At 33.0% G+C, this 59,669-nt stretch overlaps 4 protein-coding genes and 3 long non-coding RNA genes across 8 annotated transcripts; 5 read left to right on the top strand and 2 right to left on the bottom strand.

The window, feature by feature from the left end:
• Nucleotides 1–617: 617 nt before the first annotated feature.
• LOC105334184 (inactive cell surface hyaluronidase CEMIP2) lies at nt 618–14,007 on the top strand. Its single transcript, XM_034455708.2, has 24 exons — nt 618–775; nt 961–1,186; nt 1,560–1,723; nt 3,133–3,316; nt 3,620–3,775; nt 4,112–4,345; nt 4,484–4,588; nt 4,972–5,105; nt 5,349–5,421; nt 5,971–6,110; nt 6,227–6,384; nt 6,477–6,552; nt 6,779–6,913; nt 7,004–7,130; nt 7,232–7,295; nt 7,386–7,421; nt 8,370–8,450; nt 8,568–8,745; nt 9,118–9,318; nt 9,415–9,614; nt 9,706–9,870; nt 11,857–12,028; nt 12,449–12,505; nt 13,852–14,007. Exons 1-24 carry the CDS (start codon nt 650–652, stop codon nt 13,882–13,884), a joined length of 3,225 nt encoding a protein of 1,074 aa, XP_034311599.2. The 5' UTR covers nt 618–649; the 3' UTR covers nt 13,885–14,007.
• Nucleotides 14,008–15,156: 1,149 nt separating this feature from the next.
• Nucleotides 15,157–17,835, top strand: LOC105334185 (uncharacterized). Its single transcript, XM_011437548.4, has 5 exons — nt 15,157–15,320; nt 15,692–15,813; nt 16,156–16,262; nt 16,448–16,654; nt 17,734–17,835. Exons 1-5 carry the CDS (start codon nt 15,195–15,197, stop codon nt 17,745–17,747), a joined length of 576 nt encoding a protein of 191 aa, XP_011435850.3. The 5' UTR covers nt 15,157–15,194; the 3' UTR covers nt 17,748–17,835.
• Nucleotides 17,836–23,227: 5,392 nt separating this feature from the next.
• On the top strand, nt 23,228–47,067 carry LOC105334186 (uncharacterized). Of its 2 annotated transcripts, none has more exons than XM_066066520.1 (4): nt 23,228–23,388; nt 24,163–24,269; nt 24,422–24,628; nt 46,981–47,067. In XM_066066520.1, the coding sequence occupies exons 1-4, from the start codon at nt 23,291–23,293 to the stop codon at nt 47,016–47,018; spliced, it is 450 nt and encodes a 149-aa protein (XP_065922592.1). In that variant the 5' UTR covers nt 23,228–23,290; the 3' UTR covers nt 47,019–47,067. The 2 variants fall into 2 exon arrangements, with proteins under 2 accessions (XP_065922592.1, XP_011435851.3); XM_011437549.4 differs by lacking the exon at nt 46,981–47,067 and adding an exon at nt 26,288–26,394.
• Nucleotides 32,440–34,837, top strand: LOC105334187 (uncharacterized). The gene is made up of 5 exons (XM_034455709.2): nt 32,440–33,150; nt 33,503–33,624; nt 33,807–33,913; nt 34,058–34,264; nt 34,732–34,837. The coding sequence occupies exons 1-5, from the start codon at nt 33,034–33,036 to the stop codon at nt 34,767–34,769; spliced, it is 591 nt and encodes a 196-aa protein (XP_034311600.2). The 5' UTR covers nt 32,440–33,033; the 3' UTR covers nt 34,770–34,837.
• On the bottom strand, nt 37,563–38,668 carry LOC117686410 (uncharacterized). Its single transcript, XR_010707761.1, has 3 exons — nt 38,091–38,668; nt 37,773–37,986; nt 37,563–37,681 (listed from the first exon to the last, which is right to left on the bottom strand). It is a non-coding gene; the product is annotated as an uncharacterized lncRNA (long non-coding RNA).
• On the bottom strand, nt 38,675–39,398 carry LOC136270087 (uncharacterized). Its single transcript, XR_010707762.1, has 3 exons — nt 39,226–39,398; nt 38,976–39,134; nt 38,675–38,820 (listed from the first exon to the last, which is right to left on the bottom strand). It is a non-coding gene; the product is annotated as an uncharacterized lncRNA (long non-coding RNA).
• A 4,846-nt stretch (nt 47,068–51,913) lies between the features above and the next one.
• Nucleotides 51,914–57,892, top strand: LOC136270086 (uncharacterized). The gene is made up of 4 exons (XR_010707760.1): nt 51,914–52,014; nt 52,301–52,717; nt 52,855–53,064; nt 57,785–57,892. It is a non-coding gene; the product is annotated as an uncharacterized lncRNA (long non-coding RNA).
• Nucleotides 57,893–59,669: the final 1,777 nt, after the last annotated feature.

The raw sequence follows: 59,669 nt of genomic DNA, 5'->3' as shown, positions 1-59,669 counted from the left end.
TAAATGCTATCAAGCAATTTTCAGAGGCTTTACCGATACACAGTTCCCAAACAAAGGTTAGAAAAGCTATTATAAACACATGAATTAATTTTGGCATTATCGCCCGCAAGTGACGCCATATTACATATCTTTATGAAAAACAGATCAATTACTGTAAGATCCAAATCTTTTCTAAATATGTTTTTAAACTATAAGCATTTGAAATGATTCAATAATTTTGTACGAATACATTTAGTTTCATAAATCTGTCCTTGACCTGACAAAGAAAAAAATAGGACTAATAACTCTTAACAAAATACTATTTCTGTAGCAACTAAATGCGTCAGTCTTTTTCATTACTTTGTTCTTAAATATCAAATGTATATAATTAAAGTTAAACACATCAACCTTGAGAAATATATTTTTATGTCTATTTGCAAGCAGGGTAGGCTTTATTTCACCATAGATGAATGGTTCACTTAACTATTTGATGAAAGCTTTATATTGTGGTTACATTCTTTCAATGTACACTATCAAAAAATAAATGAATAAAAGAAATAAATATATGCCTTATCCGAGATTAAAGCAATTTTATGATTTAAATGGCCGGAGCAAAATATATATAAAGGTGTAAAATCACTGTTGATCCCATCTTGGTTGAGGCGCAAAGATGGGAGCTACTCGTACGGCCCTTCTGTCTACAGCCTTGTGTTTTACCTTGGTTTTGTCGGCTTGCCCTGATCAAGACTCGAATTTGAAACCATGGTCAGAAGCAGGTTCCTGGCCAAGCCAACAAGTAAGCAAATGCATATCAAAGTAATATGATCTCAAATATTTGTTGTTGAATAGCTGCTTGTGTATTTTTTTTCATTTAACCATATGAATCGGGAAAAAAAATCCTAAATAGATTCATCTGACTTTTGATATAAATTTATAGTTAAAAGATCGGGTCATTTATCTACGGTGACTTAATTTTGACAGGTGCCCGCCGAGAATGCAGAAGTTGTAATCAACTTCCCTGTCCTGTTGGACACTACTCCCCCGGAGCTGTTCTCTATTGAGATACAGGACGGAGGAAAGCTTGTGTGGAGTAGCGGAGGAGACTATAGTCTGAGACTGAAGCACATACTGATCCAGAGCGGAGGGGAGATGCACATAGGCAGTGAAGACTGTCAGTTCTCCAGGAAAGCCAAGATCACGCTTCTGGGTATGTATTTACTATAATAGCTCTTAAATGATCATTATCAACGCTGCTCTCTCTCTCTCTCTCTCTCTCTCTCTCTCTCTCTCTCTCTCTCTCTCTCTCTATATATATATATATATGTAGGTATATATATTTCAAACGCGTGCACACATACTTTATAGTTACTGTTAATTATCAAGGCAAGAAATCATCGTCCGAGTTAGTATAATCGCAAAAAGTCTCTCTCGAGAATTATTAATATTGATCTTATTTTAATGACAATTGTTAACTATATGTATATGAGTTACAAAGTTCAGCGCTTTCCCGTACCCTTAAAACGGCAGAATTACGGAATAAGGTACTCGAGTCTTTAATAATGGAAACTGGTCTCTTAAAGGCGAACCCGGAGAAAGGAATATCCATCACCTGGGTGAGAAATTTATCGGCGTGAAAGCAGGAGGGACCTTGGAACTTCATGGCAAGGACAAGAGGTCGTGGACCAAACTAACCAAGACGGCGCCAAAATACGACCCCACCCTCGCCGAGATCTACAAACACAAAGTAAGCAAAATCATTTTGTGAGAAATCACGTTTTTACAGTACCTGCAACTTTATTTTTTACAATCCTATCCAATCGTATCGTGTATTAATCCTATCGTATCGTGTATACTGTTCTATCGTTCGTTAATCCTATCCTATCGTGCGTTAATCCTATCAGGTTTATCGTGCAATTTTAACAGTTTTTTCAGTTTATTCTATCATGTTAATCGTTACGTGCCTTTTCATAAGCAAGTAAATTTATTTCACAGTTGCAAGTTGTTCAGTGCGCCAGAGACATAAATAACAATGTCTCTGAGTGCGCCGTATACGAAAATTTATCGATCAAGAATTGTAAAATCCTATCCAGCATTCTATCATGATACTAATTTCTTAATTTTTTAGATCAAAATTAACCAATATCACATGTAAATCATATCTGTAAGCATTGGAAATGAAAAAATAATGTAAACTATCGAAGTTCTTAGGAACAAGGTAACATATTTACCTGTATATCGAATATATTGAATCGTACGCGGAGTGTATACCTGCGTAAACATTAACTTTTATGCAATATTATATAATTTGTTTTATGCATCATATTTTACAGAAACAAAAGTATTTATGATGTAATTTATATATAATTAAAACCAGACTTGTATTTTAATTGAACCCGTTATTTTCTGTGTGATATTTGATTTCGTGCTGAAATGTTCTCGGCAATCGGCTAGAGTGTGTGGTATAAAAAGAATGTTAACAAATCGTACGCAGAATGTGTATCTGCGTAAATATTTATTTAACTTGTATGTAATATAATTCGTTTTTAATGCATCATTCTCTTATTCAGAAAGAAATCTATTTATGATAGATTTTATATTTACTTTAAACAAGAGTTGGACTTTTATAATTTAACCCGCTATTTTCCGTGTGATTTGATCTCGTGCTGGAATATTCGCGGCGGTGTTCGGTAATGAATAAAATGTTAACAGTATAGAAAATTTATTGACCATTCAAGCTCATAATTGAAGTAAAAAAATTAACTGGTCATTTTTATACATTCTATAAATGATGCAGCGATGATTTACAACTCGGCAATTGTTACTAAAAAGAAATTCCACTTAAAATGTTATTCGTGCGTGTTCTTTCTCAAATTCTGTCATAATCAGTTTATAGAGAAGATCGTTTAAAGCGATTATACGTTTATCATGAACATCGTTTATCCTTTTCTATCGTATATCAATTCTATCCTACCGTGCGTGTATACTATTCTATCGTGCACTAATCCTATTTTATCGTGCGCTTATATATCCTATTTTATCGTGCGCGAATCCTATCCTATCGTTTATCTTGTACAAAATAACGTTGCGGGTACTGTAAGCAGCTGTATTAGGAACAAATTGAGTAGTTAAAATTTGTTAATTATTTCATAACAGGACAACTCCCCCACAAAAACGGCTGGCGTTTATTTGTATCACTTCAAAGTGACGGTGCCGGAAAACTTCGACTTTGTCAATGACCAGGGAGTGTTTGTGGGTGGAAATATCCACAGAAAGATAAGCTACTCCTCCCAAGACAATGTAGACACCTCAATAACGGATCTCACGGACTTCATAAACGGTACAATTGATCTCACATGTAGAATGCATAGATATTTACATAGGGAAAAAAAATCTGAAGATGCGATCGCAGGCTTCTCAGATCAGATAGATATAAATAGCCTTAGCTGGCAAATGGAAAATATATGTAAAGTCACAAAAGAAATATTTTGAAAAACAATTAAATTTATATATAGTTTGATTTGGTTTACTACATTTCGCGCGGTGCTTTACTTTCTATCGACTATACCAGTATATCAATGTATAGTTTGAACGTAGTAATCTAAATTTCGCCCAATGCTTTATGTTCGCGCTTCCATCGTAGGTATTCCCGACGGAGATATTTTCGCTATTGCCACGCAGAAAAACTTTCTGAACACAGCAGATGTCAGTGCTCTTTACACTGCCATTGATGCTCTAGGCGCCACTTCATTCAAAACGACGACCGCTGATGATGCTTACGTCGCCATTGGCCTGAAGGGTAGGTAACGGTTTTGATCTATATCACCATCGAATTTTTCCATGAATTGCCTTTTCATGCAAAAACTTAGAAGGCTTATTTCGACATTCGAGATTTCAAGAGCGGAATTAAAAAATTAATACCAATATTCAAATTAACCAATTAATTCATAAGTATTTCTTTACACGTTTACCTTAATGTTTCCTGTTGATATCGTTGAAAGGTAATACCGAGTCATATCAAGAAAAGCTCGGGGCAAATTAAAAAATTTGATATCCAATATTCAAATTAACCAAATAATTCATAAGTATTTCTTTACACGTTTACCTTAATGTTACCTGTTGATATCGTTGAAAGGTAATACCGAATCAGTTCAAGAAAAGCTCGGGGGCGATTCGTCCGGCGGTGCTGATTATAACGAGGCTAGTATTGTTTATGTCGTGCCTAACATTGAAAGAGAAATCAAAGTGACGTCATCAAACCACAAAGTGGAGGAATTCCGTAGTTACACGGAATTTGACGTCATCAACACGTATCTTACACGACCAATAATCCAAGTGTATGATGACATCACGAATGACTGGAACGTAGGCAAGTTTGTAACAGAAGATTTGCATATGTTGTACATTTCCTCAACTACATTTGTCATTTTTGAATAAATGTTATAGAAAAACTATAGATGAATAAGATACAGTAACACCATGTTTTGATTTACTTTTACCACCACAGGTGATGAAATCTTTATAACATCAACTGACTACCGCTGGGATCAGGTGGAGGACTTCACTATAATCGAGTGTTCAGATTGTCCGCCCAAGTTTATCAGACTGGACCGTACGTATAGTAAAAACTTTGTATTAAAGTTGTAAATGTAGAATGGAACATCAGTATGAGACAAAACATGTAAATTATAGCTATTTTAACAAATATATGGTAAATCATATAGGTTTTGAAAAACGTGAAATGTGCTCGGAACAAAAATGTATTGGTTTAACCATGAAACTAACGTTTATTTTTTCTTAAAGAAAGAAAGAAAATTCACCAACTAGTCATAAACCATGCATATCAAAAGTCATTTCTTGGCTTCAGAAGATTTTGTACAAAATAACTTAAAGTACACTTAACGATGTAAATAAATGTCTGAAGAATAGATTTTTTGTGAAATTTATAAGATTTTTTTTGTTTTTTCAAATATTGTTTTGATTTTGAAATTAAAGACTCCCTAAAGTATACTCACTACGGCGAGGTGTACAAGAGAGTGGACATGAGGGCGGAAGTGGGACTTAAAACTCGGTACATTCATATAACGTCAGAGGTCTCCGAAGGAAACAGCAATGGAGGACACGTTAAAGTAAGTGAATTAAATGTTCATGTAATTGATCATGGCTCAGCAATAAAAAGAAGTTAAAAGGAAAGCGCAGCAATAGAGGGGATATTTTAAAGAAAGCTTTTATTTAAAATGAAATCACATTAAATTAAATGGAAAAATGTGTAATTATAAATATATTAAATTGTTTAAAAGGCATATTCAAAAGATATTTATATCAATTAAAGTCTTTTGTTAAAAAAATTGAAACATAAATGTATTTATTAGTTTTTAAAAGGGTTCAAACGTGTAGCTGTCGAGGGGACAGAGTTGACAAACCTTGGTGACCCCCTGAACTTAGGTGAGCTATGAATACGTATAAATGTAGTTTTTTGTCTTCTAAAATAGTTTAATTCCAAAGTTTAAGTCAAATTAAAAATGGCGAAAGATGAATAATAAATGGACTAAAAATAAAATAAGATAAATAAATGAAATTAAATATTAAAGAAAAAACATTACAGTATCAGAAAAAAACAGAATATTCACCTTTATCCTGTATTTTCGTCTTGATCTTCAAACAAACACAATCGCAAAACCAATAATTAGTTGAACAATTAATATAATAGCGTAATGTTTCACATTTTCAAGAATTACTTAAAAGAGTTATTCACGTATATTATTTTATAATCATTATTGTTTTGAATTCTTCAATAAGAAGAAACGGTGAAACGTCACTTTGATTGGAAATAAATGTGATATAGCGACATGATTCCCAAATATGAAATCTGCATCTAATGACAAATACCAGAAACCGGATTCTAGCCATTTTATGAAAAATGGAATTAAGTAAAGTGAGGGTGGCAAACAGTTCTCAAAATTGATAATACGTACTCGGTTCCTGTTCGTTTAGGCCGCTACCCTCTCCATTACCACATGTGTTTCGATCTGGCCAACACCACGCTGTATCCAAACCCGTCCTACCTCAGGAAGAACTCGATCCACCACACCCAGTTCCGGTGTATCACAATTCACGGCACCCAGTCCGCTGTTGTAAGTACGCATGCGTCTCAACCGCTGAGCTTCTTGAAATATCATTATTTCTACACTAATCAGTGTGGTCTATTGTCTCCCATTTAAACGTTCTAACGTGATTTTATTCAAATTAGCTAACAGACAACGTATGTTACAACAGTGTTGGACATGGATTTTTCTTGGAGGATGGAGGTGAAAAAAATGTGACCTTTCACGGGAATCTTGGTTTGGGTCAAAGACGCTTTGTGGGGACTACCGTTCTGGGTACCACCGGAGCTATCCCAGCAGATAAGTTAGTTTACTTTTATTTGTTCTTAATAACGTAATAGTTGTCATGACTATTCGTGTTTTTGTTTAAATTTTGGTTAATTCATATGTTAACAGAGACGAGGGACCGGCCACGTACTGGATCACAAACCCCCTGACCACAATGGTCAACAATGTGGCAGCCGGTGGCGAGGTTCGTATATATAGTTATTCGTGTCAATAGCGTCCTCGTTAACTTATTGTATTTTCATTGTCTTATCTGAAACAGCTCCACTAAATTTAACCAAACGTGGCAAAAACACACCATTTTAAAAATACTTTTACAAATTTGGTTCAAATTAAGGATTCGGTCCTATATTTATTAATAGTTATGTATTTCGCTATCTAGTTCTTTCATTTGATTTGCCTATTGAATTTAGGGAATGGGCTTTTGGTACATCTATCCAGAAAAACCAACCGGGCCATCAGCAGATAAAAACTTCATGCAACCCGGTGAAGCGCAACACACCCCAATCACTAAGTTCAAGAACAACTCATGCCACTCCTATGAGATTGTAAGTTACACACCATAACTAGAAACTCGCATTTTTTAGCACAATGAAAATAATAAAGCTTATTAACAATAAATTGGCTTTGTTTTTCAGTGCATTTTCGTTGATAACGTTCTGGAAGAGAACTTGGAGTTCGGAGGGTACAACCACTACAACCCTAAGGTTAACCCCTTGGACCCGAACTCTGCCCCCTCCCCTGCGGTCTTTGAGGATCTGACGGGTGGGCGAGTTTTATTATTTCAAAAGAATTTTAATCGTTTTATTAACTTCGTAACTTAAAATATATCTGTTGTATCTCTCTGTCTTCCTCGACATTTTCAGCGTACAAATGTACAGAACAAAATCTGTGGATCCGTGCCTCACCTGCTATAGTTAGAAGAGCGTCGTAAGTTACAACACCGTACCGAATCTTTTTATTTAAGTTTGAAAGGTAAAGGCCAGAAACTTACATGGTTGGGTACAATTGTAATTTCAGTCTCTCAGACAGCAGATTCGGGGCATTCCTAGTCAGGTAAGTTCACTAATATTTCTTCAGACATTTTAAATGAAACATATGAACCTATCTGAGTGATTTTAAAAGTGAAATAAATGTACTTTGATATTAGGCTCATTACCGTAATATTTTAAAAATGCTTTTTTCCATATATGTTTGAAAACCAATTATTTTCCACAGGTTTTAAAGAGCATAATGGAAAACGTCTTGCTTTTTGTTTAAATAAATACAAAAAATTATGTATACGTGTATGGTGATATATATTTACGCCTCTTCGAGGAAGAAAAGGACCTATTGCTTTGCTGTCTGTCTATCGGTCGGTAGTTTCCGTTCATTTTTTTGGCAGGGGTTGCACATACCGAAATAAAATTTATCATACAGATTTTATTATAAAATTATCAAGTGCAAGGTCGGTTTTGGTACGATCAAGCAATTTTTGACAAGTTGTGCCCCATGGACGTTAATTTCTAATTTTTGAATATTCCATTCATTTTCTTCGCAGATGTTGAACACATTAACACATTTAGTATACAAATTTATCATAAGAATATCATCCCTGGGTCAAGTTTGGTTTTAATTAAGTACGATAAATCAATTTTTGTTAGAGTTATACACTTTTGACTTTTTTGCAGTTTCCGTTTATTTTCCTTCCAGAGGTTGCACATTCTGAAATGAAATTTGGTATGCAGATTTATCATAATAATATCTTGTAACCTTTAGCTCTAAATAAACGTTTTAGCAAAGACACGTCATACTTGATGCATCTAAGATAATACCTGGAGAAGACTCATGGTCAATTCCATTCCCATGATACTGCCCATAATGTATACTGCCCATGACAAAGACATGTGCACTCCATAATGTATGTGCAAGTGTGGGGGCATACGTTATCAACAAACTTCTCTTGTTATCATTTATACACAGTGTACATTTATAAACATACACATTGTCAAATTTTACTTTAAGGGAAGAAGCGCATTGGCAACAATTTGAGGACAGTGTCATTATTGGTCTTTCCGACAACGTGGGGGAAAACCTTAGCTTCAGGTAAAACAGGAGATTGTAACTAAAACATGGTATCCTTGAAATATACATAATTATTTTTACTGGACAATGATTATCACTTAAAAAAAAATCTTAGAACACTTGTAATTTGACCAACAGGAAGAGTGATATAACTGGGTACCGCTTTGCTAAAGGACCAATCGATTTAAGGAATACATGGTTTGGTGGTTTCAATTCAACCGCGGAAAGAACAGCAACAGCTATTGGCAATGACGTGTGTATGAATCATTGTCACCCACGCAACTCACTATTTGACATCATGTTCGACTTTGATGACGTAAGGTTTTATAGTACGGACAATATAATGCACAAGTGCTTGAGGACAGGACCGCCCCCTTCCATCCCTCAACCACAAGTATCTACACCCCCGGGATTTTTTTCCATTAGACTATTCATTTATTATACATTTCTAATCCAGTTTTGTGAAATGATTGAATAAATTAGATAAAAAAATTATCATAAATAATATGAAAAAAGGAGTTAAGACCCTTGGGGGGGATGTCCTGTCTTCAAGCACCTGTCATATAAAGTATTTAAACTTAATGTGAAGACTGGGTCTTCTATAAAATTATAATTTTAAGAATCAATAGGCAAAAATTCAACTTCAAAATTGCACCCTTTATATCTTACCTTTATATCTTACCTTTAGGTCCCAGGCAAAAGATTTTACTTTTGGAACTGTACTACAAGATCAGCTGACAAAGACTCCATATTTGCATTAAGAGATATGAGGCAAGCTGTCTCCGCTGGTGACGTCACGATCGTTACTAACAAACCGTTCTTGCTGACAGACAAGTGCAAAGTCAGGTCCTCATGGAATGCTGCATACTGCCCCTATACATATGGAGAAGTAAGATTTACGTAAACAATCACAATCTTAATTTTGTTTTTCAATTGAATTAACTTGACCAATCTACACACTATGATTGGTCCTGTTGTCGTCCAGGTATTTGTTTCTTACACCGACCGGCTGACCATTGACATGTCCGTGTACAGGACCGATGGGGTGTACCCCAACCTACCCTCCATAAAGATGGACGAGGAGAAGCACTTCCTGTCCATTCTGGGCGGCTCTCACAGCTATCTGGTCAGAATTCACGGCTCCGTCCCCTCCGTTACAAACTTCGACGCTGAAGCGATATCCAAGTATGAAATCTTTGAAACCAAAGAAATTGTTTTAGATTATTTACAATGACGTACATACCTTTTATCTATATACATGTATCCCCATGTTTAGGAGCCAGTTTGTGATGGTTGCCTTCTGCGTTCCAAGAAACGCCGAGATAATCTTTGAGTACCGGATGGAAAATCTCCAGAAACGTGAGGTGCGCGCAGTCACGTCTCGACAGGCAGTGGTTGATGATGAGAAACTCGGCACTTACTTCTATGACAGTACCAACGGGTAGGTACATTCTACATGTACATAACACTCTGATAGACAGGGGAAATGGAAACTTATTTTAACACTTTGGACTTATTTCTATTCATGGCGGTCAATATCAGTGGGTAGCCAACATTTTCTTGGTTCGTGGGAACATAATTTCGTTGGTAGCAAGGTCTTTTTCGTAGATAAATATTAAACACATGCTTGCATATACGTTCGTGGGGATGTAAAATCGTTGGCAATGGTTACCCACGAAAGCCACGAACATTGGTCCCCCACGAATATGATGATTCCACAGTTGTCTTTGATATGCATAATATCTCTCTGATTGTATGTCTAGTGGCCGTAACAAAGAACAAATGATGACGTTACAATGCTTTTTCACCGTTATCGCACTACATTGTTTCCGGCAATTTTCAATGTTATTATCTCATGGTTACAGTAAGTAACAACATCTAATAAAAAAAACCCTGTTGTACTTTTCTCTAAAGAATAAGTATACATTGATGCAGAGTTTTAAAAATGAGAACCCACATACATGTATAACCGTATTTGCATATTGTAACTTCCAATGCCAATGTTCACAAAGTGTAATTTGTTTCTAGTCTATTACTTGTTAATACTCATTGCTGTGACATACAACTATTTTCGTCGTTTATTTTGTGACGAGTTGATATAGTGATATAATCAAGATTATGAAGCAATCAGCATATATTTTATGACATTGGATTTGCTTTAATCAACAACACGAAGATGTTAAAAATTCTATACTTCACTGTTAAAAAAACTACTTCCGTATTTTACCGCATTTAACCAATTACAATCATGATATGAGATAATCTTGTAAAAAGCTTAATTGACCTTATTCAACATGTGATTTTCTTAAAAAAATTAATTAACTTATTAATGATATGATTATTCATCGAGAGCATGAGAAGCACAGGAGGATGTGCGGCTATCTGGTACATTTGAGGATCAAAATGTTAACATTTCTTGAAATTATTACTTGTTTCTGGCCAAAGCTGACCAAACCTTTTGTCCAAAGATAAAAAAACAACAATTTGATATGAGGTTTTAGATGTTGTTTTGTATGCATTGTGATTAATCAGTAAACTATGCTCTTGTTCAATAGATATATATAAGCCGAATTCGGGACAGTGCAGTAAATTACAGTTATAGTAATATTACATGAAGGGCTTGCCAAATATTTCAAATTTTTTACGCCTGGACCATCATCTTTGGGATGTGGCATTTGAGACTCAACTCGCGTAGCTGGCGTGATCAAAAAGGTTTAAACCTCTAAATGTAAATAAAAAATATGCAGTGAGTTGGATTACTACTAATATTGCATTATACAATTTGACCGAAGAGAAGTTTTGGAACGACTCAGTCAGGACTACAAAATCCATACCTTGTAAATGTTGAAAAAAAAATGAAAAAAAAAATTCAATAAGCTTTGTCAATCTCCTTTATATTTACAGCTTATGAAAGTTTCAAACTATGTAAATAATTTTAAGATCATTAAGCATTAAAGAAAGCTAATGATCCCCCTGTTATGTGTTTGTACACGATTGTAATATCTTATCTCCTTATCGTGAAGACTGATAGAATTTTTATTCATACATAATAAAATATTTTAAAAGTTTTTGTTTAGAGAATTCAACAATCAAACGGTATAGACAATTACATATACTATTTGATATGTAGATTAATGTTATAAGAATAATTTCTGAGTTTCTTTTTCTGAAGATGATATTAAAAAATTCTTATTAACTTAAGAAAAGTTTAAACAACTTGTCATAATTCAGTTTTTTGCCCTTAATTTTATAAGTTTTGCACTTTTCTCTTCACAAATTAGTTTTACAAGGTGTAGTATTGGTTGAAAAAGATATGCAGAAGGGAATTGAAAATAGAATGTTTTCATGTTTTGTGTCTTGTAGCAAAAGATAACAAAGATGCATGTAAATATTAGTATATTGTAGAACTTTGACTTTGTTTTTGTAGCGTTGTATTTTTCAAGCTGACACACGACGTAGACTACAAATCTGGAGAACAAAATCATTGTCCCAACAACGTTTGTCCACGAGCTAGGGTCAGAGTGATGTCAGGGGATCTGACGGACTCGAACTGTGTTAACCGGTTTACCGCCGTGGAGGAATACATGCAGACCTCCTCCGTAAGATATACTTCTCAAAATAAATCTTATTATGTTTCATTTGTGCAGAAATTAACTTTATAATATAAGTACTTCGGGTCACAGCGTTATAGACGTACTAAGAAGAACTATACTATATTTGATATTAATCAATAAAGTTTTCCAAAGCTTACCATTGTCGGGAGAGTAGAGTACATGTATATACATTGTAGTTACTATTTCAGAACATGATTTTAAAAGCCACACCACGTAATTATTTTTCCTTTGGTATGACTTGTAAAATTGGTATCATTTAACAGAAAATTTTCATATTTCCTATTAATGGAATTTCTCAATTTACAATTACATATTTGACCGTATTATGTATCATTTACTGTTGACCGAGGAACAGATAACCTTTTCATTGAGATGTTATCATTTAATGTGTATATGGAATTACAGGGAACCCCGGGCAGTGATATTTCGGTTTTACCGGCCACTTACACAAACCCGCCGGAGGTACGTACAATAAACTCCACAACCATTAACAGTCTTGTTTTATGAACAGAACTCTGAATATAAAAGCACTATATATGTTAATTAAACGTGTCACCAATTTAATTTGAACCCAAGACATTGAAAGGTTTTATAATTTCTTAGCTTTGATTAAATTGATTCTTTTTGATTGATCTTCTTAGAATTATTTTAATTTCATTGTTATTTTAAAAAAAACCCATACAAACTATCATTTCATCTCGCTCCTCCGATTAACGCTCGCGAACGAATTTTAGTTTACGGCAAGGAGGGCTTTGTTAAACAATAGAAATCTTTTTAATTAGTTTTAAGCTTATCTTGGTGTCCCTGATTACACGTTATTTGGCATCTGCCCGCTGTTATAATTCCTCTCATAATTAAGGGAAGGATCACGGAAATATGAAAAAATATTCAAATATATGGACAACAACTATTTCCAAAGGAGAGACAATATAAACGCAGATCCAATGCAGATGGGATTGGTATCTACATCGTAAACAATAATAAAAAATCTTCAAAACACTCTATTTTCTCTAACTTATATGGTGCAGCGAATATTAATATAACTATGCCACAATCTTTATATAATGTGAGCTCACATTTGTTCGAACTGCGATCTTCAGGAAAACATCATTATATAATTAAAATAGGTCTACAGTACTTTTTAATGACCAAATATCTTGGATTCAATATTCTCTTTATGACAACCACTGCACCTACGATGAATTTTTTAATAAGAAATTGTAAATTCTAAATTGCCATAATTGCTATGCATTTAAAAATGGCCACCACAAATAGGGTGCGAAATTCCGTAAAGAATTCAAATAAAGAATTAAAATATTATTGATTTTTAAGAACACTATAGTAATAACTTCTGTCATCTCTGTCATCTCTGTTTAAACATACAGATATACTGTACACACATTTGATTTAAACATTTACATATGTAATAGATTTGAAATTTAAGTCCAAGAATGAGCTCGTTTAACACCATGGACTGATAGACTTGTAATAATAATGAAGATCTCACCCAGTATAAAATATCAAAGGATTGATACTTAATTTTGATACATTAGCTATTCACCAGAGCTGATTTGATGTTTATGAATGTAAGGAATTTTATTCAGGACGAAAAATATCTTATTGTGTTATCTTTGTAACACCAATGACATTATTTATTGTAAGCCCCTCGTATTGAGACCTAAATCTTTTGGTAGCCAATATGTAATCATGTACAATCTTAAATATAGAAACATTTTGTTATAAGATAAACTACTGTTTTATTTTTTTTTTCTTAAGTTTTAGTTGATCTTTTATGTTATTTTTTGTAGAATGTAGGACATGGTCCAAACTATCCGTTTTAATGCTCGTAGAACAAGGAACGAAGTGCCGAGCTATTTGCTATGAAGTGTAAACTATTATAACTATATTTTCTTCTTACACTAGTAAATAAATATCCAATGTATTTATATTCACAGCCGTTTATGCACCTCATATTATGTAGCTTTACTGTTATTTAGACAATGTTACCATTACTATAACATGTAAATGTATCTACATCTATTCTGTGACTTAATAAATTTGTTTATCATCAAAATTTATATATGCTTTTTGAATAAAATGATACTCTGCACAAAAAATTGCCTTCCTTTTTTTTTTGCTACTACGTGTTAGATTACCATCATTTAGCGGTGTCTTCTATGGACATAAACTGATATAATACACAACATGGCTCAATGTTTGAGACATCATTTTAGAAACTGGCATCAACAATACTGTATCAGATACTCATTTCTTTACTTTTCTAAATGAACATTGCAAACGGATTTTTACTTTTTGAATGATGTATTATCATTTAGACAATGATTTTTATGATTTATCTTGCATATAAGTCAATACAATGAATTTGCTAAATTTATAGCTATCAGGAATTTATGATGTAAGTGAAAAAAAAATCCAACATGTAATGAAAATTATCATACCTTTAGAGATAACCTGATAAACTTGCGTTTCAACTGTCTTTTGTTTGATTTTGATTACTAGTATACGAATATGAACTGAAAAACTTTAATGAACGTCTATGCACTTATACCACTTTAAAAAGTGGTTGTTTTTGCATGTTTTGAAAATCTAGAGACAGACAATTATGCATCGGAAGTGACCTTACAAAGACATGGAGTGCAAAAATCATCAAGTCAATGCAATGAATGGGCATCCCCAATTTATCGCGAGTCAGACTTGTGCTGTCAGGATATAAAAAAAAACCATCAATAGTGTAGGTACCGTTTAATGACATTTGCATCTAAACGAAAACTGAAACATGTGAGCAAAAATGACGGGGGCTAAAATGATCTCGTATACTTGGCTGTGGTAGTTGGTTAAGTGGACTAATACTACGATGAATAAAGCCAATGCAAATCAGAGGTTGCCAAATTGTCCATGTCTTACAATTGCACCCATAAACTCAAATGTCAGTAAAACTTGTATCAAATAATTACCATTCAAAGATTTACGAGAAAAATGTATCGGAAATACAGTAATTGTTGATGAATACCACGTTGACATTTTAACATTGCAAAAAATAAAGAGCAATTAATAAGCATAGAATGCATAAGAGAGAAAAATTTCAGGTTATTTATACAATACCAAAAGCATTCACTAGACATTCACTAAAATGACCATGTTAAAGCCAAGTCACTTGTTTCTCTTTCTTTTTTTCTGTATCAACAATACATCATTCGGATTTTCTAAAATCTACAAGAGGAACAATGAAAACCCGACCAGTTTGGACCATAATAAGGTATTTCATTTCTACGCCAAAGTTTGAATTTCATTTATTCAAAACTTTCGTTTCGTTAATTATACTCATTAAATTCAAAACATGTTGACATAAAATAACCTATATATAACTTAAGGAGCTAAACCATTGAATTTTATAATCATAACATTATCGAATTTGGTTTTTGTGTGTTTGAAAACGTTGAATTTTGTTAATAAGTAAAGTTTACTCTTTAGACGCTTTCGTGAACCGCAAAAATTGAGCTCTTTACGCGTACTGTGTACTTATACATTTATCAATGTCTCGGTGTCTTGTAAATTGTTGCTCTTTATCATTATGTGTTGTTTCAACTTGGTTCTTTGTTCACCGTCATTTATATTTCTCTCATGTAGCTGACGGGACGTTGGTATCTGTACATGGACACTCGCAGAGAAAAGGGGAAAGGGAATACTTATGGAGATATTGAGATAAGAAGCAATGGGGATCTTCTGGACACCCTTTATGAATATAATCCGTAAGTATTTACAGAACCACTGTAAAGAAGAATAATGACCCCGTTGAATTATGACCGGGGGGAATTTTCTACGTAGAATAATGACCCCCTTTGCTGTAGAATTATTGGATTTTTCCGAAGAAAAAAGACACAGGGGTTATTTATTTACATATGTATTCACTGTATCAACATTTCCTATAATGTAGCGATTACATTAACAGAAACTGCATGATGCATGTATTTAGAAAAGATGACCAATGATAAAATTTATATAAAGAAATTATTGACATTTTAAAAGGCTTTTTAACGATTTGATAAATCATTAAAACAATGAATTATAATAATTTTGTGTATTATTTTTAGAGACAATGAGGAGTGTAAATCTTATGATATTATACTAAGACCACTAAGTTCAGACCCTTCGCCAGAGTCGGCGGTGGAATTTGAGATCATTGTACCGTCTACTACATGTAATAACACTTATAGTGATGCCTTTTATTGAATTAATATTTAAAAAACCAAACAATCAGTAAAAAATTTCAAGTTGTACACTGTTTAATGCTGTTACATATATTTGAAATATTCTATACACATATCGATATACGTATAGTGCTAAGTTGCTATACTTTGTTGTCCATATTTTTTACGCCAACAGTCGTGCTTGGGACACAGAAGATTGTGTATCTTAACGATGACCCTGCTGACGGTTTTGTTATCATACATCAAAACACAATGGGAAAGGAGACATATCTTGTGGCCACGCGAACAAAGAACCCTTCCGACCAACTGACCACCATAGAGACTGCTTTATTGAAGCTCAGTTTGGATCCAAAGAAATTTACAAAGAAACCAACAAAATTTGGTACAATTTTCCTGTTTATTTTTATATCATACATACATTCGTCATTGTTATGACACATTGAATAAAGTTCATATGTTAAAAATAACAGTGGAAGTACTTTAACGAAACTGCCTTGTTGCATTATTTGTTCATGGATTTTAAAAGAATTATTACATTCTCTTACGTCTAATTTGTATATAATTTTAAATGGTCCTTTTAAGGTATACGTTTACTCAGAATGAAAAAAAAAATCCACTGATGATAATGAAAAACCATCTATTGTGTGTTAAAGACCTATCATTGTAGTGCTATTTTCCACTTTCAAAAAAGTAGGTCAATGACCTACTTTTTGAGATAATGGCCACTGAATATTTTTTGAATATATAAGAAAAGTCCCTAAAAATTTTATACCATGATTGACATTTTCTTAATTGTGAAAATAATACAAATTGCTTAACTCTTTTAAAAATGAAATACAGTTTTTGAATGGCAGTGACACTGAACAGACACAAAGCATTAAGTTTTCATCCACAATTTTTTTGAATATTCCGGTCCGAATTTCCTCTATCAGTTTTCAGATTCCTACCCTTTTTTGATTCAATTTTACAAAAAATTGAATAATGATAATACTAAAACATTTATAGCTTTAAACTAGGCATATTGACCTTACTCTGGTATAAAAGTTATATGAGGTCAATGATCAAAATTTTGAGATATGGTGTCTTTTATCGTTTTTAAGCATTTTTCAATATTTTTGAAGTGTGTGCCATTCAAATATCTAAATGAAAAAGTGAGATAAAACCAACAGAAAATATGCAAAATTATGTGCATTAACAAATAAAATCTTAACTTTGAATATTACAGTACTACCAAAAATATTTAAGTGAAATACAAAATCTGAAAATGTTAGTCCGAATTTCCTCTGTTTTACTAAAAGTCCAACTTTGTTTGAGCCTAATTCCATGATATAGTAAAAATATCGAATGGTTTGTCCATAATAATTCAAAATAGTCCATCACTTCATCAAATACAGAAAAAAAAATTGTAGGGAACAGATACACATACTCAAATGTATTATATTTCTGTTCTCCTCTCTACAGGTTGCGAAACATAGACGAAGCGCAGGGAAGAGACAAACTGAACCGTACCATCCTGTACTAAGATTGCAAAAACCTCAATAAACTCCTCTAGAGCAGAATTAACCCGTTGTAGTTTTGTTGAGATGATTCGATTTTCCTTTTTTCATATCAGATTTTAAAACCTCCGAATATGTCTATAATAATACTTTTGTTCGTAGTTACTTTTGATCAATAGTCACAAATCGTTATGAAAATGGGAACATTCCTGCAATTTTAAAATAAAAAAGGCCTGTTTTCTTCACACTTGGCTTTCGGAATAATAGAACACATGTCTGCTATGATGCTTTTGTTATAGTAAATAATTGCACACCATAGTATAGAATTAATACTTTAGCAGCAAGCCTACAGAAGCTGAATGTTTCTTGTCAAAAGAAAAAAAAAGGAATATCCACCTGTCGTTCTAATTCATCATTTTAAACAAATTAGATGATCTTCACGGTGTCATATACCATATTTTTTAAATAGGATAGAAAGGGTACAGGCACGTAGCATCGTTTTTGAAAGTGGGGGGGGGGGGGGGCAGACTCATCCAAAGAATCTTGACAAGCAAAAAAAAAAGGGGGGAAATTTTAACTTTTCCAAAATCTTCAAAATCCTAATCCGGGGGGGGGGGGGGGGGGGGGGCAGGCCCCCCTTGCCCCCCCCCCCTGATGCTACGTGCCTGGGGTAAAGGCTGCCTGATTAATTTCACAGCGGTATGTAGAAAGTCACTTATCTGTACTTCATAAGATATGACGTCATAGTTAACTTTGAGGTCACGATCTTCATTTCTTTCGATCGTTCTTAGGGAATGTATCGTAACGTAATACTAGTAAGTGATATTCACTGTGCATAATAAAACCGCTTCATTCCTTTACATAGACACTGTTACAAATACTAGTGATACTAAATTCATAATACTAAATAACCGATATGGAGTATAAAAAGATCAACAGTTTTAAAGCTTCGTACACTAATGGTTTTGAGACTCCCCCTGCTACGTGTAATCTAATGAATGGTGATTATGCATATAAAAACGGCTTGGCGCAAGTGAAAGATAAAAACAATCTTTTTATATTTTACGTGAAATCGGGAGAAAAAATAGGTACCAATGTGAATCTTGCTGGGGGAAACCTACCGATTGACCCGATTTTGTGTAAATCGAGCCTAAAAGGTAAAAATGTGCCTATTTTCGATGGCGGTGCGAAATGTTTTGACAATATTTCAAATAAACGAAATATTTATATGAACCCCCAGCCAGAACTGCAAAATACATAACTAATCGAAGGATTTTTCATAAAAATATTTTTGATTCACTTGCGCCGATGCGATTTTTATAGATTATTTACCGTGTTAAAATACACCCGTCACGTGCTTAAGAGAAATATATGACGTCACAAAAATACATCAAATTAATATAGTGATGGATGTCACTGTTAATTTATGTAATAAAAGTTTAAACAAACTCGCTCGGTTAAAGTGTTTTTCGATTATTAAAATAGTATCATTTTTCGATATATATTTAGCTTCGGACAGCCTTAACATAGCCGCGACAATACTGCCTGTAGTCCTTAAAGCCCCTTTTGCAATTGGCGCACGAGCACTTTACAACACTTTGCGATCGGATTTTTTTTAGATTCGCGCAAGCTCTCTCATACGTTGAACTCGCAATAGTGATGCACGATTTTAAAGGTCGTAAGATGAATCGCAGTTGTTTAAGCGCGTATTGTGCGACCATGAGACTGTTGCTCAAATTATCTCATGTTATCTTGCAACGCTTTACTATCATTGCACGACTTATCAGTAATATGCCATGCTTTGCCACTAGTATATATACCCTGTATAAGCATCTCTTCAGACCACAATTCAACAATATAAATTTATTGCATGATGGTGAGGGAAAAATGAAGATTTATTTCTCAAAGAAAAATCATTTACTTCCAGCGGGCATCGCCCGAGGGAAATTTGTTTTTCTTGGGGGGATTATTTTATTTTAAACAATATTACATAATAGGATCGGGCAGCAGGCAATCTGCCTATTTGAACCCTCTCCTTTAACAGTCAATTTGACAAACATTGATGGTACAATGTAACAATGGAATATAATAGAGAAAAATAAAGGAAAAATAAGTGGAATCAAGATGCTTGGTACCGGGTATTATTTATGTACAAAATGAAAAATAGTTGTAGAAAGCTAGCAGTTCAGCTGTTTGAGTGACACTGTGAATAATGCATTAAAACTTAAATCTTTTGGTAGCTAATATATAATCATGTACAATCTTAAATATAGCAACATTTTCGTTATACGGCAAACTACTGTCCCCATATAACAATAAGTCCAGAGAGATGGGGATATCTAAATGTAAATTACTTATTGATTGTATAAAAACTTGCCTCTGTGCATCATAATGTGGACAGACAAAAAAATAATGATAAGCATTTTCAGATACATAACCACACATATCACAAATAGAATTTTCACACAAAAAATGATTGAATAGGTCATTATTTAAATTGCTTGCCTTATTTCTTATCTGACAATGTTTAATATTTGCTTTTCTTGGGGGGATAGATTGATTACATTGATTTCTAAAAATTATTTGGCTTTTTGATAGCAATAACATCGTGGTTGTTTGATTTCCTCTGTCACTGTCTCACTTTTCTTTCATAATTTCGAATCATAACAAGTAAAATCTGAACTTTTGATATTATAGCACTGCCAGAAATATTTCAGTGAAAAATAAAATCTGAAAAATGTCGTCCGAATTTCCTCTGTTTTGCTAATAGCCAAATTTTGTTTGAGTCTAATTCCATAACAAAGAAGAAATATCAAATGTTATGTCAATAATAATTCATTTCATTAATTCTTTTTTGTGTTTAGAACAGTTTTACTCATGACATTAAACTTAATAACAATCCGAATTTAAGAACTCAAACCCTGAGTAAACAACGTCCTTAAAGCTGACATGAATTCATAAATACGCATTACTTCCCTTTTATCTCCGACTACCGCCATATTAGTTGTCGATTTCTATTGTTCTGCTCATCGCTTCACACCCCCTATATAAGGCCGAGAGCCCTCGTCATGCTTCACCGCATTCAGGAATTTCATACACCCGAACACGTTACCATGGACGAAAAGACTTGTAAAAACGCGTTTTGAACAGAAATAATATGACAAACACTTCAGTGGCAAGATATATCCAATAAACGACGAAACAAGACAGACTGAAATACAGGCGCAGATACTTCCGAAATTCCTCGATAATTGTAGACCGTTTTCCTGTGTATGTTATAACATCGCACATGCGCAAACTACACACTGTGGCAGATCGAGCAATGTCAATTATCGCATGGATTTTATAAACGGGGAGTTTTTGTAGGAACGGATAGAAACGTTGTTACTTTCTTGGATTTACTATTATTTAGCTACTGTGTTGGATGTAGTGTCGCCAGGGTTTTCAAGAAGATGCAGACGTTATGCACTCTGTATGAACGACACACGTGTTCGATGTGCATGCGAAGTAAAGCAGCACTGTCTGTGCAAAATAATATAGATACCTTGAACATCCTTTCAAAGAATACATATATTTTGTATTTCATTGATTTTTTTTTCTTTATTCTTTATTAATACATTTTACTACATGTACAATGTGTAGTTCATGCATTTAGAAGTCCGTGCAACGTGAATGCCTCGATCGGAAAGCAACCGACCGTAACTTTCTCAACCGGTATATATACCCCACTGGCAGTAGAGGGGCGATTGAAACTAATATGGCGACCAAATGCTTTTATGAATTCATGTCAGCTTTAAGTACCATAATCACGACAATTTAGTACAATATAGGCATATAAGGTAAAATCAGATGTAATTGGGGCCAAAAGCAAAGTGTATATAAAGTGCCGAAACAATTTATACCACATTGAATACATTAGCCATGGGTGTGCCAACGTTAATGTTCGTTTTCCTCGTGTTTTGCTACATTGATAAATCGCTTGAGAGAAACAATGGGAAACTTACCGGTTTGGATCACAACAAGGTATCTTATCTTCACAGATATGCAACAATACAAAATGAATATTGATAGTCTCATATAATCACCTGTATTTTTTCCTTTGTTTTGATTTGACCATTCATCCACCTTCAGCTGATTCGATGAACTGTTTTTATGATTTAAAAATTGTATCAACTGCTCTGATATTGATATTTAATTCAATTATGGTAACTATGATATGTTAACACCTGTGATTCTAATGAGCTACAGTTGCCAAATAAGATCAAATTGAATCAACTGATTCCCATGAGTTTTGTATTATAATTTGATTGTTTGCTCTCATATGATTATTTGAAGGCTGCTTTGCTAAGATTGTTAAACCACAGATGCCCTGCTTTGATTTTAAATCATATCTTCCTTCGTTCTTATTATTATTGAGTTAGCTGGAGTTGTTTTGCTTTTATCGTTGTCTCTTGTATAGGGATCAATAATTTGTTCTAATAATATGATTGGTTTCATTTAGCGTTATTTATGATAATCATGTAATTAAGTTTTAATTAGATTAAATTTTTGCATACCTTTTACTATGAAGATCATTTAGGCTTTGTCGATATTTGGTTTGACGAACGCTTATTTTTGTCGTGTAAATGTTTCGTGCAGGTTATAGATCTACGTCAATTTGAGTTCTACAATTTCTCGATATGAATAACAACAGATCTAGCCAATAGGCAATCTAGTGTTATCTAGACAATCGACGAAATTGCCTTCCCAGCTAGTATTATTTATGCACGAAAATATGAACGATGTAAAAATATTAAATAACATATAATGTAAATGGCAAACATAAACCCGATTCACCATAAACATTGAATGTGTAGAATTTGTTTGTTCCGTTTAATTGTCATTAAGTCATTAAATGCTTCAACGGTACCAGTGAGTGTTTTGATAAAAAAGGCCGATGATTTTCCTATAACATTTTCTTTCACTATCAATACTTCCAATTATGTTCTTAGTTCGTTACACTCAAACGAACATAAATCATTTACCATATAAAACAACACATTATTATAGGATAGGAGGCGAAGCGCTCAGATTTTATTCAACCACATTACATAAATTCTCTTTTTCTGTTTCTTATCAAATCCAATCACAGTAAATCAACTCGATCAATCAATCTCTCGTTTAACTCCATCCATATGTACAATCATCAAACTACAAAAGATAAATTATAACTTTAATACTGATAGCAAATCGATTATTACAAATAACATATCATAACAAGGGTTGGGTGGGTGGGAATATCTCTAATACGTGAACTAAGTTAAGAATCTGAGCCTTCGAATGGCTCATTTACCAAATACACGCCCTTATATAACATCTCCACTCATGCGTACTTGTTACTATATAAATAGCCAATCATTGTAAAAACCAATCACCCGTACCAAAACAAACCCGCCTACTTTCCCCACATGTACAAATAATGCTCAGTACCCATGATAAATACATGTCATCTGTTGTAGCTGTTGGGTCGATGGTATCTGTTCATGGACAATCGCAGCTCAACAGTTAGAGACAACACGTTTGGTGATTTCGAGGTGGAGAGCGATGGGAAACTTCTGAATACCCTTTATCGATACTTTCCGTATGTGATGATTGTACATTTTACTGTGTTTGAAATAAAGAGGGTTTTATGGTCATTTTTAGAATAAATAAGATTAGAGGTTGTCATGTATTTAGATAAAGGAAACGTTATAATGTAAATAGGTCATGGTCACATTTTTGCTCAAATTCTATATTTCTGTTTTTATTATCTTCCTGTTTTAGGAATGCGTTTCTAATCGTCAAATGAAATTTAAGAGTCACTTGCAGAGTTGTAAGCAAGATAGTTAATGCTCTCAATTCTTTATCATGTAAACAAGGCTCGTGTCCTGTTTTTGTTTACAGGGGTTCGATATTACAGTAAACGGTCTTTTTCAAGCTGTTTTGTCTATATCATCTTTTTCATTGTAAGTATAAATAAACAGTTCCTTGCGTTTAAAACATTCATTTTAGGTCAAAAACTGGAAACTTCACTTCAACATTCAAAATTTAAACAAAAGCAATTTTTTACATAGCAAAGAATTGTAATCTCTGTAACTTACTTGTAACTCAACAAATGACAAATTTTGATTGCCTATTAAAAATGCCTTACGGAAGCATTGTGAACTTTAAAATCGGAAAAATATTTTTCGACAAAAAATGTGACCATGCCCTTTTCAATCTATACAGATTTTTGTAATAATTGTTAATATCTAAATAAATCATCGTTAGAATGAAAGGAAGATCTAATTGTCAATTTGTAGACTACCAAGACTTCCAAAAAGTGGCTCACACAATAACTTGATTTAACAATTTTTATACAATGCCTTATTTATAGAGACCTCCAAGAATGTCGGACGACAAGTCTTATGTTTCAACCTATCAGATCGGACTCTTCACCAGAGATGACGGTGGAATTCGAGGTCATCCGAAGGTCAACTAACGGTGAAACAGGATTAAATAATTCATACAAAATAAGAGATGTATAGAATTTTCAGGAACTATATGAATTTTGTATCAACTTAAATGCCAGTTTCTGTTACTTTTTAAATGATTTTTGAATTGATTTCACTAAATTTCTGTTTGATCATTTGCAGACGTACTTGGGACACAGAAAATGTTGTATATTGACGATGATTCCGCAAACGGTTTTGTCATAATGCACCAGGAATCAAACCTAATGGACACATATCTTGTTGTCACTCGATCCAAGAACCCTTCAGACCAAAGGCCTGCCATAGACGCTGCTTTAATAGACCTCAACCTGAATCCAGAAATATTTTATGAGAAATCAGCAAACTATGGTATTTGTTTGATTATCTATCTAATATAAAGCACACATTCTGAACATATATTACGTACATTTTCCATTGCATCGATCTATTGAAAAATAATACTTAGGGTGTAATATTCCTGTTATTGATTTTACCATATATTTTTTTTTAAAAACGTCGTATAGAAAACCTTTTTTGAATTTTAGACATTTCAAATGTTAAATTTCAAATGATGATGACTAAGTCTAGAGTTTGCAATTGCCTAAGTCACGGTTTTCCCAATTATAATTTATTTATTTTTGTGAACGAGCTATTTAGAGGAAAAAAAATGTTCCATCTAAAGATTCTCTGGCCTAAAACATCAAACACGTAATGTTCATGTACTGTACATACAACATAGTTATATTTGAAAACATGCTTGATGGGATGGGAGAAGGGGGAGGGGTTAAGATATTACTTCATCAATATTTGATCAATATGATTAGTTTTGTATATTTTTGGTAAAAGTTTTTTTTTAACTTTTTGCCCCTTGCTAAAAGCTAGGGTCCATTTCGTTCTGTTCCAATTTCCTCTTCTTTATTTGAATTGAAATAAATGTCGCCTTCCAGCATAAAATGGGACCCATCACCGCCTCCTTGTTACAATATGTCTTAATAATTGTGAGTTAACAGGAACAAAGTGAGAATATTTTCTACAGCAGTTATCTCTCTTATCAGAGGGACTTCCATCGTTAGTGTGTTTCAATATGCTAAGATCTACATGTACTTTAAAAAACCCCATCATGGTCACGATTTTGATCAAATTTCATTTTTCTATTTTTAGTGTATACAATACCATAGTAATATATTTCAAATGAGCAACCTTGTGTGTGACAGTCGTAGAGTTGTAAGCGATATATAGACTCAAAACTCTTTATAATGTAAATTAGGCTCTTGCATTTTTTTGTTTTTTGTTTTTTTTTTGCCTTCATTGCTTAAATACAAAGGAAAAAGTTTTTTTGTTCAAACTAATTTTTTTTCTTAAACGTATTCGTTTGGAACATAAATGCAGCGTTCATTCATTTGAGTTTGTGAAATTGAGTTTTGGGATAAAGCTAGACTTTTGAAATGCAAACAAAAACATGATCTGAGCTTTGTTTACATTGCAAAGAATTGCAATTTTTGTATCTCGCTTATAACTAGAAGTTGATATTTGATTGGACTATTAGAAATGCCTTACTTAAGTATCAACATTATAAAGAATAGTTTTCAGTTTTTATGACTTATAAAGGAAATAAGCACATAATAAATCTCGGAATTTTGTTCATGTGTGAATAATTAATTATATCTTTAATACTGTATCCTCAAGAGTGACATTAAGAAAAGCTGTTTATCTCTTTTTCAAAATGATGTCAAATTTAGTAATGATATCGGTGTTATTCAATGATATTTTTCCATGATTTAATATAGGATGTCAAAAATTATTTTGTTTTATTTATAATCTCCCTTTAAGCTGTAAAAAATTGAAAAAAGATTATTCATATCAATTATGACGGTATTATGGTTCGAACACCGAAAAGACAGTCTTAAATCATTAACTATCTCTTGAACATAATCCTTTTTGTTAGATAAAACGTTGATATCCCTAGAGATGCATGTTACATGTATATTGATTTCCCTATTTATATAATTATTTACTATCTCTCAATAGGTTGCGAAACCATGACTGAACAAGGATTTGTTTTCTAATGGACAAAAGCCTATGTACAGAATTTCATGATATATAAGGAAAGTAATAAACTACTCTAACCTAACCTATACCATGTTGTTACATTTCTGAAAAGAATTTACTTTGTTTCTTGTTTAAGATGCATGTGCATGACTGAGCAAAGTGTTTAGTGCACAGTCATAGTTTAATTCCCATTTGCAAACATCGAATTTGAGAGATGCATGGACGAATGCTCTCTCTGTATATCTATTGCTCACCAACAATGGGTGTTTCGAACAATATTACGATACAATAACTAATATTCAATTAAAAATAAACCATGCATGTACCCAATGACTTTCAATTTAGTGATAATTGGACATCCTGAATAGGTATCTCAACATACTGTAGATTCGAAATTAATTAAAAAATTTATATCCGCGTTAAAGCGCCAGAATTAAGTCTCGTGGACTTAAAAATCTTGCTTCTTTTTTCGGACTGATGTAAATTAAATGGAAAAAAGATAAAAAATTGAAATAGCGATTTTATATTCTCGCGATTTAATGCAAAAGAAATGAATCGCGTAAATTAAGGAATCTACAGTAATTTTCTGTACTAATAATAAAAATCATTTTAAACAACTCATATTGGTTGTATTGTTTCACAAATCAACATCTAACATCTTCTATTTGTTGTAAATGCAGAAAGATTAGTCATATTCTTTAAATAATTACCGCAGTTAGATAAGCCGGGCAAATTTTTATGGTTCCTGTCCTTCCACAAATTCATTTAAAAATTAAATTTGTTGTTATGACTATTTTGTGCATATGTTGTCTTGGTCCATCAAAATTATGTTTTCCATCTCTGAGTTAAGAATTTTTCAATTTCACTTATGGCAGCACACATCCTAAGAGTATTTATCAACAAAATTTTTCAAACAATCTGTATATTTTATGAAATGAATTTTTGATATTCGGAATCAGCTGTCTCTACAATTGATCAGGTTTATTTTTTTTATTTCATTGGAATCACAAGACATCCATTGTTGTATTTTTATATATATATATATTTTTTTGTATAATCAATTTTTTTTGTTTTGTGGACAAATTTCTCCACCTACATAATTGATTTATTGTTTCAAAAGATATATCCTCTATTATAGTGGATATTCATCAATGATATGTTCATACCTTTCATGTTCAATTTTGATATTTTGTTGTTGGTCTCCTTTTGTAGCATCTGTATATATTTTATTTCATGATTTTTGTCCTCAAAGGTTACACCCTCAATTTTTTTTTCTAAATTTGAGCTTTCGAGGTCGAAAGTAATTGAAGTAGGGAGGAAAATAGTCATAACAACAAATTTAATTTTTAAATGAATTTGTGGAAGGACAGATAGATTTAACGGAAAAGATTCATTAGAAATTGTATCATTATCTTTATATTTTTAACTTTTCACTACATGAACGAATATGCAATATTTAAAGAATTAGATAACTTGTTTACTGAATTTTAACAGTTCATTGTCAATTTCTCTTTTATTCATTCAAATGTCAAATGTTCAAACACATGACAGCAATTCCTCTGGACATTGTGTTGTTTATTTGGTAAATAGTTTTTTTTACAAAATGTAAGAAGGTGTAAATTGAGTAATCCCTAGCATGTCCACTTAATGGACCATCCATTGTATTGTGTGTAAATAGTTTACTTATCAGTCTTTGATATCCGGCCTAGTCCGAAATAGGCTTAATCAATTACGTAATCAAGTTTCATTTTTATTGTACTTTTTTTCTTTTTGCAAATGACCCACGGCTATGTACAGCTGCGCTGAGTTATGTCAATTAAACGGATAAACTGTACGGGTCACGTGATTTATCACTAATAGGTTTTTTCTTAAAATGGTAAATTTTCACACTTTTGATATTTCCGATCATCTAATACTGAATTTTGATTGGTCAATGACCTGCAATCCAAGCGCGTGGGGACGTCGCTGGAAATTTGGCCTAACTCGGTCACTTCCATGCGACGCTCCATTCAATAAACTTGTATTCATATTTTATCATCATTTTTCTTATTTGGATTGCAGGTATGTTGCTCTCTATTTTATTTTCTATTGTTTCAAAGTTCATAAAAGTTTGATTTTAAGAAATTAATAATTTGCTTAAACGTTTATTTTTTAATTTTGGTATTTAAATAAGTTATGATTTTAAAGGAATAAGTTTCTAAATTTGAGCTTTGTCGTTTATGAAATAATTCATTATTAACCTATCGGCTAGGAGACAGAATAATTGCTTTTTCATCCGTCTAAGTTTTGCCGTTAACACATGTATTTTTTTAGTAAATAGTTTTATTTTTGATAGTCATAGAATAGACAAGTAAATGGAATACTTTTGTTTGTTGCATTGATGCGTGGTAAATTAGAATTTGAATTTAGCGCCATTTCTAAGTTAAAGTGACTCTTTAGTAAAAGGAGGTAATTTAAAGTTAGTTCGGGAAACAAAATACGGGAATCATGTTTAGATCAAATTGTAAGTTCTCAGTAAATATTGACAGTTAAATTAGATAAAATTATACCGTAAAGGCTTTCAAATCATTCATCGTTTAAGATCTTTGTAATCGCTTTTGGTTCTAATTCACATACGCGTTGTCAAGTTTTAGTTCGAATTTCCTCGACGTTAAGTCTTTGTTTATATTCTTTATATTGTTTACATTGGATTGTATTATTTTTCATATTGTTAATTAATAATACAGAGGTTATATTTTTATTACATCTTGTTTATACCTCTGTTACGGTCACCAGAGTTTTAAAATATTATACGTAAATGAACTTAAACTTTTGTAACTGGTGACTGTTGTTTATAGCACTTCCATGCGACGCTCCATTCAATAAACTTGTATTCATATTTTATCATCATTTTTCTTATTTGGATTGCAGCCACGACAGATTGTGTTCAACATATAACAACGTCAGTAGAGCTGACACCAATAAGAAATTACATCAGCGAGTTAAATTTAGTTCATCACAGCAAGCGAGTGTTCAAATTAAAGTTAAATTTCCCCAAATTTATAGTGAATTCAGATCACGTTATTAAGGACAAAAAGCAAGACGTGACATTCCTCTCAGGAGCAGATGCAATAATTTCCAAAGGGAAATTATTTAAAGAGGCAGGATGAATTGGGCTCCCAGTAGGTCATGAGTATATCCCTGATTGAATGTGTTTTCGGGGCGAGGCCCATGAATGCTGAGTTTTGGGTTATAAAGAGTAATTGGACTTTCTATAAAAACTTTAAAATTGAATGTCCCGTTACCGCACGAGTCTTTATTATGAAGACTTTAGAAGAAAGGCTTTAAAAAGGATCATCGAGTAAAAAATAGTTGCCTTTTCTCTAATATATGAAAATATGGCAATTTGCAGCGTAAATAAATTTCGGTTATTTCTTGTTGTAGTGCCATTGAATTTGCTAATTAACAATATTTGAGCAATGACAGATTTAACTTTTATAAGTGTAAGCATGTGATCAAATTCATTCATTATGCTTCTTTAAATACACAGGTAACACTGAGAGAGAATATGTAAAATCAACTAGTTTCGCATATTGTGCAATAATCTAAACAAGTAGGCTTTTAGAAACAAATGTTACAAATGCCCCAATTAAAACACATTTTCCATAACATTTCAAGCACTGGAAATGAAGGAGGGGGGGGGGGGGTGGGGGGTGGGGGGTGGTTGCTAAATCCGCTTGTGTATTCTTATTTTGTAAAAAGTAAGACCCTACATAAAACAGTGTATTATAAATCACGTGGTATAATGGCTTATATTTAGAGACTAGGGGACACAAACAGAAAACAGCTGAATGATATGACCTGTTTACGATTAGTTTACAGAACCGGTATCCTGTCCCCATAAAGAACTTTTTTAATACTTGACACTCATACATGTTTTACGATTCATATGTACATATTCATGCAGATATTCTTGAGTTATGAGCTTTTGAAAAAATAAAATGTTTTGTGTAGAAGCAGAATGAATATAACATCGGGTAATTTTGTTTTTTAAACACATTTACTGTCATATATTTACATCTTCCAAGTATTATTCCCTTTATTTCTTACGGAAACTTATAGTTAATTCATAGCTCTATAGAAACAGCCAGACTGAAATCTACACGTCCCATTTATCGATTGGTCGAAATCAACAGCGGCTGAAACTGACAAGAAAATGACAGGACAGATATCGACACGCCCTGTTTATCGATTGGTCCAAACCTATAGCGACCTAGGAAAAATTACGGACTGCACGAAATAATCATGACGATGTCAGACTCAAAGTCTCACAGGAGACTATTTGGCTGTTTCTTTTAGCTTACTCACTTACGTACATCAACAGTAATTTAGTGAATTTTACTTACTTTTCCTAATCAATTTATCGATTAGCTTAAAGAAAGATGTTAATATAAACAATAAAATGCTTTCTTTGATGATTCATTTGAGTTATGAAGGTAGTGATCATTGCAGAAAAAATTTACAATACCCGCTAACGCGAGTTATGTATTTTTTCTGCAATGTCACTACCTTCATATCCCGAATGAATCACCAAAGAAAGCATTTTATTGTTTAAATGGTAAATTAAACTTTCATTTTCATTGTGACCTATCAATAATGTACATGTACCTCGGTTCGGCAGGTACTGTATTTCAACAAGATAATTTCTATGGCTCTCATTTAGACTGATTATCTTTTAATCAGTTATTATATCAACACAAAATTTTAATGATAATTACAAGGTTAGATGATACTGATGCTGCTGAACAAGCTTTTAATATTCATTCTCATACCTAATATAACATCTTTGAAAATATATTTACCTTACCGGTATCTACTCACATAAAAAACTCAATACTCTTATAACACTTAAACAAATATGATGTCACAGAAAGGAGCTTTTGACACTTCATTTTCAACAAAGAGTCCATGCCATTATATAGGCCTACTTTGGTATCACTTTAGTATTCTTTTTTCACTTATCTCAAAAATACAAAAACCAAAATACTTGTTATGATATTAGAATAGTTGTTTGATAACAACCTTATAAAATTACCGCGACAGATGTAGAGAAACCTGTTATCAGGGCTCCTTTTATCAAGTTAGTTCTGTCTGTATATTTACCAGTATTCTATTATCGATCAAGTTATTTCAAATAAAACTGATATCGACTTGTTTTTTATTCTTATTTCTTATTTCTAATCGTATGTAATCCTAGCATTGATGTTTGACAACAAACTCTGTGTGTGTTTATTGTCGTTGTTGTGTAAAGTATTCTACTTATGTAATTGAAGGCATAATAACGTGACATTTTCATCATGGCGTATAGCAAATCGATTGCATCTTAGTTAGGATCAAGCACCTCGTATTTTGAAAAAATGACAATAACAAATTGTCAACCGTCTCAACCCCCCCCCCCCCCCTTTTTTTGAGAGTATGTAAAAAATTGATATGAAAATACAGAAATGAGGAGCAAAATTGAAGTTATAAACAACGCCAGCCCCCCCCCCCCCCCCCCCCCCGGATTAGGATTTTGAAGATTTTGGAAAAGTTTGAATTTCCGATGCTACGTGCCTGTATCGACCATAGAACTTGCGTACAGATGATTGTAATCGAGGTTCTTGATACTCTTGTTCCAACAACTTGTTTGTTAGTAGATTGCCTCGTTTATGAAAATGTAACTCATTGGTTGAATGAACTCTGTACTTTGGTTTTTACGTGTCTCTTGTAAAACGTTTTATAAAATTTTGCACGTGAGTTTTTCGTTGTTAGAAGCCATTTTTGACATCTGTTACAAAGACTTATATATATTTTATACTATTATATTTACATTTTCCAGTATCTTTGCCTCTAATAACACCACGTATCGATTTTTTACAATAACACTCATAAATTCAAATGGCGTATAATTGAGGCGTCAGCGGGATTTGCGTATTTATACTTAAATATGGCTTAAAATTATATAAATATAAAAAATAAGGTAAGGAATCATTCTTGGAAAATTATAAAGTGATAATTTCGGTCATGGCGTGATCAAATATATCATGAAGCCCTTCGGGCTTTATAGGATTTGATCACGCCCCGACCAAAATTATTACCTCATAATACTCAAAGAATGATTCCTTATTCCTTATTCAAATTCCAAGTAAATGTATGTATTAATGAGTAACAGTTTGGATCAGCCTTTTCTGTTCAAAACAAATCTACAAAAAGCATCTGTTACATTTTTATTCATATTCTAAATTATATTATAAGATCAAATTGTACTAACTGAAACACAATAAGACGATCAAACTTTTAAGAAACAAATGAGTACAAACACAGTTACTCTCTTCTTTTATCCAACCAATACATGATCGTAGTTCTGTTGAAACTATGTTATTGTCACATATTGATTTGTTAGATATTTAAAAACCAATATTTTTTGTGTTATTACTTTTTATTGTAAAATAAATTTCATCTATAACATTATCAAACAAATATTTCTGGACATAAAACATACGAGAAAACACGTCTATATCACTTGCTTTGGTACTGTAACGTCACAAGATAACTTCATAACGATACCTGTCAAACCGTGACGAGTGTGAGAAGAAGGATGGTTTAAATCATACTGGATAGACAGAGGATGAGAGGTTGTAAGACACAGATATATAGGTGTATATAACTAGTGCAAGTCAGTTTTTACAACATTGTAGAAAGCAAACATGCGTAAGCAAAGGCAAGTCTTTTTTCTTATACTTTGTGTCATCAATGCATCGTGGGGACTTTTAAGAGTGTATAAAAGGAGCAATGAAAATCTTACCAGTTTGGATCATAGCAAGGTATCATATAAGACGTTTTTTTTATGATAAGCATTTCATTTTTTTATTTCTTTTGATAATAATGGAAGCATCTAAATATTATAATATGAATCGTTACAATATTAAAATATTGAACTTTGTAAACACATCGGAAAAAATCAGAATCAATAATAAACAATCAATTTTGAATGCTAAAGGGCTACTCTCAACATTTACGTTCGAAGGGTTGCAAAGGATTGAAAGAAGTCGGAAAGTTGTCGTCTGCTATTTTATCTTTTTCATGTTAATTTTTTTTTCAATTGCTTTACCGTATTTTTTTTTTTTTTTTTTTTTTTTTTACAATTTTCATATACATCCAACTCCGTTGTTGTAGCTGTTGGGTCGTTGGTATCTGTTCATGGACAATCGCAATTCGACAGTTAGAGACAACACTTTTGGTGATTTTGAGCCAACAAGCGATGGAAAACTTTTGAATCACCTGTATCGCTACTTTCCGTATGTCTTGATTGTACATCTTACAGCGCATTGAGATATTGTGGCATCCTATACATTGTGGAATAAAAAAAACCCACATAAATGTCAGGTTTAAAATTTACAAAGGCGTGTAAATTAGTTGACCACTAATGAACTTACTTAGTACTTAATTAAAGTAGATTCGTCATTGGCATTCGTTTTAGAAACACCCAGGAATGTCGGTCGACAAGTCTTTTGTTCCAACCTCTGAGTTCCGACCCTTCATCAGAGCATGCGGTAGAGTTCGAGGTTATCCGAATGTCCAATAAGGGTGAATGTACTTCTTCAAATCCTTTGAAATCCTTTCAAAAATGATTTTTTATTTTTTATTGTTGGTTAAGTGTGTTTTATTATTATAAATAAAATTAATTGAAATGCTTATAAACTGTCTTTATTAAAAATTTATCGTTTGCAGAGGTACTAGGGAAACAAAAAGTTTTATATATTAACGATGACAAAGAAAGAGGATTTGTAATCATGCACCAGGAATCAAATCAGATGAACACGTATCTTGTTGCCACACGATCCAAAACTCCTTCAGGTCAACAACAACCCATAAACAACGCCTTGATAAACCTTAATCTGGACCAAAATGAACTAAAAGTGAAATCAACAGATTATGGTATGTGTTACAAGTACCAAGATTAAATTTAATCTTACAAACTGCCTGGAAAATTCATTGTCGTTTTTCCTATCCATAACAATAAAATTAAAGTAAAAATGTGTTTTATATACTTTTATAAGCAGTTGTCTAATGCAACATCTGGGGATTCTGCCTACCTTTTTCATATGATTGTTATATAAGGTACAATACATCGGGTCGAAATACTTTTCTGTACTTTTTCCCTAACGTATCAACTGCCTTTCATACACTACATACATTAATTAATATATTTACCTTTCGACTATATTTCCTAATATATTACCTTAATGATTTAATAGCGTGTAATGGCTTCTCGTAGAATACATCTAGCTGAGGTTGTGTCTTGATTCTTTTATTTACTGTGGCTTATTTTGTAACGAAGAATATTTGTTAACAACCTTATTTCTGCAATTCTTCCATTTTTTGTTGATTTTGTCTTTTTTAAGGTTGTGAAACGAACACAGAGCGGGGATTTGAATTTTGAAATACAAAAGCCGCCTTATAAAGAAGATCATATGTACAAAGAATTTAATAAATGCCTTAGTACAGATATTGACTTATAGTTCCTTGATTTAGTCGTAAACAATCTTTGTTCCTAGACAAAGAATTTTAGAGTAACAACACATTATTTATATAGTGTCTGTTTGAGAGGGTAACAGTTGAAACAGTGATACCCCGAGAAAAACATGGTCAACAGAATCGAAGCGGAGGTTGACTATGATTTTCGACGGGTGTCAAATTCAACTGTTACCTTCCTACACAGGCATTATTTTTTTTTTTAGAGAAAAATCTTTTGCTTTTATCAAGAAATGACGTGAAGTCTACGGCGAACCGTACGCGCATAATTTTCGTGCATGTATAATTTTGTTATGTTACCCGTTGTAGAGTGTGTTGCTAACGCTGAAGGTAATAGAACGGATTATCAACTGCGTCTAAACCAATCAGATTTTAGAATTTAACATGAAAGTATATAGCTGCAGGTCTGTAGCTCCTGGTCTGAAAAATTTCGGATGAACGACCTGGGAGCTACAGTGCCTCCCATAGTAAAAAACTGCAATTAACGGCGCAACTTTTTGTGCGCACGGTTTGATTTTTATTTCTCGTTCTATTCGCTGCATTCGCGGAAATAAAGTATTTCAGTTAATTCCTTACATATTCAAGTATATATACCGATCCATGAGCCGTCCTCATTATGCACAGTAACTGACCACCATCGGTTCAAACACACAACGTCGCGATTTTCACTTGCAGACAGCCATGTTGACCTCTTTACGAGATCTCGGAGTTTGATCACATGACAAGGGCAGATCACTCTAGTTCAATAAATACGTGTTACCATCAAAACAAACCCAGAGTGCCGTCGATTTTTTGAGGATTTCGTTTTAAATAAATGTTGACAACATTTTTTCTGTGTTGATTTTATTATAATATACAATTTTAATCAAATATATGAAAGAAAATAGCATACTTTCAGTTAATTTTTCTTACGATATCATCTTCTAAATACATGAACCCCATGGCACAATTTCACCGCATCCTGTCAAAAGATACATGTGACGTAATTTACGAAACACAGCCTAGCGATATTGGAAAATGGAGGAAGACACGTGCTTTAACTGTGGTAATTTTTTTGAAAGGAGAGAGAAAGGTTACAAACGAAAATTAATTTCAAGTTTGAAAATTTCTATCATCAAATTGAATGACATTTTAGAAAAGAAAATCAGCATTCCATTAAGTAAGTCCAATAAATTTATTTGCAACAATTGTGCCTCACTAACTGTAGGATTTACAAACATAACTGAAAATCACATGGGCCGCCTGCACCGTCAACTCCAAAACGGAAAAGAAAATTTTCTTTTACACCAATAAAATTCTACAAAAGAAAATGCATGACATCAACACCAGTCTCAAAACAGCAACCAATGACATCCACACCAGCATCCAAACCAATCCAGCAGCTGAAGAAGGAGGGTTTCAAGGATAAAGTCATAGAGTACATACTAGAGACCCGGTATCCTGCTGCCTTCAAGCTGCTGCTGAAGAAAAGCAGATGTGCCCGTGACGGACTCATAAATACTCTCAAGGCCATTATTAGGAGGGAAGTGAAGTGTGCTGAAGTTTGTAGTCTTCAGGAGAGTCTTGATTAACTCTCAGCTGAATGGCCACCTGTTCTGAAAGACATTTCAGCAGAGTTACCTGTGTTGACAGGAGTGTTGGAAAGTGCACTTTCATGCCACAAAAAAAGAACTTCTAATACACAGTAAGTTGATAAAATGAATCAATATGTGGTTTGTTGCATCTGCATTCCTTAAATATCACAATCAATAAATCAATTAGCAAACATTTTTGCTGTATTAGTCAAATAGGTGTGATTGCTTAAGTTTTTCATATGCACCTGTTCTGCAGTCCCAGTTTTAGCATCTATATACTTGTTTATTCTGAGAGTATTGATATTAAAAAAAAATCTTTTGAAAAATACTATATGCACACTGATTCCCATTGTTCATCTTTTCAATTCAGATTGAACTTGGAGGAGAGGATGAAGTCCAAGAGACGCCATCAGAAGAGGATAATTCTGACATTGATGATTTGACAAACAGCTCCTCATCTGACATTTCTGATTCTGATTCTGAGAGTCAAGCATCTGAAGTGGAATGTAGTGATGATAATATAGGCGTTGCACCTTAACAGGATGATGAATCAGCAATCCTAGATGAAGAATCTGAGGAGAAATGTATGTTGACCATTTATCTTCTTTACAAAACACATATTAATCATAAACACAGGTTGTTGGTGGAGACTGATAGGTATGAAAGGAATGTGTGAGATATTTATGAATTTTAATGTATTCATATCATTCTTTACACATCAGCGCCTGGGTACAGTGTCTGTTGGGACAATGTCCAGAAGATGAGCATAACGCGTCATCATCTTAAACAAGAAAATAGGATGATGCTGTGGGCGCTATGCTTTGCAGCAAAGAATAGAATTTCGTTTCGTCACCTTGACAATGTTGATGACACATGCTCGATAAGGGACATTGGATTGCAGGTAAGTCTTAGCACATTCACATGCTCAATATATACTGTACATAAATATTTTTGCTTGTGTTGAAATAATTCACAACTTTTATAAATTTCAGAACTTCTTACCTTCGGAAAGAGACTGGATTCAATTAAGAACTTATCTATAACTGTAAATTGCACATACACAAATAAAATTATAAACATGCATAGCAATTTAAATCTTGTATTTGGAACTTACATTTTAACTCATTATTCAAGAATTCATTGACAAGATCCAGGGCAATGTTATTGCCAGGTTTTCCCTGGAGGTTAGCTGTGCTATTCCATATCAGCTCATTTCTGAGCCTGGAAGGTAGAGATCCATTAATTCCTTAATTATGATATGAAAAAGAATCATTCCAGCAGTTCATTCAGCATATATTCTATCAAAAAATCATATTTATTTCAATTCATGAGTATACCGGCAAGAAGTCGGTGGCCCAAAATCAATTTGTTGTGGTTTTGATTCCAAAATTCCACCATATCTAATCTCCAATCAGATATAAGTTGTTTACCGTTGTTGAATCTCTCTGCGTTAGTCTGTGCCATATGGAGAAGACCCCGCCACAACATTGAACGGCTGCAGTGAAACACAGTCACAGCATTCTTCATCCAATAGTCCATGAGCAGGTTCATCTGAGTAGATAAAACAATCATGAATTTCCTATTATAGTAGCAATATAATATGTAAGTGACAATGCATAAATGTCTGTTTTTTTGAGTAATAATTAAAAACACACCAAAGTCATTGTCAGAATCATAGTATGGCATAGTCTCCTCTAAGATGTCATCATTTTTCCAATAGATGATTGTATCATCTGACGACTGATCGCCCTCATCACCAGAGTCAAAATCTAAGGGTGGTGCTGTATTTGTGTTCTGATGTTCATCAACAGGTAACCCTGCTGCCAGATAAATTGATGCCATGTCTACTTGGGGCCATGAAAGTGTACCAACTTTTTCACAGATATTTATGAACAATTCTTCTTCTCTTTGTTTCGAATCATCTGGAATGCTTTCTGCAATGTCATCAATGTTTTCAATGTTGAGCATCTGGCAAACAATCATACAAACAGACCCCTCTGTCACAAATTGAAAAAGTCAACAACAGAATTAATACAGTCGGATATTTTTTTCTTCACAGTTCTGAATGCAAACTTGTTTTTGACATGGAATAAGGAACCCCGGTCTCCAACAGTGCTGCCCCTAAATAACATATTCATTGAATCCTGGAGAATAATGCAGCGTTTATGAAAACCTTGGGGACGAGGAACAAGTCCAGTCAGCCTAGCAGCTTCATCCTCACTGAATGCCATGGACAATTCTCTCTACACTAAGCTGGTCTCCATGGCACTGGATAGGGAATGTCTTTCCATCAGGGGCAACTGGCACATACTGATGTAGAAATCTCATTATCTCCAGGGTTCCACGTGCAGAAGCAGGATTCTCTTGAATCACCCCAAGGTTTACCTAAAAGAGAGAGAGATACAATTGTACTTCTATATGACATTTAACATTTAATTCAAACTGTTGAGGATCCATCAGTGGTAGATGAATATATATGTATATACTAGTATATCATTATTAATTCAATTTTATGAAAAATCAATCAGATATGAACTTACAATTTCAGATTTCTTCTCAGATTGCTCTGTGTATTGATGTGTATTTGACTTGACATTCATTTCACTGAATTGTGGAAAATATTTCTAGACAATACCCTGTACTATATTGATCATCCTTCCTCTTAATTGAATCCAGTCTCTTTCCGAAGGTAAGTAGTTCTGAAATTTATAAGAGTTGTGAATTATTTCAACACAAGCAAAAATATTTATGTACAGTATATATTGAGCATGTGAATGTGCTAAGACTTACCTGCAATCCAATGTCCCTTATCGAGCATGTGTCATCAACATTGTCAAGGTGACGAAACGAAATTCTATTCTTTGCTGCAAAGCATAGCGCCCACAGCATCATCCTATTTTCTTGTTTAAGATGATGACGCGTTATGCTCATCTTCTGGACATTGTCCCAACAGACACTGTACCCAGGCGCTGATGTGTAAAGAATGATATGAACACATTTAAATTCATAAATATCTCACACATTCCTTTCATACCTATCTTATATATATATATATATATATATATATATATATATATATATATATATATATATATATATATATATATATATATATATATATCTGTAGATTCAATAATCACTGCAGTCTCCACCAACAACTTGTGTTTATGATTAATATGTGTTTTGTAAAGAAGATAAATGGTCAACATACATTTCTCCTCAGATTCTTCATCTAGGATTGCAGATTCATCATCCTGTTAAGGTGCAACGCCTATATCATCATCACTACATTCCACTTCAGATGCTTGACTCTCAGAATCAGAATCAGAAATGTCAGATGAGGAGCTGTTTGTCAAATCATCAATGTCAGAATTATCCTCTTCTGATAGCGTCTCTTGGACTTCATCCTCTCCTCCAAGTTCAATCTGAATTGAAAAGTTTATTTAAATTAAATTTAATTTCACTTGCCAAGATAACTCGGGCACGGATCCTGAATTAACCTTTTTCAATGGGGTGTTCACCCTTTCTATTCTCCCACCTACCCCTCCCCCCATATCTTGCTAATCTGTTGAGGAGGGGGTGGGGTGAAACAGTTAAGGGTTTTTTCAACTTACATGTACACTTATATTTTTAGTGAATGACTATAGTGAGCTTCAGCCTCTCTAGGGAGGGTCCAATATCTTTTTTTAAAAATAAGTTTAGTTTACAATGTAATTTTAAAATTATTGAAAATTCCCGAATCCCCTTTCTTTCTAGATCCATATAACTTATTTAATGGTTTATACCTGAATGTCATTTTTCCATGATTTGATGTTTCTGTCATATTCGCTGCAAAGTTTATCCACAGAAATGCGTGTTCTCTTAACACCTTTACACAATCCAAGTTTTTGAAACCATCTCAAAATCTGCAATCCACATTTGTTTTCATTACTTTTATATAGATATGATTTAATAAACTGTAAAAGTAGACATAAAACTAGTAATACATTATTAAATACCTTTTGGTTACACCCAGATCTGTACATTTCAACTGATGTAATGCTTTGAAGAAAGCTGTACTTCTGTGGTTTGCAGAGATGCAAAATAATACCCACCATTAAACCAAGAACTGGAACCGTTGAACCACACTTGCCACTCCTATGAGAGACAATTAAGTTATGCTATACTTAAAATATTTTTTCCAAGGATGAACGATGGGAATCAGTGTGCATATAGTATTTTTCAAAAGATTTTTTTTTTAATATCAATACTCTCAGAATAAACAAGTATATAGATGCTTAAACTGGGACTGCAGAACAGGTGCATATGAAAAACTTAAGCAATCACGCCTATTTGACTAATACAGCAAAAATGTTTGCTAATTGATTTATTGATTGTGATATTTAAGGAATGCAGATGCAACAAACCACATATTGATTCATTTTATCAACTTACTGTGTATTAGAAGTTCTATTTTTGTGGCATGAAAGTGCACTTTCCAACACTCCTGTCAACACAGGTAACTCTGCTGAAATGTCTTTCAGAACAGGTGGCCATTGAAAAGCTGAGAGTTAATCAAGACTATGACTCTCCTGAAGACTACAAACTTCAGCACACTTCACTTCCCTCCTAATAATGGCCTTGAGAGTATTTATGAGTCCGTCACGGGCACATCTGCTTTTCTTCAGCAGCAGCTTGAAGGCAGCAGGATACCGGGTCTCTAGTATGTACTCTATGACGTTATCCTTGAAACCCTCCTTCTTCAGCTGCTGGATTGGTTTGGATGCTGGTGTGGATGTCATTGGTTGCTGTTTTGAGACTGGTGTTGATGTCATGCATTTTCTTTTGTAGAATTTTATTGGTGTAAAAGAAAATTTTCTTTTCCGTTTTGGAGTTGACGGTGCAGGCGGCCCATGTGATTTTCAGTTATGTTTGTAAATCCTAACAGTTAGTGAGGCACAATTGTTGCAAATAAATTTATTGGACTTACTTAATGGAATGCTGATTTTCTTTTCTAAAATGTCATTCAATTTGATAATAGGAATTTTCAAACTTGAAATTAATTTTCGTTTGTAACCTTTCTCTCTCCTTTCAAAAAAATTACCACAGTTAAAGCACGTGTCTTCCTCCATTTTCCAATATCGCTAGGCTGTGTTTCGTAAATTACGTCACATGTAAGTATCTTTTGACAGGATGCGGTGAAATTGTGCCATAGGGTTCATGTATTTAGAAGATGATATCGTAAAAAAATTAACTGAAAGTATGCTATATTCTTTCATATATTTGATTAAAATTGTATATTATAATAAAATCAACACAGAAAAAATGTTGTCAACATTTATTTAAAACGAAATCGTCAAAAAATCGACGGCACTCTGGGTTTGTTTTGATGGTAACACGTGTTTATTGAACTAGAGTGATCTGCCCTTGTCATGTGATCAAACTCCGAGATCTCGTAAAGAGGTCAACACGGCTGTCTGCAAGTGTTTGAACCGATGGTGGTCAGTTACTGTGCATAATGAGGACGGCTCATGGGTCGGGATATATACTTGAATATGTAAGGAATTAACTGAAATACTTTATTTCCGCGAATGCAGCGAATAGAACGAGAAATTAAAATCAAACCGTGCGCACAAAAAGTTGCGCCGTAAATTGCAGTTTTTTTACTATGGGAGGCACTGTAGCTCCCAGGTCGTCCATCCGAAATTTTTCAGACCGGGAGCTACAGACCTGCAGCTGGAAAGTATAATAAAATGTTATAGTTCACGAAATTCAGAATAAAACTATACCACCCGAAGGATTAAAAAAAAAAAAAAGACTTGGATGAGACTGCTATAAATATATATGATTGATAGCGACATAACTTAGCTTATTTTATCTCTTTCACAATTTTATTGTCCGACATCACGAAGTTATTTTGTGGTTATTAAGATTTGAAAGTTTCTTTCTCGGAAAACGTGCAGCATTTGTAGCTGTCACTATCAAAAATCTTCATAAAATAATAACACATCACATGTTGAATGTGTGAATTTTATTAAATCCATAGTAAAAGGGTAAAATTATGGAATTTAATAACCAACAATAAGTAAGAATTTTCAAAATAAAAAAAGATAGATGCACACTTTTCAAGTTTCTAATCTTCATTTGAAATAGGTACATGAAGCACTGTTTGAATGATGAACAAGGTAGAGAGTTATTGCAATTATTTATGGTGGAAAGTAAGTCATACTTGTTGTTAGATTGTTTGTACACTTAATCATCAGCTTTGTTTGACAAAGAGATATTTTTCTAAAGTTTAGAATATTAACAGCGTGGAATAAATTTGGAAAAGATGGCGTTTTATTTCATAAACCCCGTTTTTACGATCGATCCGGAGATTTCATTAATCCTGAAAAGGATGCAACTTGACCTTGTGTGTCTTAAAAAATGCTCAGGCAATAACTGAAACAATTAATGTATGTATATATTTGGTAGATCCTTTCTACAACATTTGACGTTAAGTATATATTGTTGTTAACAAATGCCAAATATCATAAAAAAATAAAATGTTTTGATAAGCAGTATTTGCCATCTTTGAAGGTCTTTTAACGATTCAAATGAACAAATAGGCCAATTTGCTTACTTGTGGAAACATAAAAATTAAACTTGACTGTTTTCATTCATACTTACAAGCTTATCTTATTATAATGGTATTATTAAGTTCCCTAGCAATTCTATAATCGGGTCAATATCGTCGAATATTTTCAACTTTTTCTTAATATTTGAACTGTATGCATATTTTATTGATTGAACGAATCGGAAGCAAGTTACGTAAAAGCTTTAGTTAGATTTTATCCAATAACATCTCCACCAACTGATCGGACAAAAAGAAAGAGTAACTGTCAAAACTGGTTAGAATAAAAATGATATATACAAAGATATAGGTATAGGTAAGCATTGTATCGACATGTGTGTATGAAATGTTTCACGAGTAAACACAATGTATTGCTTTGTTTGAACGACTTTGCTTATACATTTTTTAGGTCATCTGAGTAAACTCAGGTGACTTATTGCTATCCGTTTTCGCCCGTCGTCGTGCATCGTGCGACGTGCGTCGTCCGTTAACAATTTTAAATTTTTATCTTCTTTTTGAAAACTACAAGGCTAATTGTTACTATTTTTGGTGTGAGGCATCTCTATGGTAATAAGAATCTAAATTGTGAAACTCGTGGTACAACCCCCGGGGCACCACAAGTGGGGCGAAATATGCAAAAAAAAAAGCTAAATTTACAAAAATCTTCTCCTCTACTCCCACACAAGTGAGGAAAAACTGGTTGCATGGTTATGATGTCCATGAAGCCCTCTACCAAAATTGTGAAATTCATGACCCCTGTGTCAGGGATTCAGGCTCTAGGGTGTGGCCAATATGGTCATATAGTAAAAAGGAATTAAATCTTAGAAAATCTTCTTCTCTACTCCCATATAAATCGGTTAAAAACGAAATGCATGATTATGATGTCCATGAAGCCCTCTACCAAAATTGTGAAATTCATGACCCCTATATCAGGGGTTCTGGCTCTAGAGTGTGGCCAATATGGCCATATAGTAAAAATGTATTAAATCTTAGAAAATCTTCTTCTCTACACCCATATTTTTTTGTTAAAACTAAATGCATGATTATGATGTCCATGAAGCTCTCCACTAAATTTGTGAAATTCATGACCCCTGTATCAGGGGTTCTGGCTCTAGGGTGGGGCCAAAATAGCCATATGGTAAAAATGAAGTTAATCTTAAAAATTCTTATTTAACCCAAACACATAGGTAAAAAACTAAACTGAATACATGGTTATGATGTCCATTAACTCCTCTACCTAAATTGTGAAATTTATGACCCCTGAGTCACGGGTTCAGGACATGGGGGGACAAAATGGTAATATAGTGTTTATGCATATACTGTTTTAAAACTTCTTCTTTAATCTCACACATCTGTATGAAAAACTGACTTCATAATTATGTTTACCAGGAAGTCCTCTACTAAAATTTTAAATTTCATGTCCCCTGGAGTATTGGTTTCGACTCTAGGGCAGGGCCAAATTGGATGTACATGAATCGGTGTTAATGTAAATAATGTTTAAAAATTATCCTATTTACTCCTACACACCTGAAAGGAAAACTGAATTCATGATTTTGTAGACCAGAGTTTTTCGCCAAAACTGTAGATTTCATAGTTCTTTTTGAAAGATCTCATGCATGGAGGTGGTCGTCATTACAAATTGAAAATTTTTCCACTCCAGAATGAAACCCTATTAAATGAATATATGAGACACCTCGACAAGTTTGTGTATGGGTTATATGCCTTTTAGGTGACCGTTAAGGCTTATTGGCCTCTTGTTTGTTCAAGTGTTTTAATTTAGAATCACATATGTCCTCTGGTAACCAATATCTTGATGCCTACTCTTCCGTTCTTTCACAAATAAATCTATAATGGCGACTGCAATCTTCATCGTCCCAGTATCCGTGAAATTGTCTCCATAGTGTTACACAATTCGCACTAGTATGATCGTTAGGCTGAGAAGGATGGAAACCCTTTACTTGGATCACCTGTAGATCCATCCATCTGTCCTCTTTTATGATGTCGGATATCCCAATCCAGAATTCTCCGGCCTTTAAACAATTAGAAATATGCCTAATGCCACGATAATATGTATATAATTATGACAAAGTGATCTAAACATCTAACCAATGATTAAAAAGACAAAAAATCATGGACATTTACATTTACGAAAGATGTAAAAATGCTTATGTTAAACGTGTAGGCTTTCTTTTCCAAAATCGTATGCAAATATCGTCAGTTTAAGTTTAAACAAAGTTTCAAAAATGAGGACTGAGTAAAACAGAGGTTATCTCTTGTAACAAATACATAAAATAATCTTATATTCAAGCAACCATGTTTAATAAACAACCACCCCCCTTCATGTACGACAAATAAACTGGTCCTTTTCATTCTTCAGAAATAGAAGCTCATGTATTTTGATGAAAAAAGATGAGTGCATCCGTCCGTGCCTGTATATTGACGTGCATGCTTGCCTGCTAGCGTGCATGTGTATGTGCATCAATTCAGTATAACAATAAAGTAATTCAGAAAACGAACAAAAAATTAAATAATTTACATATATATCATTATTCATATTTTTCTATTTCTGAGAAACTTATCGCAAAGATAAAGTCGAATTAGATAAGCGGGTGAATTTTAAGCGGCACTTATATCCTGACGATACTTCAAACTGTGTGTAAAAGTAACTTAATTCTTGTTAATGTACGTCAGTACGTTAGTTTAAAGAAATAGCCAAGTCCTATTATATAAGAATTTTAGTCTTACATCATCATGATTATTTCGTGGTCTGTAATTTTACTTATGTTGCTGAAAGTTTAGGCTGATAGATACTGGTTAGAACTGGATCGTGTAGATATCAGTCCTATCAGTTTTTATAAAGTTATGAGTGACAATCCGTTTTCTAAAGCAATGAAAAATACTCAGTAGATGTAAATATTAATAAATGAAATGAAAACAACAAGTGTAGGACGTTTTACACCTTGGTAGATATCCTATAATATTGTATTATAACTAGGATCTTTCTAGAATATCTTCCTTATTCTTTTTAAATTACACACATCATATCCGGTGAATAATTTGATGTAAGATAGGTATTTTAATTAATTAGTTTTTAAAATAGCTTTAAAATTTTTTTCTATCGTTTACAAAATGTGTACATTCTAAAATATAATAAAATTCATCCCCAATACTATTAAAGTCACACATTGTACATTTTCTTAATTTTTTTTTCAATATTATGCCATCAACCTCTTTCTATGCGGAATCGATGATTAAATGTTCGTAATTTTGTAAACGTGATCTGTAGATCTGAAGGTAAAATCAACAAGTACTTTTGAATTTTTTTTTAAAATTCTATAATTAATACATTTTGGTGCGTTATCTACAATACGTCTCCAATCTTGTATAAATTAATTCTGTGATATTTCTTAAACTATTGACTTAAGCCAGTCCTAACTACATATTGTTTGATTTTCCCATGTATAAGACAACCCGCACGAGTTGAGTATATCATGCAAACATTTTATCCATGGATGTATATAAGATCCATTTTTGTAACATCTATAAAAATAACAATAGATTACGTAAGTGAGTTTACAATCGTCGGCTGTCAAAACTTTTGCCCAGTACATTATCCTCAAGAGTGACATTAATGCAAGCTATTTATCTCCTTTTCAAAATGATGTCAAATTTAGTATGGATATCGGTGTTATTCCATGATATTTTCCCATGATTTAATATAGAATATCAAAAATTATTTTCTTTTCTTTATAATCCCCCTTTTAAGCTGTAAAGAACGGGAAAAAGACTATTCATATCAATTATGGCGTTATAATGGTTCTAACACTAAAAAGACATTAGCTATATCTTGACCTTAATCCTTTTTGTTAGATAAAACGTTGATATCTCTACAGATGCATGTAACATGTATATAAATTTACCTATTTATATCATTATTAACTATCTCTCCATAGGTTGCGAAACCATGACTGAACAAGGATTTGATTTATAATGGACAAAAGCCTATGTACAGAATTTCATGATATACAAGGAAAGTAATATACTGCTCTAATTTAACCTATACCATGTTGTTACATTTCTGAAAAGAATATAGTTTGTTTCTTGTTTAAGTGCACGACTGATTAAACTGTTTATTGTACAGTCATAGTTTAATTCCCATTTGCAAACATCGAATTTGAGAGATGCATGGACGAATGATCTCTCTGTATATTTATTGCGCACCAACAATGGGTGTTTTGAACAATATTACGATACAATAAGTTATATTCAATTAAAAAACCATGCATGTATCCAATGACTTTAACAGTAATTATTGTAAATCTTAAAAAGGTAACTCAACATACTGTAGATTCCAAATTAATTTTAAAATTAATATTCGCGTTAATGCGGCAGAGTTACGTCTCGCTGACTTTAAAATCTCGCTTCTTTTTTTTCGGACTGATGTAAACTAAATGGAATAAAGATATAAATTGTAATTGCGAATTTATATTCTCGCGATTTGATATGCAACAGATGAATCGCGTTAAATGAGGAATCTACTGTAATTTCTTGTACTTTAGTTAAAAAAGAACATTTTCTTGTAAACAACTCATACCAGATGTATAGTTTTACAAATCAACCTCTAACATTTCTAGCTGTTGAATATGCAGAAAGATTAGTCCTATTTTTTACAGCTGTTAGATTAGCGGGGCAAACTGTATATAGTTGCATTCAGGACCTGATGCTATACTTTTCATAAAAAATTATTCAAAGAGGCAGGGTGAATTGGGCCACCAGTAGTTCTAGGGTATATCCCTGAATGAAGGTGTTTTCGGGGCGAGGCCCTCGAATGCTCAGTTTAGGGCTATGAAGAGTAAATAAACTTTTTTATAAAAACCTTAAAATTAAAGCGTACAAATGAAAAGCTGCAAGCCTATATTTTGAAGACTTTAGAAGGAAGGCTTTTACATAAGGATTATTGAGTAAAACATATTTGGCCTGAAAATATGGAAATCCTAATTTTTTGCAGCGTAAATTAATTTCTATTATTTCTTGTAATACTGTCGTTGTATTTGCTAATTTACAATATTTAAGCAATGACAGATTTAACTTAATTTCAAGCACCGGAAATAAAGGATAGGGGGGTTGCTAACTCTGCCTTTGTCTTCTTATCTCGTAAAAGGTTAGAACCAATATAAAACAATGTATTACAAATCACGCGGTATAATGGCGTATTGTTAGAGACTAGGGGACACAAACAGAAAATTGCTGTACGATATGACCTGTTTAGCTAACTGAATTGGCATCCTGTCTCTATATAGAACTTTTTTAATACTTAAAACACATTCTTGTTTTACGATTCATGTGTACATATTCATACAGATATTCTTGAGTTATAAGCTCTTGAAAAAATAACTATTTTGTGTAGTAGCAGGATGAATATAGCCTCGGGTAGATTTGTATTTTAAACACATTTACGTTGATATGGTAAATCAAACATTCATTTTCATTGTGACCTATCAATAATGCACATCAGTTCGGCAGGTATAGAATGAACGGCGTTGCAGATGCACTAGAAAATTAAGAGAGACGGGACTGGTTTTTCTTTTTTAATCTAAACCCCTGTATTCTCTGTGAAGAGAATTTCTATGGCTCCCATTTGGCATGATTATCTTTAAATTAGCTATTAGACCACGCACCCATTTCTAAAGATAATTACCAGGTTAGATGATACTGATGATGCCGAACATGCTTTTAATGGTCATTCTCATTCCCAATATAACATCTTTGAAAATATCTTGACCTTACCATTATTTACTCACATCAAAAACTCAATACTCTATAACACTTAAAAAATATGATGTCACACAAAGGAGCTTTAGATACCTCATTTTCAACATATAGTTCTTGCCATTATTTAGGCTTAATTTAGTAATACCTAAGTATTCTTGTTTCACTTATCTCAAACATAAAAACACCCACAAAAATATGAATGAATGCTTGATATGATAGTAGAATGTTGTCAAAAAACAATCTCATAAAATGACCGTGGCAGATGTAGAGAAACCTGTTATCAGATCTTCTTTATTTATCGTTATTTCTGTATGTATATTTACTGTCTATTATCGATCAATTAAAACTTTAGATATCGATCAGAAAAACTTTTTACTTTCTTCTTATTTCTTATATCTACTTGTATGTATTGCTAGCATTGAGGCTTGACAACAACCTCTGCGTTTGTTGATTGTAGTCGTTGTGTAAAGTAATCTACTAAATAAATGTAATTGAAAGCATGATAACATGACATTTTAGTCCTGGCGTATGGAATATTGATTGTTTCTTATAACACAATTCGAAATTTGAATCAAGCATCTCGGATTTTGAATTTAAAAAAAATTACAATAGCAAATTGTCACCCGTCTTAAAAAATCCATACAGCGAAACAAAAATCCAAAGCAGAGCAAACACACCCCTGCGAATGTGTTCGGAATGTTTTCTTTATCGTTGCTTAGTATGTAATAAATCCAGTGGTGCTCGAATGAAAGTTTACGAGACTTCACCGAGATGTGTTTAGTTCCTGTGAAATTTCGAGCGGAAGTATAAGTGTTCGGATAATATTCTCAAAATACGTAAGTACTGGTCGATTTTCATATCATATCCTACTCTGATTTATGTTAAAACATCAACATCTTTTAAGATGTATGTCTTATTTCACCATCTAGCGGTTTTTTAAATTAAACAATGATACTCGAAACAGAGTTATCGTTCGTGTTCAACAACGTGAAGAGTGGTTGATAATATAAACATTGGGTTGCTTAATAAAATCATGGCCATGTTTGATGCTTGTGGTGTGCAAAACCATGTTTTAAAAAAAAATAATGGATGAATGTTTTGCATAAAAACTTAGTATATCGAGCCATTTTCAAGGAACATTCTGCATAAAATAGTACAGTCTGTTTCACTATTAGTGTTATTACTAGGTCAGGTGCGGATCTAAAATTAATTCTTAGGGGGATGTCTACTACGCATGTTAATTGTCGCAACAGCAGCAAAAAACTATTTTTGTATTGTCACATTTATTTCTAGGACACATTTTACCCACCAATTAATAAAGATAAAGTTTAAAATCAATAAACCTCTAAAATTTATATTTGACTACAAGTACCTAGATTCTCTAAAATAGACTATAAACACGAGGCACGATTTTTACTGCGAAACTGAAAGGGTAAAATAAAACCACGTGATTTAAAATTTAAATGACAATAACATTCGTAGGGGTGAAACACTGACATTTAAAAAGATTGAGGTGGGGTCAGGTGAACCATCCCCTGCATACCGGTCGCATCCGCCGTTTGCTCATTGTCATGATCATGAAAACGGAAGAAACAGTTGTAAGTACGGTGTATAAATAACAAGTACGAAAAACGTCAGTCAGGATGTGTCTTAATGAAACGTTGTATTTCCCTACAAGGTCATTGCGTCGACTAAGAACTTGCATAAAGATGATTGTTATCGAGATTATGGATACTCTTGTTCCAAAAACGTGTTTGTTAGTAGCTTGCCTTGTTTAAGAAAATGTAACTCAATGATTGAATGAACTCTGGCCTTTTGTATTTTATGTGTTTCTTGGAAAATATTTTTATAATCTTTCGCACGTGTTATCGAATTAGAAGCCATTTTTGACATCTGTTACAAAGACAGTTATACTTAATGTAAATTCCCCGTATCTGTATATGTATATTGTATTGTGTCACATTCTGGATTGGCCACTTCCGTAAATAACAAATCTACAAAAAGCATATGATACATGTTTATTCAAATTTTAAATTGTTATTTATAAGATCAAAATGTACATTGAAACGCAATAAGATGATGAAACTAATAAGGAACTTTGTCTACACAATTTTTTCTCTCAAGGCAATACATGATTGTACTCATCTGGTAATTCTGTTGAAAGTTTTTCATTTTCACGTATTGATTTGTTAAAAATTTTGAAATTAAATTTTTTGTGTGTTAATTCTTTTTATTGTAAAATAAATTTCATCTATTAATGACGTTATCAAACTTCTCATTTTTCTGGACATAGAAACGTACGAGAAAACAAAGTTGATTCACTTGACAGCCATCAATTTTAAAAATTAACTTTTTGCTAAAATTATGTTCTGAATTTTGCGTCATTTCAATGATATATATCAAACCATTCTTTTTACTGTAAAATAAATTTCATATATTAATGACATTATCAAACTTCTCATTTTTCTGGACATAGACACGTACGAGAAAACATATTTGATTCACTTGACAGCCATCAATTTTAAAAATTAACTTTTTGCTAAAATTATGTTCTGAATTTTGCTTCATTTCAATGATATATATCAAACCATTTTTTGTTTTTTAAATATAGTACCTTAAATAACTTTAATTGACAAGGTGTCAAGAATTTGAAAGAGATTAAAATGCAGTGTCTCTACAAACGTTACCTGTTCTGTTTTTAAATAAATATATATGTACGTACGTTCATATTATATCAACAATGTCAACCTTTTAATTAAAAAACGTTAAAAATTTGATTTTATATTTTTTCAAGTGTTCTGATCTTTGAAAGTATTGAACTCCCTGATTGATCAGAAGTAAAGGTCGTATGAAGATAACCTCATAACAATACCTGTCAGACTGTGATGAGTGTGAGAAGAAGGATGGTTTAAATTATACTGGATAGACAGATGATGAGAGGTTGCAAGATATATATATATATATATATATATATATATATATATATATATATATATATATATATATATATATATATATATATATATATATATATATATATATATAAAAATAGTCCAAGTAAGTTTCTACAACATTATAGAAAGCAAACATGCGTAACCCAAGCCAAGTTTTCTTTTTTCTTTTTTCTCCTACTTGGTGTCAACAATGCATCGTTTGGACGTTTTAGAGTGCACAAAAGGAGCGATCAAAACCTTACGAGTTTGGATCATAACAAGGTATCATAAGGTGTTCTTAAGCTAAGCATTTCATTTTTAATTTCTTTTGATAGGTTACAAAATCAAAATATTGAAAATAGTATAAACGCATCGGAAAAATCGGAATCAATGATAAACAATCAATTTTGAATGCTAAAGGACTACTTACAAAATTAAAGTTTGAGATCGTCAGAAAGGCGAAAGCTGTCGTCTTCTATTTTATCTTTTTCGTTTTAATTTGTTCTTCAAACGGTTTCATGTATCTTTTTGTCACAATTCTAGTATACTATCAACTCCTCTGTTGTAGCTGTTGGGTCGATGGTATCTGTTCATGGACAATCGCAATTCGACAGTTAGAGACAACACTTTTGGTGACTTTGAGCTGGCAAGCGATGGGAAGCTTTTGAATCACCTGTATCGCTACTTTCCATATGTCTTAATTGTACATCTTACAGCGCATTGAGATATCAATTGTCGCATCCTATTACATTGTGGAATTAAAAAAAACCCACATAAGTATAAGGTTTCAAGATTACAAAGACGTGTAAATTAGTGTATTAGTAATTGACTTTATTAGTATTTCATAAAAGTAGTTTTGTGTTTGGCATTTGTTTTAGAAACACCAAGGAATGTCATTCGACACATTTTTTGTTCCAACCTCTGAGTTCCGACCCTTCACCAGAGCATGCAGTTGAGTTCGGGGTTTTCCGAATGTCCAATAAGGGTGAACGTGGTTTTTCAAATCCTTTTAAAAATGATTTAAAGTGCTTTAATTGTTGATTTAGAGTGATTTTATTATTGTAGATAAAATCATTTGAAATGCTTCTTAAACTGTGTTTATTGAAAATTTATAATTTTCAGACGACGTACTATGGAAACAAAAAATTCTGTATATTAACGACGACACAGGAACAGGCTTTTTAATCATGCACCAGAAATCAAATCAGACGAATATTTATCTTGTTGTCACACGATCCAAAACTCCTTCAGGTCAACAACAGGCCATAAACACCACCGTGATAAACCTCAATCGGGACCAAAATGAACTAAGAGTGAAATCAACAAATTATGGTATGTTACAAGTTCCAATCTTAAATTTTAATCTTACAAACTGTTTTGTATATTCCTTGTCATTTTTCATATCTTCAAAAATAAAATTTGATGAAAAATATGTTGAGCACTGCTATAATGAAACATCTGAGAATTCAGTTTACCTCTTACACATAATGTCTATATAAGATACGATACATCACTACTGAATTCAAAATCCACTGATATTCCTAAAAATTGACTGATATTGTCTGACATCCACTGTACATTGACTGTACCTCACTGTACATTTCACTGACTTCCACTGTACCCCTCTGTACCCCCCTGTATATTTCTACTGAACAGCACTGTATCCCACTGTACACCACCTGACAGTCCTACTGACTTCCACTGTACCCCACTGTACGCCACTGTACAGGGCACTGACCAGCACTGTACCCCACTGTATGCCACTGTACCGGACACTGACCATCACTGTACCCCACTGTACGCCACTGTACTATTAATTTGAGAAAAAATCGGATTTTTAAAGCTTCAGGATATTTTTTTTTCTTCAATATTTATTTTTATTATGCTGTATATAGCATTATGCATAGATACAACCTGACAGAAGAATGCAACAGGTCGTTAAATTCATTTAGTATGTTTTATCTATTAACGTCTATTGTTATTGAATGTTACGATCACAAAATTATGATAATGCCCATAGCTATCAGGTGAAAGTTCTGAATTTTACATGTTGAATCTGATTATCAAAAAAGTGCATGTCAATATGTTTATTCTGCCAGTCATTGGAAAATACCCCCCCCCCCCCCCCCCCCAACCAGCAAGGTGCGTTATCATTCCTTATTGATGATATACGACAAGCCCTTGTTTAAATGATCGGGTTCTTAATTCTCTGTGTCTCATGAGTCGCCTTAACCCACTGAAAAACAATCAATTAAACACTGAATCCACAAAATACGTGTACACATGTCCGTGTTTCATGACTGCGCGCTTGACTACACAGGTACATTTTGAAGAAAGCGTGCGAGTTTCTAGCTCATATGTTGATTTCTTTTGATTAAAATTATATTTAAAAATTCATTGCAAATGTTGGGTTTTAATTTTGCAAAATAACATATAATGCAGAATGCATTTTAAATTTTAAACACAGAGAGAGAGAGAGAGAGAGAGAGAGAGAGAGAGAGAGAGAGAGAGAGAAAGAGAGATTAATCAAAAATCGATTGGGGTAAGAAATTGATTGTCTATTAATCTGCTTCTTTTACATACCGATTATTTTTCTTAAGTCTCAAGTTTATCTCTGCCAACTAACTCCCGGGTTAAAAAAAAAATCTGCAAACTTTAAGTCGAAAAATAAAATGTAGTACGGATAATACATCCCCCACCCTTTTCTTCCTCATCCACTTGCAAATTGATACCCCTTGCATGTATATCACTTTCTGATTGTATTGTATTGGTATCATATGTAGTCGTAGAAAACTTCATTATAAAATCTATGCTGGAACTGGTGGTTCTGATGCCGTAGGAGATAGGTAAAGTTAGCTACTAGTAACTGGCTACTAGTAACTGGCTACGAGAAGTAAGAAAACCTAGCTACTAGTAACTGGCTACGAGATAAAATCAAAGTTGGCTACTCGTAACTGGCTACTAGTAACTGGCTTCGAGAAGTAAGAGAAGCTAGCTACTAGTAACTGGCTACGAGATGAAAGAAACTTGGCTTCTAGTTACTTCTTACTGTCCATGTGAGAACACATACCTAGGATTTTTATTTGTGTTCTTAAGATGTACATTGCACTATATCACTGTCAATTGTCAATATATCTCAAGTAGTTGTATATATAAATTGAAGATATATGCCAGACTTGCTAATATCAACATTATGTCAAGTCATCCACATAATATTACGACACAATTACTCAGATATCCCTCTGTATGTAGTCAGCTACTTCTGAATTTCGTTACAAATATCTTTATTTTTTGTCTGTTTTTTAGCGGTTTTGTCAATATATCTCAAGTAGCTGTATATTTAAATTGAAGATATATGCCAGACATGCTAATATCAACATTCTATCAAGTCATTCACATAATATTACGACACAATTACTCAGACATCTCTATTTATGTAGTCAGCTAATTGTGCATTTTGTTACAAATATCCGTATATTTTGGCGGTTTTGTCAATATATCTTAAGTAGCTGTATATTTAAATTGAAGAAATATTCCAGATATGCTATTATCAACATTCCTTCAAGCCATCCACATAATATTACGACACAATTACTGAGTAATTGTGCCGTAATATTATGTGGATGACTTGACAGAATGTTGATATCAGCATGTCTGGCATATATCTTTAATCTATATGTACAGCTACTTGAGATATATAGAAAAAACAGACAAAAAATAAAGATATTTATAACGAAATGCACAAGTAGCTGACTACATAAAGAGAGATATCTGAGTAATTGTGTCGTAATATTATGTGGATGACTTGACAGAATGTTGATATTAGCATGTCTGGCATATATCTTCAGTCTATATATACAGCTACTTGAGATATATTTACAAAACAAACAAAAGATAAAGATATTTGTAACAAAATGCACAAGTAGCTGACTACATAAAGAGAGATATCTGAGTAATTTTGTTGTAATATTATGTGGATGACTTGACAGAATGTTGGTATTAGCATGTCTGGCATATGTCTTCAATATATATGTACAGCTACTTGAGATATATAGACAAAAAGCAAAAAGATAAAGATATTTGTAACAAAATGCACAAGTAGCTGACTACATAAAGAGAGATATCTGAGTAATTGTGCCGTAATATTATGTGGATGACTTGACAGAATGTTGATATCAGCATGTCTGGCATATATCTTTAATCTATATGTACAGCTACTTGAGATATATAGAAAAAACAGACAAAAAATAAAGATATTTATAACGAAATGCACAAGTAGCTGACTACATAAAGAGAGATATCTGAGTAATTGTGTCGTAATATTATGTGGATGACTTGACAGAATGTTGATATTAGCATGTCTGGCATATATCTTCAGTCTATATATACAGGTACTTGAGATATATTTACAAAACAAACAAAAAATAAAGATATTTGTAACGAAATGCACAAGTAGCTGACTACATAAAGAGAGATATCTGAGTAATTGTATCGTAGTGTAATGTGGATGACTTGACAGAATGTTGATATTAGCACGTCTGACATATATCTTCAATCTATATATACATTGTACAATCTATATTATTGACAATTGGCAGTGATATAGTGCAATGTACATCTTAAGAACACAAATAGAAATCCTTGGTATGTGTTCTTACATTGACAGTAAGAAGTAACTAGAAGCCAAGTTTCTTTCATCTCGTAGCCAGTTACTAGTAGCTAGCTTTTCTTACTTCTCTTAGCCAGTTACTAGTAGCCAGTTACTAGTAGCCAACTTTTATTTAATCTCGTAGCCAGTTACTAGTAACTAGCTTTTCTTAGTTCTCGTAGCCAGTTACTAGTAGCCAGTTACTAGTAGCTAACTTTACCTATCTAGCCGTAGGGGAATTTTAACGTGCTTATTCCTTTCTGACTCCGGGCCTCAATTTTTAACACTAGTAAATTCATGAGAGAGAGAGAGAGAGAGAGAGAGAGAGAGAGAGAGAGAGAGAGAATAATCAGAAATCGATTGGGGTAAGAAATTGATTGTCTATTAATCTGCTTTTTTACATACCGATTATTTTTCTTAAGTCTCGAGTTTATCTCTGCCAACTAACTCCCGGGTTGAAAAAAAAATTCTGCAAACTTTAAGTCGAAAAATAAAATGTAGTACGGATAATACACCCCCCCCCCTTTTTTTTCCTCATCCACTTGCAAATTGATACCCCTTGCAGTACTGTGCTATGTCGAAACGATTCATGCTAAGCATGAATATTATGTTAATAAAATCAATGCATTTTTGTTTATTTTTGACCTCGGTGTTGAATAACTATTAAATAGATATAATAAATCCCTCTTTTGTAAGCACTACATGCAAGTAGACCTAATTGTTAGTAAATAAAAAAAATCTTTTAAGACAGATTCTAAATGATTATGATCCTAAGGCACCCGGCAACCGTAATTGGTTTTTTAATCAAAAGTGAATATTCAGATTTGTGTTTTAACAGTGTATTTCCCCGACGTTTACATCTATTTATACCTAGGCTACAACACATATACACAGGTGGTCAGTTTTCACACCTCGACGCAGTCAGCCGGTCGTGTGTATAGTCTGCGCTTTTTTCTGTTTGTTCCGAGTTTTTCATTGTTCCAAGACAGACAAAAGATTTTTATATGTAGACATACACAAAGAAGGAGACAATACATCGTCGATATTAAAGATTACTTTTTAGCGTTGACTTTCATTCGTTATGAATTTAAATGACAACCATTCAATAACGAACTTCAATTCAAATCATGGGCATGGGGTTGAAATACTGTTTTGTTCTTAACGTAACTGTCTTTGATACACTATATGCATTAATAAATACATTAATCTTTCGATCATGTTTACTTATATATTAATAAATGATTTAATACCGGGTAATGACTCCTCTTAGAATACATCTAGCTAAGGTTGTGTCTTGACTCTTTTATTTACTGTGGCTTATTTTGTAAAGAAGAAAATTTGTTGACAACCCTATCTGTGCAATTTTTCCATTTTTGTTGATATTGTCTGAATTTTTTTTTTAAGGTTGTGAAAAGAACGAAGGGGAGACTGTTTTTGAATTTTGACAGACAAAAGCCGCCCTATAAAGGAGTTTTTATGTACTAAAAAAATAATAAACTGTCATAGCATTGACATTGCCTTTTAGTTCCTTGATTTAGCCTTTAAAAACTTTATTCCTAGAATAAGAAATGAAAAGAAACAATACACAACAAAGTATTCAGAATTAAACTAGAGACAATTGTCAACCTGAAAGATTACAAAAAATATAGAAGATCTTGAATAAAAAAACTAAATTAATAGATTTCACAGATTCTTTTGTAAAGGAAAAACTGATATCTTTTCAATAAAAAAAAATTAAGTTTGATTTAAATAATCACAGAAAAAGCAAGTAACTATTGGTGTTTTAAATTGTTTTGTTTTTGTTGAAACAAAGACAGACAATTATGACTACAGTGAAACTCGTTTAGTACAAACACGGATATAGCGAATTTTTGGATATAGCGATTTTTAAAATTCCTATCAAATCTTTGCAAAACTTAACGGTTATTACAAACTCGGATATAACTAATTTACGGATATAGCGAACTGATTTTGAGTTCCGTAGAGGTGAATAATAACAAAATTTAACACTTTTATAAGGAACTTCTTTACAAATTAAAAGTTCGCATTACCATTTACCATAATAGTTTAAAGTCTTTATTTTCATATAAATTTTTCAATTCAAAATCCGATTATTAAAGGTATCAAAGTAATGTATCTCCACTTTAAGCTTCAATTAGCAAAAATTATAGTCTGGTGAAAGAAAACATGTATATAGTGAATTCGCTATGGTAATTAATACGAATTCGTTATACGGATATAACACATTTACGGATATAACGAAGTAAATCCATTGGTCCCTAGGACATTTCTATAACTGAGTTTTACTGTATACATCACCAGAATATAAAATTAAAAGGAAATGTGTAGACATAACAAAACAAACTGTTCTTAAATGCGGAAAATTATAACACTGTCTCTACTATTCTATGATGGAAATGTGTTATCTTTAAGTTTTATTTTGCACGGATATCATTTTTGATCGCAAAGTTTTCCCTTCAATGGTTAAAATTCGACGAGTCTTGTCCGATCTTCATAATTTGTTCATATACATATCTTCCTTAGTACTAGGGTCAACCCACTGGATTCATGTATGTTCTATTGGATTAAGGGCAAGTGATTTTACTGCCAATACAACGTCTTGTTTGCTTCCACTTCCAATTACTGGTCATCCACATTCTGCACGGTAGGGTCTGGTACTGCCATTCATCAACACGAATTGTTACCAATGGGGCCGGTATAATGTTTTACATTAGCTACAAGTATCTCATCCCTCTAACGGACGGTTAGAAATCTAATCCTTATTCAATGTGGGTCTGTAGAACCGTCGTAGCTTACACCTTCCCAAAACCATGAATGACCCAACACCAAACTGGTCATGTTCAGCAACTTTGAAGCCATAGATATACATTTTTTGCAGCAGTCCTTGAATTCCTCTTTATTTCTTCAAACACGCAATTTTGACCTCGCTCATAACTACATAGAATTTAAGAAATTAGAGGTGATACGTGTAGCATTCATGTTTGGCGAGGGGCGGGGGAGGAAGCAACGAAAGCAAATGGAAGATAATGCATATCCTGATTTCAAGGATAAACCTACGTATAAATGATTACATATTGCTTATTTTAAGAAGAAAAATCCACAGAAGACAGATGTGAAATTTCGACAAAAAACCGGATAATTTAGTATCTGTTCTATTAAGCTACAGTGAATGTCTGAAAACCAAACAAAACACCTTCACACCAACGCTGTTTACCTGACGGATGCATTTTGTCTCAGATAAACTTTATAACTAATCAGATCTGTAACG

The sequence above is a fragment of the Magallana gigas genome, chromosome 7 (assembly GCF_963853765.1).
Source record: "Magallana gigas chromosome 7, xbMagGiga1.1, whole genome shotgun sequence".
In the NCBI taxonomy this organism is placed as follows: domain Eukaryota; kingdom Metazoa; phylum Mollusca; class Bivalvia; order Ostreida; family Ostreidae; genus Magallana; species Magallana gigas.
Note: the sequence above shows the minus strand (reverse complement) of the source record. Positions and strands in the feature narration are given on the sequence as shown.

What these genes read in the sequence shown, in the direction of transcription:
- LOC105334184 (XM_034455708.2), top strand. Translation starts at nt 650, where the DNA reads ATGGGAGCTACTCGTACGGCCCTTCTGTCTACAGCCTTGTGTTTTACC. An exon ending in TCATGTTCGACTTTGATGAC is followed by an intron (nt 8,746 to 9,117) that starts GTAAGGTTTTAT and finishes TCTTACCTTTAG; the next exon opens with GTCCCAGGCAAAAGATTTTA. An exon ending in TTCTATGACAGTACCAACGG is followed by an intron (nt 9,871 to 11,856) that starts GTAGGTACATTC and finishes TTGTTTTTGTAG; the next exon opens with CGTTGTATTTTTCAAGCTGA.
- LOC105334185 (XM_011437548.4), top strand. Translation starts at nt 15,195, where the DNA reads ATGACCATGTTAAAGCCAAGTCACTTGTTTCTCTTTCTTTTTTTCTGT. An exon ending in ACCCTTTATGAATATAATCC is followed by an intron (nt 15,814 to 16,155) that starts GTAAGTATTTAC and finishes TATTATTTTTAG; the next exon opens with AGACAATGAGGAGTGTAAAT. An exon ending in CATTGTACCGTCTACTACAT is followed by an intron (nt 16,263 to 16,447) that starts GTAATAACACTT and finishes TTACGCCAACAG; the next exon opens with TCGTGCTTGGGACACAGAAG.
- LOC105334186 (XM_066066520.1), top strand. Translation starts at nt 23,291, where the DNA reads ATGGACAATCGCAGCTCAACAGTTAGAGACAACACGTTTGGTGATTTC. An exon ending in CATCCGAAGGTCAACTAACG is followed by an intron (nt 24,270 to 24,421) that starts GTGAAACAGGAT and finishes GATCATTTGCAG; the next exon opens with ACGTACTTGGGACACAGAAA. An exon ending in TGAGAAATCAGCAAACTATG is followed by an intron (nt 24,629 to 46,980) that starts GTATTTGTTTGA and finishes ATCTCTCCATAG; the next exon opens with GTTGCGAAACCATGACTGAA.
- LOC105334187 (XM_034455709.2), top strand. Translation starts at nt 33,034, where the DNA reads ATGCGTAAGCAAAGGCAAGTCTTTTTTCTTATACTTTGTGTCATCAAT. An exon ending in CCAGTTTGGATCATAGCAAG is followed by an intron (nt 33,151 to 33,502) that starts GTATCATATAAG and finishes CCGTTGTTGTAG; the next exon opens with CTGTTGGGTCGTTGGTATCT. An exon ending in AGTGAAATCAACAGATTATG is followed by an intron (nt 34,265 to 34,731) that starts GTATGTGTTACA and finishes GTCTTTTTTAAG; the next exon opens with GTTGTGAAACGAACACAGAG.